Source organism: Telopea speciosissima, chromosome 5 (genome assembly GCF_018873765.1).
Source record: "Telopea speciosissima isolate NSW1024214 ecotype Mountain lineage chromosome 5, Tspe_v1, whole genome shotgun sequence".
Lineage (NCBI taxonomy): Eukaryota > Viridiplantae > Streptophyta > Magnoliopsida > Proteales > Proteaceae > Telopea > Telopea speciosissima.
In genome coordinates this window covers 61,223,743-61,295,510 of record NC_057920.1, presented here as the reverse complement: position 1 = coordinate 61,295,510, position 71,768 = coordinate 61,223,743, and the positions used below count along the sequence as shown (strand labels likewise).

At 38.0% G+C, this 71,768-nt stretch overlaps 3 protein-coding genes, 1 long non-coding RNA gene and 1 other non-coding gene across 10 annotated transcripts; 3 read left to right on the top strand and 2 right to left on the bottom strand.

The window, feature by feature from the left end:
• The first annotated feature begins 11,356 nt into the window (after positions 1-11,356).
• On the top strand, positions 11,357-34,571 carry LOC122662612 (AP-4 complex subunit mu-like). 3 transcript variants are annotated; one of them, XM_043858292.1, is made up of 15 exons: positions 11,357-11,519; positions 14,290-14,384; positions 14,696-14,899; positions 22,559-22,675; positions 22,795-22,923; positions 24,281-24,407; positions 28,511-28,614; positions 28,725-28,829; positions 28,929-29,023; positions 30,841-30,928; positions 31,042-31,102; positions 31,239-31,312; positions 34,252-34,366; positions 34,401-34,405; positions 34,460-34,571. In XM_043858292.1, the coding sequence occupies exons 1-13, from the start codon at positions 11,462-11,464 to the stop codon at positions 34,348-34,350; spliced, it is 1,356 nt and encodes a 451-aa protein (XP_043714227.1). In that variant the 5' UTR covers positions 11,357-11,461; the 3' UTR covers positions 34,351-34,366; positions 34,401-34,405; positions 34,460-34,571. The 3 variants fall into 3 exon arrangements, with proteins under 3 accessions (XP_043714227.1, XP_043714228.1, XP_043714229.1); XM_043858293.1 differs by lacking the exon at positions 14,290-14,384 and having other exon boundaries at positions 11,376-11,519; XM_043858294.1 differs by lacking the exon at positions 11,357-11,519 and having other exon boundaries at positions 14,290-14,388.
• Positions 30,850-31,132, bottom strand: LOC122662613. Its single transcript, XR_006333062.1, has 2 exons — positions 30,987-31,132; positions 30,850-30,955 (listed from the first exon to the last, which is right to left on the bottom strand). It is a non-coding gene; the product is annotated as an uncharacterized LOC122662613 (long non-coding RNA).
• A 16,657-nt stretch (positions 34,572-51,228) lies between the features above and the next one.
• TRNAQ-CUG lies at positions 51,229-51,300 on the top strand. Its single transcript has one exon. It is a non-coding gene; the product is annotated as a tRNA-Gln (tRNA).
• Positions 51,301-54,906: 3,606 nt separating this feature from the next.
• Positions 54,907-61,247, bottom strand: LOC122662486 (IMPACT family member in pol 5'region). 4 transcript variants are annotated; one of them, XM_043858135.1, is made up of 7 exons: positions 60,845-61,247; positions 60,676-60,717; positions 60,413-60,528; positions 57,695-57,800; positions 57,060-57,113; positions 56,437-56,471; positions 55,111-55,244 (listed from the first exon to the last, which is right to left on the bottom strand). In XM_043858135.1, the coding sequence occupies exons 1-6, from the start codon at positions 61,079-61,081 to the stop codon at positions 56,442-56,444; spliced, it is 585 nt and encodes a 194-aa protein (XP_043714070.1). In that variant the 5' UTR covers positions 61,082-61,247; the 3' UTR covers positions 55,111-55,244; positions 56,437-56,441. The 4 variants fall into 4 exon arrangements, with proteins under 4 accessions (XP_043714068.1, XP_043714070.1, XP_043714071.1 ...); XM_043858133.1 differs by lacking the exon at positions 56,437-56,471 and having other exon boundaries at positions 54,907-55,244; XM_043858136.1 differs by lacking the exons at positions 55,111-55,244; positions 56,437-56,471 and adding an exon at positions 55,252-55,293.
• A 7,969-nt stretch (positions 61,248-69,216) lies between these two features.
• LOC122661090 (AT-hook motif nuclear-localized protein 28-like) lies at positions 69,217-70,366 on the top strand. Its single transcript, XM_043856406.1, has one exon. The coding sequence runs from the start codon at positions 69,365-69,367 to the stop codon at positions 70,334-70,336; it is 972 nt and encodes a 323-aa protein (XP_043712341.1). The 5' UTR covers positions 69,217-69,364; the 3' UTR covers positions 70,337-70,366.
• The last annotated feature ends 1,402 nt before the right edge of the window (positions 70,367-71,768 follow it).

Below are 71,768 nucleotides of genomic sequence, written 5' to 3'. Positions count from 1 at the left end.
GATTAACTTTTTCCAAAAGAATATTAATATTTGGTGAATCAAAAGCCAAAGAAGACATGCTCTCCACAACTTTTGCATTCTGAAAGAACAATAATACTTTGTGCTATAGTATTAACCCTTTTTTGTTTTTTTTTTGGGTAAAAAGAAATTTATTGCTCAAAAGGAAAGGAACTCATGGAGTCCATATTTCAAAGATGAACAATTCATAGAGTGGAATTAGGCCATGTTACTTACTCTCCACCGATAAGACCTCCTGGCTATGCTATCAGCACTGGAGTTGATACACCTAGGAATGTAAGAAAAATAACACTCTAAAAAAAAAGGTGTTAATGTGTTGAATAACCTATTATAGCACATATGTTAAAATCACCCCTTCATGGTCAAAGTCAACCCAATGTTTAGAATTGGACCTCCCAACTTGCAAGGAGCATTGGATTCCGATTTTAGGGCCATAAAATTGCAAAGTTAATACACATTATAAGAAATTTTGGTTTTAGTAGTGGTAGAGAACCGCCACTATAGGCTTTATGAGATTTTGTTAGAAACCATTTCAACAAAAGATTGGAGAAAAAGTGAAAAAGGAAAGAGATCAAAGTATCCGGTAAAATTACGAGATTGACCGGTGTGTTCAAATTGGGATGCAACAAGAATGCATTCCTCCGATATGTTCCAAATGTTCTTTTAGGAATGCGTTTTCCATTCTAATAATGAGAATGGGCATTCTAAGTTTGAGAATTCATGCCAAACAGAGCTTTAGAGAATTAGCCAATTTATTAGTGGGCGAACAATTGTTTTTTTTTTGGTGAAAGTAGGGGAAGGGGGAAATTAATTTATCATTCAACGAGAAGAGCTCATGGAAGGGATTTCACACATCTCCACAATCTATGGATCAGAGTTGGGCCAAACTGTCGTACTCGTTATCGACATGCATCGCCCATCATGCCAGGGAGTCATCAATACTGTTAATCTCCTTTGGTAAATGGGTGAAAACACAAAATACAAATACGGAATAACCCATTTGACCATAAACTCTCTCTCTCTCTCTCTCTCTCATTATGAGGAATCTATGTTAGAATCTCAATAGAGTTTTGTTTAAATTAAGACAAATCAAATTAGTAATTACACAGAATTTGGCATTTAACCTGCATAGATTAAGGATATCCATTCGGTAAAAGAAATGTAGATAATTAAGAGATGAATAATGTAGTCATCTATGACTAGGCAACAGTTGTTCTTATTACAAACACAAACAATTTCAACTCTTGTGATACTACCCTAATAACCAACTAACCCCAAATCCCCCCAAATCTCGTTAATTAAGTTTAAGAGGTTACGATCCCAGCTGTCATTATCTAGTACTTATCCCTGTAATTACTATACCCTAGCAATACCTTTTCCCTAATGTTTATGGTCTTGCCATTGTCCCAGGAAGAACCCTTGAAGGCTTCAACTTGAAGTCAAAGAGTGAGGCATATATTGATGCTCATGGCATGCTTTCTGTTGCTCCTTCTCCTACTCTTGTTTCTTCAACTCAAATAAGAGTAGAAGAGGAAGCAACAAAGATCATATCATGATGATGGCCGAGGCACTAAGATATTATGAAGGTATCAAGACCAAGGTTTTGAAACAAGGAATCATTGGTCTATATCAATTCTTGATTCAGCTTTGATCGGAATCTGCCGAAATCGGTCAAAAATTGGTAGAAATCGGGAGAATGTTGGCATGAATATTCTAATTCAGAATCGGAAAAAAAACCGGAATCATTCTCAGTCGATTCTAATATGAATTGGCCAATTTTCTATCTGATTCACCGATTTTTGAAACCCTGGCCAAGATATGATGAATGGTTGATTCTCTGATGGCCGGTTCTTTCTCTCAGTTTTGAGCTGATCTGTTATGTATTATATTCTCTGCCAGTTTGAATTTTCATGTTTAATGTATCTTTTCCTCTATATCTTTTTTTTTTTTTAAATTATTGTACCGATTATACATACTAAATTGATTAAAAAAATGGTTAGTCGTGGCATTCTATATATGCTCTCTAGTGTTTTATAGTGGATTTACACCATATAAATTATGTTTTTATTTCTGAAATCACAATTTGGGTTTAGATGTTGTGGTTCAAGCCCAACAACATCAAGATTTCTTTATGAAGACCCACCTCCTCCTTTCTTCTTTTCTTCAAACCTTGTCTGGACAGCAGGAGTAGGGATGGTAGGGCAGCCAAACCCCTTTGATAGACCTTTCATCTTCTTCCTTTCCCCTCCCATTCCTCTTCCTACTTCTTATTCTTCTTCCTTACCTCTTCTCCTCCATGGTTTGGCTTGAAAGGGGAGAGATGGGAGAATATGGGGCTAAGCCTTAGCTTTTAAGGATCAAAAGAGGCCTTAAGGTTTGTTTGCCTAAATGTCTCTAAGATTAAGGATGGTTGTTTAGGTTTAAACCTTAGGGCCTATTAAGCCTAATTGATTAGGTCACCTTGGCTTAGCCTAAAATCCTACAAGGACATATTAGTTAAAGGGCTTGTTTGGCTCAAGGTAATTAAAGGAACCCATTATTTATTTAAGTTAAGTCTTGTGGGTCCACTTTTACGGTCCAATTAACACATTGAAGGTAAGGGTGGGAGTCCATCTTGTCCGAAGGTCTAGTTATGGTGTCCAGGACACGGGGACGTGGGTCCCACATGAAAATACTTCAAAAGGGCAAGAAACAGTATGGACGGACCCACGAATAGAACCAGTCTAGTGAGTCCGTTCGTGACTCCGTCGCTGCTTTCAACCTCAAGGAAAATTACAGGGCTTTGACCCGTACTTTCAGGGCTTCGAGGGGATACATATAATGGAATATTTAAAGTTCAAGATCGCAGGTGTTGACCATTACCACCGTGGCATTACCCGTTGATAAAAGTCTACTTTAACCCGGGGTATTAGAATATATTTTGGGTGCGGGTGTAACAGATAGAGTAAGGAATGTTTGTATTAGAACTGTATTGAGAGTTGCACCAATCCAGGACAAGCTTCGTGAGAACCACTTGAGGTGGTTGGTCATGTCCAAAAGAGACTCATGAATGCACCAGTAAGGAAGAGTGACCAGATTCAATTTGAAGGAGTTAAAAGAGGTTGGGGCAGACCTAAAATGACTATTGGAGAAGTGGTAAGAAAAGATATGCATATGGGGGGCTCGATCCTAGTATGACCGCGAATTGAATTTTTGGAGGACAAAGACCTGTGTAGCTGATCCCTTGTAGGGGGATGTTCCTGGGATGCTGCTTTTTAGACTTTTTTTGATAGTAATTTTTATTATTTTTATTATTATTATTATTATATTTTTGAGCAAATTACATGCACCCCCTGTAGTTTAAAACAATATCAAAACAAGGATTATGATAGAAGATGTCTTTGGAGATGATTTTAGAATTGTGACTGATTCTTTGACGATTTCTGTGATAGTAATTGGAAATTGGATTTGATTCAGAACAAGGATCTATTTTCAGACCAAATAAGCTGTTTTTTGGATCTAAAATTGTTTATACACAAGAAGTATTCGTGGCTTTGGGAGAAAGATAGGAATGAATAGGAAATCCATCCAGATCATCACTAAACTTCCCTTGTAGAACGCCGGAGAAGACAATGGAAGTTAGCAGAATGCCGGAGAAGGGTTTAGGCTTACCCTTGTGTCTCATAAGGGTAAAATGGTCCATGGGAAAATTTTAAGGGTAAAATAGGGTTTTTGAAAAGTTTAACTACAACTAACAGTAAACACTTGACGGTAGGGGTTTATTTGTAAGTTCTATCAGACAAATCCAAACCCAGTCTCCCTGAAACCCTAAACTCCACCAAGAATGGCCTTTCATGCAACTGTTTCCGGTCCCACCTCCCATCCCTGCCCCCACCCTTGTTGCCAATCCACTGCTACCGATCTAGGATGCGGAATTTAATTTTGCGATGCGTTAGTTCCCTCAGGCTCTGTTTGGTTGTAAGGAAAATGCAAATTTTTTGATGTAAAGTGAAATTTATTTTCCAGGAGAAATAATTCTAGGTGTTTGGTTGCAAGGTGATTGTTTTCCCTTGGAGAATTAATTACACTTTTCCAATAACATTGGCTCTATTTGGTTGTAAAGAGAATGCAAATTTTTTGATGTAAAGTGAAATTTATTTTCCAGGAAAAATAATTCTAGGTGTTTGGTTGCAAGGTGATTGTTTTTCCCATGGAAATAAATTACACTTTTCAAATAACATTGCATTTTTTATTGGGAAATTTATGAAATACCCCCTGAAAATGGGCCGATACTCAGATCACCCCCTCATATTTGAAAATACTCAGATCACCCCCTGCATTAGAGCCCTATACTCAAATTAGACCCTACCGTTAGTTAACTGATGAAGTCAACTAGTTAAATTTTTTGAAAATCCTAAACTACCCTTGAGAAGAGTATAATTACTATTTTACCCTTAAATCTAAAAACCCAACATGTACTCTTTTTTTTTAATTAAAATAAGGAATTAGAGAGGGAATATTCCCTCTCCTTCTTCCCCAAATCGCTAAACCAAATGCAATAACCTGGATTTGACCAGAGATCCGGCATTTGCTGCCGGTGTTACTTAAATCAAATAAAAAAGTGAAGTAGATAGGGAAGTCGATTGGGGGTAGGGCTTTAGGAATTCAAGTCGCTGTAGGGTGGCGATTCTAACCCCAGAGTATGAAGGGGAAAGAAGAGTAGATGGAAGGAACAATCCACACTCATTGGGGGGGGGGGGGGACTGTTTGAGCGCAAAACAGGGAGTGGGGAACTCCATGGAAACATAAAATAACAGCAAGAAGAAGAAGAAACCAGAATTTATGATCCACCAATTAATTCCCAAATCCCTCTGATTTGCTTGCACCACCCAAGAAATTTGAGCTAGTGAATACGAAAGAATCCCCAGCAGGAAACTCAAATTGCAGTATGGGAGAATGCTTGGAACCAGAAAACACCTACTTTCTTCGACGAAGAATAGAACATCCGTCGGAATAAACTAGCAAGGAAGCTTGAAACCACTGGATAACTTGAAAGTTGAAGATCAAAGAAGATAGATCGAAGCATTCAAGCTTCGGATTCCTGAAATAACAAAAGTTAAACTCAAGAAGACAGACCGTATCCTCCGCTTTACTTTGTTATTTTATTTCAAAACCCTAAGCCCTTTCTGGCCGAGACGCTTCTCTGTTCGAATTTGAATTTTGAAGATGAAGGTTGAAGAAAAAGGGTGTTTGTTTAAGAAGGTTGAAGAAGTAGTGAATGAAAGTTGAATTGGATTTTGGTTTTCATGTGTATCTTGCCAAACAATCCTTGTAGGCCCTTCTCTTTCTTTTTTCTGGCCAACTTCTGCTTGAGATTGAGTTGCAGGTGAGAGGAAGAGGTGGGATGGGGTATTTTAGGTTGAAGATGAAGAAAGAGTATTTAGGGTAAAATAATCATTTTACATCAATAACTAAGAGTAGACTAACACCATCAGTGTAGAGGGGGTGATCTGAGTATGTTCAAATATGAAGGGGTGATCTGAGTATCGTTCTATTTTTAGGGGGTGTTTCATAAATTTTCCTTTTTTATTTCCCGACAAAAAACGCAAGTAAATTAAAAACCCAGGGATTCTCGACTTTGGGGGGTTGTCTCTCGATTGAAATATCAAATACTCTATAGAACAGCTGAAGGCGATGGTTCTCTCTCTCTTGAGATCGAAGTTCTGAGCAAGGCTGGAAGATTGATCATACATTGGTTCTCTCTCCGAGAAGCTCGGAAGGCACCGGTTCTCTTTCGGTGTGAGAAGCTTGGAAGCTCTGAGCAAGGTTGGTTCTCTATCTGAGAAACTTGGTAGCTCTGACTTGATCGAAAGTTCATCAACTCTGCTTTCATTAGGTTCATCAACTCTACTCTGCTCTGCATTTTAATGATTTGAATATAAATAAAATGAATCGAATTTGCTGAGTGAAAAAACCCTAAGTTCCCTCTGTCGTCTCTTTGATGCAAGCAAACAAAGATGCAACTTCCTCCTTATTTTGTTTCTGGCACAACGCCCTTTCTCTTCCTTGGCTTTGGCGATGGGGGTAGCAGCTGCTCTTACAACCTCCTTCTTCTTCTTCTTCTTTTGCGCCTTGAACACCATCGCAACCACTCATTTTGCGAGTGGTATTTCATCATAATCTGTCTGATCTCATCCCATTAATATTCAGAGATATCGGTTCAGAATTGGTAACTTCAGTTAGAACGATAGATCCAATCCTTGGGAAGATTCAGATTGTAACTTCTAAGGTTTGTTAACGATGGAACGAACCCCTGCTACTACTGCAACTCAAATATGGTATTTGACTGGTTGTATTTCAAATTTATCTAGTCAAACTTGGCTGCATGCTATGTTGTATATATTCCTTTAACTTCCTAGTTTTCTAGTCAAATTTCTCTGTATTTGATTAATGTTCGTAATCTCATTATAGTCAAATGTTGATGGAGATTATTTGGTATGTCAAAGAATTTGTAACTCTTTATGGTGTTTCATTAGATTGAATCAGCAGTGGTAGTAGGTATTAGTTATGAGCTTAAGCAGAAACAAATGAGATGCTTGTGTGATGCACCCAAAATTGACAGAATAGCTATATATATTTTCTCAATGATTCCCCCCTTCCCTCCTCTGCAACTATTGAAAACATAGTTAACTATATAGCATGGATTTGTAGTCGTTTTGTGTCTAAAGTTGAAAACGGAGTTAACTATATAACATTCCCACTTGGCAGCCAATGACATTTTAGCTTTTACAGCTTATTTAGTACCTAATGGCAAAGCAATTTATTAGATTAGTATTACATCTAATAAATTCTTTATTTTTCTTTTTTCTTATGGAATGCATCAAGTAAGATTAGATTAGATCCCATTGTACATAGTCATGGGAGAAGCTGCACTTCATCATCATCTTATTTCAACTTCTGGAACACTATGCCTTGATGGTGACCCAATTAAGGAACACTTAATTGGGTAACTACAGATGACGAATGTAAGATATTGGGTCACTGTGCCCAGTTTTTATTTAGATGGATTCAAGAGTTTCTTTTTTTTGCTCTTTGTTATTCTATGTTGGAATGCCTCTAAGGACGTCGAACACCCCTTTTTCGACTACCCATTTCCTCAGTCTGGAAAGGCCTCTATCTAAATGATAGCCCTCAAAGAAGGAGAATCTTGCCATTTGAGAGAGAATGGATATGGGTGTATTGTGTACATGACCTTTGCTGGGAAAACTTGTTGTGATACTGTAGGAAAGCTTGCATTTGGAGCTGCTATTATTCCTTTTCAAATCAGGAGTTAGTTTGGTATCTGGTAAAGCTTGGTGCTCATGCTATAAGAAAAACCAGGCCTCTGTAAGGAAATGTCCTGCAGCTCTAGCTAAACCCCAAACCCAGTAACCAAAATCTCTCCTTACTCATTTCACTTCTGAAATGCTTCACAGCTTCTTCTGCTTCAGTTTCTCACTTCTTTTGAGCATGTTTTCCTCTTCTTTTGCTTAAAATGCAACCCAACTGATCGCTTAATGAGCCGCATGGTTAAGCCTTGTAGAGAGCTAATTTATCCCTTCTTACTGTTTGACAAAATTTAGCACTTGGACAGTCCATATGTCAAATTTCAAGGCCTACACCAAATGTTTCTGTAATGGATTTTTTTCCCTTTTCCAATTGTATTCCAATGAGGAAATTGGTCATTTTTCGAATTTTAAAGCCAAATTCAATCATACAACCCATTATGTAACGAATCTTTTCAATTGGTACTATCCACAAGGGGTGGTGCTTTTGGAGCTAAAATTTACAACATGAACTAAGGGTACTATGAACAACTTATTAATTTCAGCATCAACTAGGCTGCCTAATGATCATGGCAAATAAAAAGTGTTCAGTTAACTTATTAGGAGATGCCATCCAGACAGAACGGAACGTCTAAGTTTTTATTTTTTATTAAGGAACAGAGAATGGGATCTAATCTAATCTTACTTGATGATAAAAGAATAAAGAATCTTACATTTGTCATCCGTAGTGACCCAATTTCCTCTTGTAGAACTACATGAGGTTCCATCAAAGTTGGATCCCTGTGTCTAGAATCATACATATCCATTTAGGAACAGTTTTTTTTTTTTTTTTTTTTTTCACTTTCTAATACCTTCAGTTCATATTGTTGAAAATGTTTTTAAGATTTTCTATCTATTATTGAGACTGTTATTTTATATAAACAAAGCTATCAAAGCTATTATATATCCCCCCCCCTCAAAAAAAAAAAAAAAAAAAAAACCAAAAGAAAGAGTATATTTTGTTGTTATTTCTGGATTTTGTTTTAGAGTGCAAGTCTAATCTCATTCTTGAGATGGGTGGTCTATACATAGTCTATAAACAAGCATATTTGTGACGGGTAGAGTTAATACAATTGAGGCTGTGGATATTGATATATGTAAGGGTAGTTCCTTGATTTACATTCTAGATTTAGTTGAATACTACTTTTAACATTCCAAGTATTTGCCTCGCAGGGAAGATTGATTGCTCTGTCTACCATTCTAGTAATGCTGTTCTTTGTTGAGGTTGTCTCAAGGTTAGGTATGGTGAAGGTAAGCCTATGTGGAATAACAAAAGAATGATGAGTAGAGGAAAAGTGGGACAAGATCTTCTCTTAGTTCATTGCAATTTATGGGTTGTTGCCTTCACATTAATGTATTTCTGATCATTATCTGTTGAGTCATTTTTTGATAACCTGTGTTAGAACCCATTTAGGAACTTGAATTCTGAACTGACTTCTGAAGAACACCATTTTTTTTGTTTTGGTTATGCTGTGGACAATTGATTGTGTTCATATTCGGGTTGCTGTACATCATGCACGATATCATCGTTCTAACTATGATTACGATTCATTTGGCAGTGCAGAGGATGAGAGAGTTCGATTATTTGGTAGGGAGTAGTAAAGGACCAGAGCACTGGGGAGAATTTCATGAAGAATGGGCAGCCTGTAATAATGGAAATATGCAATCCCTCATCGACTTGTTGCATCAATGGGTGGAAGTGGTTCCTGAATTGAGGAAGATCAAGAGAGATTACAAGATTGCCAATGCTAGTCTCAAGAATAGGGGCCAGAATAGAATTGTAATTAGCAAATCAAATCAACTGATCTAAAGCAGCTTTGGATTTATGACTTTTAGTTATTTCAAGGTAGTAATCTCTGAAAGTTACAAGGCCATGACAAACTGATTGTATAGATTATAATTTGGAAAACAGAGAATATGGAGTTTTATCTAATCATTGGATGTGGTTTTGCTGTATCGATATTTTTTATGAGCTTGAATATAATGATTTATCTAAAGTGTAGGAAGTAGAGCACAAGAATGAGATAGGTTTTTACCCTTTATTCTCTCTCTCTATGAAACCATACAGAATTTCTAAATTTATATTATAAGTCGGTGAAAGTTTGGTGCAAAAAATGACAGTAGAAAATAGAAATGGTTTTTCTTTATCCATGGGTGATGAGTTTACAAATGAAGCTGCTACTATACTTGCAAATAGGGCTGGTGAAGGTGGTCATGTCTGGTCATTTTTAGGGTTTTCTTTTTTAAGCAAAATGTATTCTTTTGGTTGATTTAGGAAAGATCCAACCGGTTGTAGATAACATTTTCTTTGAGGTGAAGTTGAAGAAGTTTGTTGAATGTTTGCATTTGAATCATAAGGCCCGAATGTATGGCTTGGTTTTGCCACAATGGTCATTAATGACTATAAATGTCCGATAATATACCCCATTGATGTATGATACCCTCTCTTGACCATCCAAAGTTAGAATTCAGAGGCTCTCTAATTGCCTATGTTCATCTGTGTGTAGGTGCGTGTGGGTCTCAAATTCATCAAAATTCAATGGTATATAAAAAATGTTTGATCTCAGTATGATTCACTAAAATTGAAATTTTATGCATTGGGATAAGTTGTCTATTTCAAAAATTTAGTGCATGTTTTTTTTTATTTTTTTAAGGGAGAGGGTTGCCTACACTATTTGAGTGCAGTTTCGAGCCAATAAGGTTACTCTTTTTGGAATTTGACAAATGGTGGAGGGGTATTTATGACATATCACCCTCTCATCTATACAATGATATGTGAAGAGGTATGCAATTTCATTTTTGCACTGGTGTTTTATCAAACTTTTTTCATTTTTTGTAAAGAAATTATTAAGAAAGAGTCTTAGTAAGTGCAAGTTAGTATAGTAAGTAGGATTACAAATTTTAAAAAATTTTACATTGATTTTACATCAATTTTACAGTCAACCAAACAACTTAGTAAAATTAATTTCACTTCACTTTCTTTGCAACCAAACAACTTAAAAGGGCAAAAAAAATTCCGTTCACTTCCCTTCCCTTCCCTTTCAACCAAACAGAACCTCAATAATTTTACACCGTCCCTTTCAACCAAACAGAACCTCAATAATTTTACACCGTCATGAACAGAGAATGACCGTACAGCCTTAACTCATGATTTCAGATCTTCTCCTTCTCTCTGAATTTGCCTATACTATTGCTTCAAAATAATTATTTTGCCATTTTTATCATCATATGACATCAGATTTGACTGGAGTGCAAATTCCATTAAATCATTGAAGAATGAAATTTTGCTAATTAATAAGCTTTATTTCATAAATTTTCTTTAGCTTTCAGATCTCAAACTATTTACCTTTTCTATTGTTATCAATTTCAAAATGGAAAAAGGAATAAGGATCTTCGTGTATAAGCAAAGAAATCTTCCTGTACCAAGTACCAACTGTGATTTGACGGAGCAAATTTGCAGGTATTGATGAGAACTGTAATCTCTTATTCTTGTTTTTTACCTGAATGAAAACTCTGTTGGACTTGAGCATATTTCGAACTTGAAATCTCTTCTGCAACTCTCTTTAATCTCTTACTCGTTTAAAGATTTGACGGAGCAAATCTCTTCCCCAAAACCCTAACTCGTTTTTTGGGATTTTGAGAAGGAGAAAAATGGGAATTTAAAATAGGTCACTGAACTAAAAAGGTAAAACAGTCTTTTTATTTACAAAACTAATAGTTTACTAACATCATAAGAAATTAGGGGTTTTTTTGAAATAATAAAACTAAGCGGGTGTTTTGATATTGTTTCAAACGACAAGGGGTGCATATAATTTGCTCTTTATTTGTTTTAACCCCTTTTGATCTTTTTTACTTCCTTCTAATGTTCTTATTTCTGTTACCGTTATGGTCTGTTCGATCCATGTAGTCGGACCCATTTAGATAAGGTTATGGTTGTTTTTCGCATCAGGATTTCGGGTTCAGGTGTTTACACAGGAACGAACTAATCATCATGGTCTTTTATCATCCAGCGTCTGACCACCAGGACGACATAACCGAGACGATCAGACGGGGGATCTGGATTTGAGTTTCTCCATTTTCCGGCACACAGAGAGGTCGGCATGATCTCGCAGTTCTTTGTTCTGTCGCGAAGGGGCGACAACATAGTTTTCCGTGACTGTAAGTCCTTTCTCTGTTTCCTATCTGAGTGATTTGCTCTAAATCTCATTCGAGCTGGTGATCCATTTGAAGGGGATTTTGGAGTTTAAACTCCCTCTTTTCGCACTCAAATTCGAATTTGCGAACTTTCTCTTTGGGAAATGGTCCTTGTTAACTATGGTTACAGAGAGATCTCTCTTCTTCTTCTGTTTCTATCGGATTTCATAATTGGAAATTTAAGAAATTCACCTCACAGTCACAGATTCTAATTATACTCTTAATTCACATTGGTTACTGCAGCTTCGATATTGAACATCACAAAAAGCTGAGATGTTCAGTGGAGAATTACATTGGCATGTAAACTTCTCTCCGAACTATTATTGGCAGCTTATTATACGTTGGAAAAAACATGCAGATGAACTATTATAACCTCATTATACTCCAGTTCACTGGTCTGGAGTTAATTACCATAACTATCTGCCCCTAATGCTAAAGCATTGACCTTTACCGTACTACATCGATCTCAATAAATTCTTTGGGTTGATCAACCTGAGATTCTGTAAGGAAATAAATTCAAACTGCAAAAGAGAAGGGCAGTGGGGTAGGAGATGTCTAAACTAATCCACACTAAAATAAAAAATGAATACGCTTGGTTGACAATGACCCTTTCGGCTCGATTATGGACAACATTTAGAGGAATTGTCTTAACGGGGAAAGAAAATTGTGTAGGAATATATGAAATGCAATACAAAAATTAGGAAAACGACTTCAAGTTTTTTTTTTAAAATAAGAACAAAGAAAAAGAAATTGTGGTATCATGGTCAATGATCCAATGGCCCTTCATTTAGGGGGTGGGGTGGGGGTGAGGTCACAGCCCAACTGCCTATCATATGGCTGGAATGGAAAAGAAATGTAGAATAATATTTACAACTAGAAATCAATTTTCTGGAAAATACTTTTCCAACAAAATGTTTGAGGCTTTAGATATTAAATTGTTGATAGTAAATTTCTTCACAATGCTGCTGTCTGCAAGAAGAACTGGATCTTGCAGGGGTTGCCCTGCACTCACACTGAGCTATATGTGAATCTTGATTCCTTCTGGCCCAGAAGAGCAGCAAACTGAGACTCCCGTATAAAGAATTCAGACCTTTCCCACTCCCATGATCATCTATCTTTGTACTTATTATAGCAGTTCTGGGTCTTTCCAGAATCTCCAAAAATTATAAAATTGGGTAAATTTTCCAGTGATAAAAGATTCCCTCTAGGAGTGGAAGGCCTAGATCTTGATGATCGTTGATCCATAATGGAATCTGCTACACTGGCTGCTTTGTCTACTCCAATGTTGAAGCATTGAACCAACTAGGAAATTCAAGCATCAAAGGCTGCACCGTTTACACCATTAGTCACTCCAAACTTAATTCCTGTCTGCATCCAAATTCCTTCTATTTTTTTTTTTCTTCCAAAAGGCTCCCTAGTTGTCATGATACCCTTCTGTAAGCTAGTGCCATGGCTAAAGGTCATGGCAACTGTTTAATGAACATTGTAGCTTGTATGTTGGTTCTCTTTTTTTTGTTGGGGGGGGGGTGAATAAATAAATATATTAAACCTTGGAAGATCGCAGTGTGAGATCGTTATTGCTCTTTTTTTAGGACGATCCAGTTTTGACTTTTCATTCTCTAGCAGTCCTTGGGTAGATGTTTTTGTTCCTATTGTTTTTCTCCTTGTTTGTTTGGGGCCTAGTGCCCATTGGTGTCATCATCCTAAAAAAAGGCTTGTAGGTTGGTTTTAGAAACTTATTTAAAATGTTTTCAAAATTTCAAGTTTGTCAATTTCTTGCAGCCTTATTTTAGGCAAAGAAATATTGTTGATTACCCAAATTGTAATGAAATGTCATTCTGATTTGGACAGTTCTATCCTAATTATTGAAATTTGTCCATTTCTTTTAATAGTTCCCCCCCACCCTGCAACTTGTCTTTAATTAATTCTTAGTGATATCATGAGGCTGTTTCTTGTAGTTGAGTTTGATGAAAATGCTGAAAACTATTTCACAATTGCAAACATTTAAAATCTCAATAAATTATATTCCTGTTCTCCAAAACTTCCATACTGACATTTTTGAGATTGAGAAAGTCATGCTTTCTTGTTGAAAACCAACTCTACATAAAAAAATTAGAGAATTTCTTTAGTTTTAGGACTCACCTGATCTGACAAAATTCTCAGAGAGCCTTTTAAATCCCATAAGAAAAATTAGTGAATTTCTATTTTTATTATTAGGAGAGATTGAGTTTGATGTTTTATCTCATCAATAAATGGTGAAATAGAGAAAGTCACGCTTTCCATGTTAGAACCATCTCTCCATTGAAAGTAGAAAACTCAACTAGTTTAAGGATTCACTCTAATGAAATTCTTGGGGAGCATTTAATTCCCATTAGAAAATTTAGTAAATTTCTATTTTTATTAGTTAAGAGAGAGTATGCTTGAATTTGTCTCATCCACAACTCATTTCTGATCTGTAAAATGGAAAAAGACAACACAAGAAAAAATATCAACATCTACACAGGAGTTCTCTCAGTTCTTTGTTGTCCTTTAAATGGAGTCAGGTTTTCTTTTCCTCTTCAATAATGTGGAGTTATATTATTATTATTTTTTAGATCTTGGAATTATGCTTTTTTTTTTTGGGTTCTTTAGCTAATAGGCATCACTTTATTTAGAATTTTATACAGGTTTGGTGTCACTACTCAGATAACCTGTAACATATAAACTTCACATTACTTTTTTTACATGAATACAGATCGCGGTGATGTTCCAAAGGGAAGTGCAGAGATATTTTTTCGCAAAGTAAAATTTTGGAAGGAAGATGAAGAAGAGGAGGCGCCTCCTGTTTTTGTAGGTATTTTTTTTTTTCTAAATTGGTTAAAAGTTTATTCTGTACCCAAGTAATTATAAGAAAGGAACATAGGGTGCAGTAATGGCTAACATGCAAGCCCATTAGTCCCTACAAGCATTCCTAAAACTCTTTTAGTTTCCAAATTTCCACTAATTCTCGTCTTACCTGGTTAGTTTCTTTAGCTTTCAATTTTTTTTTAAATTTATCCTACTGCTCAATATAATCTTCTGATTACTCCCGTTACTCTCAATTCTTCCTCTAAAACATATTGGCAATTTTTTTTGTATCCTCCCCACCCCGATATGGACAGAACTTGGACGGGGTGAACTACTTTCATGTGAAGGTTGCTGGATTGCTATTCGTTGCAACTACAAGAGTTAATATGTCACCTTCTATTGTTTTGGAGCTGTTACAACGAATTGCACGTGTCATTAAAGATTACCTTGGGGTTCTCAATGAAGATTCATTAAGAAAGAACTTTGTTCTTGTTTATGAGTTGCTTGATGAAGTCATTGTACGTATTACCTCTTCTTGTCTTTTTAGGATGAACATTTTAGAGGCATGGCAAGTGTAAGTTTCTGCATCTGTGTATTGTTTTGAAGTCATTAAACGAGATAAATATGTTTTCTGTTATCGAATCTTCTTGACTAGTCAGCTATGTGGTAGTATTAGACTATTAGTTTCTTTAGTATGGCCTCAGGCATTTCTGCCACAATACTGAAACAGTTGTCTGTTCTTGTTCAATTCATTTATATTTCCTATACCTATGGTAGTGCTTTTTGTTGAAAGTTGAAACATGTAGTAGCTCATGAGGTGATATGCATCTTGAACAGAAAGCCCATGTTTGTTTAATGTTTGAAATATCTTGGACTGTGTGGTCCTCTGTTTAATATTTTTTCATTTAGAATTTTTACTAGTTGTTATTTCTAGGAATTTGTAATTCATAGAGCATGGAGTAGATTTTTTGGAAAAAGTGAAATTTTTGACAGTGCCTAATTTATATCCATGTAACCATGTTATAATAAGTGTGTGGAAGTTAGAGTTCCCATGTGAAGTCGATCATCTTATTTCACAATTGATGTATTGGTGTAAATGCGAATGATAGTGAGGATTAACGGATGATGTAGTCTGGACGAGCTCATTGTATTAATATAACCCAAGAGGGGAGCAGGTTGGTTTGATGCAAATAAAGTTTTTGTTCAGTCGTCTCTTTGAATTATTTGCAGTCGAGCTTAACTCCTAGTTTCTTATCTTCTTCCTCTTAGCTTTATGTTCTTTTCTGCTTGTTCTTCTCATCTTCTTTAGTTAGTATCAAGGTTCAAAATTTTGGATTTCGCCTCCATTTCACCCTTTGCCGAAACCAAAATGTTTCATCAAAGTGGGGTGGAAATTGGTCCGTTTCGAGGTCCATATAGTGGAATTTTTCCTTGAAACTTCAGAGAGTGCCTATTTGAGCATGATTCCACTTGTTTGAATCATTAGATTGGGGGGAAAAAAACCGCAAAGTGGTAGTTTGGCTTCGGAGTTTCTAGTGTATAGCGTAATCTACTGTATCCATTTCCTTTTATAACCTATTCTACACATATTTTAGGCCTAGAACACTTAATAAAAACAATTTAAATAAGCATTATGAATGAATAATTGTAAAATTATGAAGTATTCGACAATTATCCAAGTGTAAAACCATTTAATGTGACATTCATACATAAATCCACAATACATTGTCGAGAACTGTCATCAAACACATTCAATAAGTACAAATTTCCCGTTGTTTGATTCTAAGTTTACAACCGTAGGCCTACTTCAATTCCACATACTATTACGGGGAGGGTTGAAATCACTAGGCTGCCCCTATGACCAACGGAAGTCACGGAACCCAATGTATGGACTCTATTACATATGATGGCCATGTCATTCTTTGCCTTAAGAATCTCTCAAAGTCCATTACAACAACCTTATAGGTGTATATGTCGACTCACTGTAACTGTTTGGTGTAACAGGGATATATAGTTGCGGGATTGGGTTTGAGAAGATTCTCTCCATAAAATATGATCCACTTAGTGACTGATCCTCAGACTCAAGTGGGGAATGAAGAATCACCACTATACTGCCCATATCACCGTGGTTGGCATATTTTGTGGCATGGTTAACTGAGTCTCCCCTTTGAATTGGATGGGCTCATCAGTCTGCTCACTATGTTCGTCTTCCTCCTAGATATCACACCCATCTGCAGGTGGATCACCATATCAAAGGCGGTCGTGAATGTGTGTGAACCTAACCCTCACGTGACATAAACGCGTGGACATCAGCACCCATATACTATGCAGTCTCAAAGTTGGGCCTACCCTCAGGCTCATCAAATACAGGGGCACCTTGCTCCTTCACCCACTTGTAGTGGGATCTTTCTCTACTGAATCCTTCTGGAAGATGTTGGTGAGCTCGATTGGGTTTTTGTAATTGTCCATGCCCATATGCATGTGCTCCATCTTTAGGCTCATATTTTAGTGCACATAGATCAACTTCTGAATCCATTCACGACCCAATTGGTTCTACCTTTTGGAGTTGACAAGGGAAAATGTGTTTCAGTTACGCTCAAATTCTGATGCAGAACATATCTGTGATATCACCGTCTATGATATCTTCCTCAAGTTAGGTGCCTCTCTCCCATATAGATACCACCATTCAACTGCATTAGATCATTCAGAATATTCTTGTTAACTGCTGGTACTTGGTATATACTATATTGAACAAAGAAATTAAGGTGATGGACCAATCAAGAGCAGTAGTTTCCCAACCAAAACTTGCAGCTGCGTGGCCAAAATTATTAGTGGCATCTTTGAAGATTTTATCTATACTCATATAATGATTTCTAATGTTTGTATCACTACTAAATTATAATTAGATTCATTTCTAAGTACTTATCTAAGTACAGGTCTCACCTTTTTCTTTTAACTTCCTTGTACAGATGGGTTTGGTTCCATCACTGCATTAATGAGGTCTTGATTCATCTCAAGTCTGTGTTTGTATTGGTACTTGGAATTGAGATAATAGGATGGTAATGGTAGAAATAATTGATCAATAATTACTTAGAATCTAAATATAAAGTAATTGGCTATAGGTAGATAAACAAAAACACTCACCAGCCTTGTGCAGTGGATGCATGAGTTGCCTTTACCACCTGTCTTGTATGATGTTGAGGTACTGCTTGCTACCACGTGGTGCCGTTGCCAACACATGCTCCTTCATCAATTTCCAATCATCTTATAAATGTGGCAAAGTAGGCTTCTTTTTTGAGTCAATCATGCGCACCACCTTCACCAGTGTCATAATGACATTCAGATTGTGCCAGAATAGCTCACTGGATATGGTGGATTGAGCTGCGCCACCTTGTGGAGAACCGAATCCTCCAACTAAACCACTCCTTTGATGCAAACATCGACCTAAGCCCAACCATCTTCGTTTTGAAGATATTTATAGTTGGTGACGAATTGAGTCAAGCTAGGTCTCACCAAATCCCCCACACTTGCTTCTCAATAATTGTAAGGCGTTTGCATGGTTGAATACAAATGTGGTCACTTGTATTTCCATCTCAATCACACTTCGTACCATGGTACTATTTCCGATGTCCTTCAACATGAGGTTGATGTAGTCGACTGCACATGGAGTCCAAAACAAGCGGTAATTGGTCATCAATTTTTCTCTCACCTTCTTGAAGTTGCCATTGTTGGTCATCCCTTGAAACACATTCTTTACACCAAGCTTCTCTATAACCTCCTTTAGAACCTTGTATATGTACTTTGCATCCATTGACTTTAGAAACAAGGTCTTACCATGACAATCGACCATGAAGTTGATGATGGATTGTTTAGCGGGTCGCCGGGTCCAATCAAACTATTATACATCACAGTCAAGGTTTTAGGTCTCGGTTTCGCCAGGCTACGAAACCGGGAAGGTCCGGGATCTTGGTGAGATCATGTATTTTTTTTTTTTCTGAACTCGATGGTAGGTTTCGGTGGCCATATGGCCAAGATAGGGGTTGAAACTTGACATTCCCCGTATTTTAGGCCTTCTAAACACAGTGGAACCATTAGTTTTTACAAATTCAAACACAAAATGGTACTTTGAATACGGACCCTAAGTTGGTAGTCTACGGCATGCACGAGGTCTACCCTAGGCTATTCCACACAATCTAGTTTAGATCATGTTTCTATGAAAAATATAGTTTTTGAGATGAATAGTTACCTTAGGTTCTTGAGATGCAACTTGGAGGAGATTAGCAGCTTCAATCTTCAATGAATCAAGCTTTGATAAGGTGTTGGAGGTGTGATTTGCCAAAAGAAATGAAAAAAATGACCCAAAGATCGAGTTTCCCCTTCACAGAGGTGAGACAAGTGAGAGACAGGCGAGAGTGAGTCCAGATCTTGTCGAGTTATGGTGTATTATGAGCTTTTAATAAGGTCTGGTTCGACTGAGTCGAGCCGAAACGAGAAATAGCTCGAGATCTCGAGCAAGATATGGTATTAATTCTGTATTGCTTGTCATCTTGACTCAAGATGCTACGAAACTGAGATAAAAGCGAGATCTCGCCGAGATCTTGAACTATGATCAGAGTCACTCCTTAGTCCACCCACGACAGCTTCTTCTATGTATTCAAAGAGCTCATCTCTCTGCTTCAGCAAATAAACATTCATCAACATATGCAGTGGGCCCCTTCACACCTGGGCCAGCTCTCCTTATAGTGCTAGCATGTTCTGGTAGTATGTTCCTTGAGTGACATTGGTTGGGATACTGTGGTAAAAGAACCACTTTGACATGTTGTCATCCACTTTACCTCTCTAGTCAGAGTACATGTTCTTCAATTCCTCTGTTTGGCATCCAACTACCTGAAGATTGTAGGATCCTGGTTAGTGATGTCAATGACGTCCTCGTCTACCTGGGTCCTTGTATACTTCCGTTTGCTTCTGCTTCTTCCTCTCCCCAACCTTGCCCTGTGCAAAGGCTTAAGCACTATCACTAGCCTCTGCTGCAATTGGTCTAGAAGGAACCAGCTTCTCCCCTGAGCTCTGTGGCTCTCTCTTTCTCTTGCTAGTGTGTATATTTGCTAATTTCTTGAGCACCCAATACGTTTCTCTCTTCTGCTGCTGTCTCCACATTAACAGTTATAGGTTCATCAATATCATATTCCTCCTGTGTAGCTAGCTGTTTCTCTAGCATTGCCTCACGAACTGATCCCTCATTTTCTTCTCCAACCTCTTTATATTGCCTTTATAAGGGCAGTTATGTACTTTTGCACCTCACCAAGGACCCTAAGGCATTTAGCCACATCCTTGTACCCAACAGCCAGCTGTCACTTCAGTCTTGTGACCCCACCACCTGACATCTGCTTCTCACAATAATTACATTGTGTCTTCTGCTTATCATGACTAATGGGAACACCATTCCTTCATGCTATATCCCCCCCTGCATGCCCCTTCCTCAATATAATGCAAACGTCTTACACCGTGGAATCAATACAGAACAAATATGCAACCATAACTTATATAAACAAAGATCAAGAATGCAGACATTATTAACTTTTTTACCATAAACATCCAAGCATGCATCAATTAACACTTCTAAAACAACAGGAAGGTCATTTCTTAATTTCCCCCAAGTCATATTTTTCTCCAAATAAAGCTATTTTTATTATTTTTAAAAAATAATTACTTACTTAACACTAATTATGGGTTAACAAATTAATAATGACTTTCAGTTGAAAACACAACAATAATTTCACAAATTTGCAACCCAAAAAAGAATATTGTTTCTTATTTTTTATTTTATTTTTGGATATTTAAAACCAAAAAATAAAAAATGCCCAAAAATTCAAGCCGACTCCATGAAGTTGTAGATCGGCCAACAGTGTCCAACAAATATAAAATTGAGCCCCAACCAATATATATTGATTTTTTTTTTTTCTTTCAAAAATAAGTTTCTTCAAGTGATTTGAAAATTTTCATGCAGAAAATTAAAACCAACTCCGTGAAGATGTAGATTGCCCTATGATATCCAACATATAAAAACTGAACACCAACCAATATATTTTTACCCTGGATGCTCCAAAGTTGACCACCAAGCCTTGATCTAGTAGTTAAATGAAGCATTTTGGCAAAAAAAGGGATTTCCAAATGTTTCTGGAGCTTGTTGGCGAAAGAGGTAAAATGATGAAATTTTGACAGAATTTATTGAAATGTGTTGGAAATCAAGCCTTTTATATAATGGCTCTATATCGTTTCGTCGAAATAAATCTCTCCTATTGCTCCTCTGCCTTTGTTTTGTTTCTGTCAAAACTTATATATTTTGGCGAAATTTGTAACTATGGTTAGTATTGGAGCTAGAGTTTGGCTCTCAGTCTCAGGAGCCCCTTTACTGTAAGTCCTTATTTAAAAAGGGTGTACCCAGTGCACGAGGCTCCCGCCTCTGTGGAATCTGGGGAGGGTCATAACGTACGCAGCCTTACCCCACTTCGCGGAGAGGCTGTTTCCCAACTTGAACCTGAGGTCGCAATGGAGCAACCTTACCGTTGCGCTGAGGTCCTCCTTTTACAGTAAGTCCTTATTTATGGTGGCAAAAATGCCTAGGAGAAGACATGACAACAAAGTGATTCATGTGGCAAAAAAATAAACTGCAACATGCAACAACTTGATAGGCAAGATGAGGAATTATATCCTTGTGCATCAAGGTGAAAAATCTTCAGTCTTAGTGCTTAGGAATTCCTTGGTTTTAATGATATGCTAGAAGATCACCATGCATGGCTTGCTGTTTTGAGCTTCAGGTCATGCTTCAGCATGGTGGGATGAAGTCAAGGTATTGATCATTATTTTTATTATGAACTAAGTCCCCACTCAGGAAATGCTGGAACAACGGACAATCGCGAAAACACACCAAGGAATCATTACAAAGTTAAGATGATTAATACCTGTGAAGTTGCAGTTATCCATCTCTAGAACACAGGTTCATTCGAAGCATAATAATAACGTTTATGCTCTATAAGTCCTTGAAAAAACACAGCACAAAAAGTAATGCATCAAAATGAACTTACATTCTAGTTATGACTTTCTTTTGTTGCATTAGTAATAACCCATGATGCAGCTATGTCCACTTGCTTGGGTATTTTGGTCATTTCATGAGACCAGTTGACCCCATCATTGTGTTTGCAGATTTACAATCTCTTCGTAGACCAATACAAATCTTGTTTGACATTTACTTCACTGTTGATATGTCAGGCAATTGGATTAGTTTTGGGGTCCTTAGACCACGTCATTGAGTTTGTCAGGTTTGCAATTTGCTTCGAAGACCAATAAAAACTTGATAAGATCTTATTTTGACCTTTACTTCCCTGTTAATATTTCAAGTCATTGGGTTGATTTTAAGATACTTAGGACCTGTCAATGTGTCCCTCCTCTTTGGACCAACAAAATCTGGGGCCCATCTCATTTCAGTCTCCCTCATACAGTTCTTGGGTATTTTTGTCAATTTGGTCATGCTATTTTGTTTATGTGTTGGTATGTCAAGGAAGTATTTGGTATTTATGTCTCATAAATACCTAGTTTATATCCACTGATGAATATTAGAAGAATGTCTGAATTTAGACACTGATATGAAGTCAAGTTTCTGTTTCGAATAATATCTTATGAATTGAAATAGAAATTAATGATGTGAATGGATACTTTAGAAGGGATTGATGGTTGTGTAATCTAGAAGGAGAGCTCCTTGTATAACTGGGAGGCCTTTTGATATTAACTGAATCTTTTTGTTATTTTGGATTGAGTTTTGCAGCCATTTTATTTTCTCCTTATTGTGGACTATAACATCCTTTTTGTATTTGCGGTGGATAAGTTTACCAAAATGATGAGTATTAGCGTATTTCCATTTACGTAAATGATGGAAGCATCCATGAAATTTTTTCTTGAGGGTTAGAAATATTTTGAATATCATATATGTATTTCGTTATAAAGTATGGAACATATTTATCTTTATATTTATGTAGGTTAGCATTTATTTTTAATGTTGAAGATTGATAATCTTTTTGTTTTTCTGATCATTGGATGATAAACTGATTCTGCAGAAGTTAGTGTTTCCGTGGATTTCAGGTGTTCTATATATGTTACTTACCGTCTTTTGTTTGTGGCAGGACTTTGGTTATGTACAAACAACATCCACTGAAGTGCTGAAGTCCTATATATTCAATGAACCAATTGTTGTTGATGCTGCACGTTTGCCTCCCCTTGGTCCTGCTGCCATGTTCATGGTATTTGGTTGGTTAATCACATTCCTCAATAGATTTTACTTAGCTGACCTCTAATTTTTAATATCATGGGCTATTGGGCTGCAGATGTAATTGACTCCTCATAAATTTCATTTCTGCAGCAAGGCACCAAAAGAATGCCAGGGACAGCTGTCACAAAATCTGTTGTAGCAAATGAGCCTGGGGGTAGGAAGAGGGAGGAAATATTTGTTGACTTAATAGAGAAAATAAGTGTCACATTCAGCTCTAGTGTGAGTAATTTGCACTTTATTCAATTTCTTCTGTGCTTTTCTATTGTTAATTGTCAAAGAAAGAAAAAATGTTTGCCTTTTTTTTTTCCCCTTCTTCTAGTTCCAATACTCCCTTTTCATTTTATTAAATTACTATATGTGCCTTTTAATAATCATCTGCGACTTCTATTTTTATTTTACAAATATGACATACAATTTCTTGCTGCATTGGTGATCCATTATCAGAATACACATGTTTCTCAATTCTTGGCATACAAATATTGTGTCTGCTAAACTGAAGATGGAGAGTCATGCATAGAAGAACAAAAATCTAAGATCCATATACAGCACAAGAACCAAATTGCTATTTATTATGATCATAGTTGTCAAAGCGACTACGAGGCCTAAGGTGTTGGAGGGGTGCTTAGGCGACAAGGCACACACCTAGGCGTGTAGTATATGACCGTATGTAATATAGCAACATAGAAGCCATATTATGCAGTATGATATCATTATGTTAGTAATGTTCTAATATGAGAAAACCAACGTATAATAAACAAAGCATATTCATAGAAATAATAATAATAAACATCAATCAACGTAAACTCGTGAAGTGTCAACAATGCGTTTTGTCTCCTTGGACCCAAGAAAGAGCCTGGACACCAAAACGGCGCTTAGGCGATGCCTTGACAACTATGATTCTGATATCATCTTATTTGTTTCATTTTGAATAATACTCATTTTAAATCCTATTATTTTACTATGGAGTTTCTGCAAATCTGTTGCTAATTTTCTCCATTATGATGCTTCACTCTTCCCCCCTGGTTCTTTTGTTGATTCTTTTGCTACATCTCCTGTTTCCCTCTTTAATCTTCAAAGCATTTGCTGCTGTTCTCCTAATTCATTGCAAAACTTTCGAACTCTGGGATTCGACTTTCAGGAGTATACCTGTATAATTAGTGACTCAACTTTTCAATTAACCAGTTAATTACATTAAATTTCTTTTTCTTTTTTTTTTTTTTTTTTTTTTTTTAATTTATGTTACATGGTAGTGAGTTGAGATGCATTCTTTGTGATGTCTGTACAAAATTGATAGTTGACAATATATTCTAAATTTCTTATGGTGTTTTACATAAATATTTTTACTAATTTTTCAAGCGTTGGAGCTTTGTAGCAAAGTAGTTTTTTTATGGGTCTGCATCTCTCAATATTGGTTTTTTTTTTTTAAGCTTATTTTTTCTGTTAGAACTTTATCAAGAGTGATTTTAATAGTGCATGCAGCTTCATGTTTCTATACACATGACTTCCTTCCTATTCATCCTGACCTCATTCCTTCCCTTTGAGCCATATTTGATGTAATGAAATATTGTTTGAGCAGGGTTACATACTCACTTCTGAAATTGATGGCACCATCCAAATGAAGAGTTATCTTACAGGCAACCCAGAAATCCGTTTAGCTCTTAACGAGGACCTGAGCATAGGGAGAGATGGGAGGTCTATCTATGGTACCTTCCAACACAGCATTCCATGTTATGATTCCCTTTGATATGCTAATTGTGACTTTCAAGAGAAATGATGTGCTTCCTTGAATGCTTTAAGTTGCACAATTAATCTTTGCATTTAAAACTTAGGTGGTTTTGCTGGATTGATTATTTTTTTTTTCCTCTGATCACCTGACTTTTCTGTGGAGCGAATATGAGCTTTGGGAGAAAATTGCAAAAGCTCCAAAACTTAGGAGCATATATGAGTGCAAGTGCATATGTTTTCTATGCATGTTGGATGGCACATTTGTTGACCAGGAAAAGCCTATGACCGAGAGTCCCTAGAAATTTAATCTAGCATGTTCAAATGAAGAGAGGGGTGTCGAGTAAATATGTGGATGTAATTAAAGATATGTATGAGGGGATTGTAACTAGTGTGAGATTCGTCGGAGGTCAGGGCAAGGAATTCCCAATTACGATTGGGTTACATCAGGGATCAGCCTTAAGCCCTTCTCTATTTGCGCTTATCATGGATGACCTAACCAAGAGCATTTAAGACAAGGTCCCATGGTGTATGCTCTTCTCCGATGATATCGTTTTGGTGGATGAGACAAAAGCAGAGATTAACGCCAAGTTGGAGCTATGGAGATCAACCTTGGAAATAAGAAGCTTTAAGATTAGTAATACAAAGACGGAGTATATGATGTGTAATTTTAGTCATACTATGATGGGTACTGACATGGTGCGAATTGAGGAAAGAGAGATACCGCAAAGTGACTATTTTAGATATCTGGGATCAATCATAAATAAAGAAGGTGACATAGAGGTTGATGTTTCACAGAGAATTAAAGTGGGATGGATGAAGTGGAGAGGTGCGTCTAGAGTGTTGTGTGACTAGTGTATTCCTTTAAAGCTTAAAGGAAAGTTCTATAAGACTGTTGTATGACTGGCTATGATGTATGGGGCAGAATGTTGGGCAGTTAAGAAGTGTCATATTGAGAAGCTATGTGTAGCTGAGATGAGGAAGTTAAGATGGATGTGCGGAAAAATTAGGAAGGATAAAGTAAGGAATGAACGTATTAGAGCTGACTTGGGAGTTGCCCCAATCAATGACAAGCTCCGAGAGCGTCGTTTGAGGTGGTATGGTCATGTTCAACGGAGGCCTAGGGATGCCTTAGTAAGGAGGAGTGATATGATCCCGATCGAAGGAGCTAAAAGAGCTAGGGGTAGGCCTAAATTGACTATAGGAGAAGTTGTGAGGAAGGACATGCATAGTCTAGGTCTTGTACCAAATATGACATCGGATAGAGCTTATTGGAGGGAAATGACCCATGTAGTAGACCTCCCCCCATTTAGCTGAGATTCTCCTGACTTGCTGGGCTGTGCCTCTTTCCTCTTACTTTCTTCTTTCATCTTTCATTTTTCTTTTTCCATTTTTCATTTCTCATCTCTCTCATCCCTTTTCCCCATCTCTTCATTCCCATTCTTGTGTTTAGACCTCAGTTTCCCCTACTTTGTTTTGTTTGGATCCATGCAGCCGACCCCATTAAGTTGGGATAAGGCTGAGTTTGTTGTTTGTTGTTGTTAGATGGCATATTTGTGAATATATGTGAGTATGTACATAATTTATTAAAGGAAATCAATTTTTTCGTTGTTTTATTGCTTAATGTTCAAAGTGTGTGACATAAGTGGCATAGTTATAGATACATGTTACTTTGGTCAATTCTTTTAGAATGGCCTATGTTGAAAGCCTTCTCCAATACGCTACGTTGTCATGGACAAAATGTTGGCACGACCGTTACACTTGAGGAGGCACGTGTAGGTGCGGATTGTGCTCGATGATGGCCTTTATTCTTGGCACGAGGCATGTCGTAGCACCGTGACATCATGTTGGCATTATGGGAGAAGAGAATGGGCAATTTGGGAAACCAAAGAGTCGTGATGATAAAAAACATGACAATATAACTTTTCAAGGGATTGTTCTCTACTTTTGGACAAGAGGCAATTGCTTAAGAGCTACCTTGAAAGGTGGTGTGCCTCATCCTCAATGCCAATGCATCATACCATGAAATTGTGTCTTGCCACAGTAAGGCATAATGTGCGGGGTTGGCTTGGCTGCACATGCATTGGTAGCTCAAGTATTCCACGGGGGGATGCCATGGACGGGCACTCAAGGCCGAAGTGGACGATGAGTGTTTCTCCTATTGGTGGTTACTGATGGGGACTATGTCTAGCGGAAGGCGATAGCATGGCCCACTGCTAGGGAGGTAGAGGTTCTGGTCTGGGGATACTACAAGCACCAACTATGCGTCAGTGGCACAAAGGCTCGAGTATGTGGGATATTTCATCTCATGTGTGCAGGTGTGTCTGTGTTGGGCATTGCTTAGGTACAGTGTTCCTAAGACATGTCCGTGTTGGTGTTAGTTACTAGCACACACTGTGCAACAATGATGGCCGACGTGGGCGAGTGTGCCATAGATCTGGCAAACCTTCAGTATCCTTTGTGTGGAGCGGTGTGGTTCCACAGCCATTCGAGTTGGGCTGTTACAACACATTTGGCATAAGCATGATAGTCGGCTTGGTTATAGCCTTTAGTTGGAGTGTCATTAGCGATAGGCTGTGACGAAGAGGGAATTTTGGGGGAGCAGTGAATTGATATTGAGGGCTAGGTCGAGCAAGCCTCAGGTAGCATTATGGCTTCTGCACAAGCCATGTCCCGTCGATTATTATGAAATCAGTTTGAGTGAATAATAAGATGACTTGAATGGTGTTAGGCTTGCCTTGGTCAAGCATTATTTGAGGTGCTGCATGGGCAATTGAGCGTCGCGAAAAATTTGTCTGTGACAATGTGACAGAACAGATCGAGCTCAAATTTTGTAGACAGGTAGACCCCACTGCCCGCTGCTCACATGTCAAATTTCAACCCAAACGGAGTTACTACAAAATAGAGCTTTGAGAAATTCTAGACCAAGGAGTGTGCACAGTAGTGCTCCAGGACTGTTGGCATGCATGACCATACATGAGGATACTTGATTGAATTCTGTGTCTAAAATTCTACACTTGGCTAATCCAGACATTTTCTCTCTACCCAACAATTAGAGGAGCCACAACACCTGTCCATGTGGTGCAGTGAGGGTGGGCCATGTTGAGAGACATCTCAACTCGGGATGTGTAAATGAGTTTTTCCCGTGTTACCATTGTATGTGTTGCTCACATGTACAATGGAGGCCACTAAATGCCTGGTAAGGAGGAGGGATATGGTGCAGGTTAGAGGAGCTAGTAGAACAAGGGGGACCGAGAATAAACTGGGTAGCATAGTTGTCGAAGTGTCTAGTTGACCCAAGATGTTGGAGGGGGCCTAAACGCAAGGCGACACCAACAAGGCGAGTAAGCGACCAAGGCGTCCAAGGTGCCTGTACGCCTAGGTGATGCCTTGACAACTATGCTGGGTAGAACCGTAGAAGTGTAAGAAAAACATGGATGGCTTTGGGTTAGAGAAGTGTTGAATGTAAAAAGAGTTCAATGGTAAGATAGGATTTGTCTAGCTGGCCCCATTTAGTTGGAATAAGATGATAAGTCATAGTTTTGGTTTTGTTTGTGCAACCCACGGGGAGAAGGGAAACTAGTTATAATTGCGTCAATAGTTTTGATTCGTTAACTGGTTAATATAGAGGGTGTGTAAAGGGGGGACAATTGGATTTGTGTCAATAGAGTGAGAGAGGGATTTTATGTACCTTTATTGTCATGTGAGGAAGAGAGGAAAACATAGTCATTTGTGTCAAAATAGAGAGACATCTTGTGGAGTGGGACAGTTTTGACATGGTTCAAACATGCTGTGGCTATGAACTTGCTCCACACACTTGAGGGAGGGCACCTTGCCAGTTTTTGCAGATCTTAGCGTGTCTAGAACTTTGTATTTAATTTTGTCTGCATGGAATCAGAGGTTTATTGAAATAAGTGCATATTCTGCTGGTTTTCTTTTCGAGGTTCATATCTAACTTGTTCTATTGTCGTAGGCATGTCTGTTGCTTGTTTATCTGATTCTTTTTTTTTTTTTTCAAATTGTTATTCATTTTCAAATTAATGTACTGCTTTACAATATGTCATTGGTGTGCCTTTTGCAACAGACTATAGTAGTTCTTCCGGAGGAGGGATGGTGATACTAGATGATTGTAACTTCCATGAGTCCGTGCATCTTGATAGTTTTGACATTGATCGGACTTTGACTCTGGTGAGTCAGTTATGATACTGTTATCATAAAGGATTAATTTTAACCGAAGATATGCTTTCATTTTCCCATTTGATCACATCAGTATGTCATTCCACTTTTTTCTTTCCCAGGTACCCCCAGATGGGGAATTTCCTGTGATGAACTATCGTATGACCCAGGAGTTCAAGCCTCCTTTTCGTATTAATGCTTTGATTGAAGAAGCAGGGCCATTTAGGGTGAACATAATTTTTTGATTTTCCTTGTTAGTTTGAAACTTTGAATGACAGTGCCTTCTGATTTTGATGAAGTCTAATGTTGTATCTTCTCTTTCTAAGGCTGAAGTGATACTTAAAATACGTGCTGATTTCTCCTCTAACATCACTGCAAACACAATTTCGATACAGATTCCAGTGCCAACATATACTAATAGGTATCCTTGCTTTCTTGCTTTGTAGTTTTGTTTATATCTGTGTGATCATGACTTCAATGGTTTCCAATATTGAATAAGAAAATGTTGTTGCATACTCTAGAATCTGAGACTGATTGCTACATAAGAATGTACCTCACAAATTGATGGTTCTCTTTTTATTTGAGTAATTTTTATTGAAGAAGTACCAAGCCATCTTGCTTGGACCAATCTGGCCCTGTTATATGCTGTGGGCTTTGAATCTTGTCGCATTTGGGTCTGGATGGCATAGATGGTTCTTGATCTGGGCCACAAATCAGGTAGTCAACTGAGATTATTATGTATGGGAGAAAAGCATCCATACTCAATTTTCAATCGAAAAACGAACGAAATAGTACTGGAATCCTAATTCCTATGTTGTCAAGGAGTCTCCTAGTTGACAAAGCATTTTCAGAAGGCCTAGATGACTGTTCGCCTTTCTTGTTTAGGGTGCCTAGGTCCAAAGTATGGGAAATGGAAGGAGGAGGGAGGAAATGAGGAGAAACGAGAGGAAAACAGGGGAAATAATGACATGGGGAAAATAAGGAATAAAAATAAGAAAGAAGCAGCAGCACTGCTGCTGCCTCCATCTCAGCCAGCGCAATAGCTGCAGCAGCAGCAGCAGTGTAAGGAGGAGGAGGATGAAGGTACCTACATTTCTTTGCTTGCTATGTTGGATCGATTTTTATGTTCACTTGGTCATCTGGAGTCAAGGAAAGGATGGGGAAGAAGACGGTACTGTCTCCTTGTTTCTGAGTTTGGCTTTAAAATATCTCATTTTATTATTTTATACGTGATATATCTATTATTACTTGGAGGGTACAACTTTTTAATTTTACAGAAAGGTCCTCGCCCTAAAGCATAGTATTCCATACATAAACCCCCCTTCCTCTTTAGGCAGCATGCTTTAGTTGTCTAGGCGCCTGCCTAAGTGCCAAGGCATCAAGGCGCCCTGTGACCGCTTTTGCTTGCCTTGTCGCCATGACTGTTGTGCTGGAATCAACAACATACACGTACTTCTCCATTAAATTTCCAAACTTTTTTATGTATAAATAAATTTGTCAGGTATATAATGGATCTGGACCTGCTCAATTATTGATCAGGTCCCCTAGTTGGATGCAGACTATTCCCATTGACACCTGTAACTATATTGTTATAGCTGTAAATTCCCAGATGAATGCTTGCCGCGACTTTGGTGCCAATGAGAAGAACAAAAGAAGTTATTAGAATATTTATTAGGCCCAAGAATGTGTGAATCATGATTGACTTGGGTGGCAAATATCAAGAAGCAATTAAGACTTAGCTAAATCCATGGCACCTCATGCAGGATTTGTAGAATATGATGTTAAATTATATATCTAGAATGGGGTTATAGCTGTTTGGTTGTGAATTAAAAGAGTGAAAAAATGCACCTCATGCCGGATTTATGGATGGAATGGAGTGTCTAGTTATATCTTTATGATGTGAGGAAGCTTGAAAATAAAATCAATAGTTCTAAACATTAGTGTTGGATAAGTCAGTTTCGTCCAATCAGTGTCAACATCGGATGGGACCAATCTGGTATACCTGGTGGATCAACCGACTGAATAGTTTTATTAAGTTTTTTCTCAATGGATGGTCGATCATTTCTGTGGACTGCCTGATCTGGATTATTGGGAACAATCTACCTCAAATGCCAATCCTTAAATCCTTGCTGGTATTGTTTGGGTTTTAATAGATATAATCGAATATGGAGATACAGGGTTACTGGAATTATGCCTTGAGTTTCATTAATGATTCTTGCATCAAATACCTTTTTGCAGGGTCAGTTATGAGTTGGAACCTGGTGCAGTTGGAAACACAACCGACTTCAGGGAAGCAAATAAGAGAATTGAATGGGGCTTAAAAAAGGCATGATTTTTTATTCTCTTATGAATGCTGATGATTTTCCTTCATTTAGTATTTCGACTCTAGTGAGCGTATCAACCATTAAATGCTAATAGTATAGATTCAATGTGCACCAGATTGTTGGTGGATCAGAACATACCTTACGTGCAAAGCTAACATTTTCGCAAGAACCACATGGTATGACTTATCATTATTTGTCTTGGTTCAGCTAATCTTTGTAAAGCCCTCAGGTTTTTAATGATGTTAACTTTTTTAGTTGTGTGTGTTTCATAGTTGATAACTTAGTCTGGTATTCTGTCAAATTCGAGTACAGCAAATCTCATGAAGGAAGCTGGACCAGTAAGCATGACTTTTACAATACCAATGTACAATGCCTCCAGGCTTCAGGTAAGCTGTTCCCTAGACTTTTCCATTTTGAATCAGCATTTTCTGTACCTATGGTGACTTGGTCCTTTGCCTTTGAATATGCATCGCCACTTAAGAATGACAAGATTGCTGAGGGGGAAGGACTATTTTTTATTCAGAATGTTTACCTAAGCTTTATTACTTGACAAAGGTGGCACAGTACCACAGGAAATGTTGTGTGTGCGGGACATCAAGGATTTCTTCTTTTTTGTGTTTTTTCTTGGGGGAAGGGGCATAGTAAATGTATTAGAGACAAATGGTGTACCTATAAAAAAATGTACAATAGCGTGGAAAGCCAGCTAGGTATGTGATGAAGTTGGTATCATGTCAACAAAACATCCAGTGTTTCAGTTCCAACTTCCAAGGACCCATGGATGGTTCTGGACTCTGCAGTCTTAAGAACTCACATGCCTCTCTTCTGTAGGGGGTTATTACGTAATGCTTAAAAAATCCCATCTGAAAGATCTGGTTACTACATAAAATGAAAAAAATAAAGGGAGAAGCATTCATCTCTAATCTTAACTAACAATTGATTTGTACAGTCATTTTTAAGTGTTTGGATGATGGATTTACCTATTTGTTCTTTCAAACATTCAAAGAAATATTGGATCAATCTACATAATTAGTATCACCATATCAGGCTGATTATTCGTATAGTCAATGTTTTAGGTTTAGTAATGCCCCACTAAAAGCAAAACCCCTTATGTCTGGGGCCCATCCAACAGCGGGTTTGGATCCTTTTAGTGTGGCACATGATGATAGACCTCTCAAAACTGATCTTACACGTCTTCTAGCCACATTGAAACTTATTTAAAACAAATGGGTGGGTGGACAGAAGCAAGCAAGTAGAAGGAAGATCCAATTTCTAGAGGAAAGAGAAAGAAAAGGAGTAAAACACAATCTATTGAGGACATAAACCCACATACTTGTTCCAAGATAGCCAAGCAAATCAGGAACATCTAGGACATGAAAATTAAGTTCAAGGACCTTGAAGAAATATATAGAAAAATTACTCAATGCTCAATGATGTAGATTCCTTCATTGGACTACAATATAGCAGGAGAAAAAAGGACCAGCAGCTGGCCCAACCGAGCCCGGTTTAGGCTGGTCCAGTCCAGCCTTTCTAGAAGACCCAAGTTGAAGACCAAAACACTGTTCACGTGAACAGTATCACAGCCGTACTGCCTTGTGTGGGAAAGCTTCTAGAATACTGATTTGTTTCTATATCCTATGTTATTTGTTCAGCAAGCAAGCAAGTTAGTTTTAGTGAGTCTTTGTTTTAGTAAGTCCTTGTTGGACAAGTAGTTTCCTATTTTGAGTACTTGCTAATTTTGTGTTCTTTCCTTTTAGGTTGTAAGTTTCTATTTTCTTAACCTTCTAAATTTCAACTTTCTATTGTTGAGAAGCCTGGCCAATCTATATAAAGGGTCCATCAGTTGTAATGTTCAACAGTTGAAATTAATGAAAATTGCAGTTGCTTGCTTGAGATCTGAGAGAGATCTTTGTTTCAACAGCTGAGATAGCTGTGGGTGAGAGGCCCGAGGCTGAGATAGCCATCTGTCCCCAACCCCCTCCTTCTATCCCTTCTCTATTTTTCTGTTTTGTTCTTACTTTCTATGATATTGTGCTGAGTTAGTCTTCATCTAAGATACAATTGAAGCTTCATTACTACTGCTGGTTAGAAGATCTATAAACTGGAAAATACTACTGATTTGTTCATCATTCAACTAGAGATCATTGTTGCTGGAACTTTTAGACCTGCTATTTTGTCAATATATCGATCCTTCCTGTAGGATAGGTTTTCATCAACCTATCCCTACAGTACTCAACCTTGGATATAGATTTCGTTTCATTGACATTTTAGTCCCCTGATCGAAATGAAATGTGCAAATATATTGGTCATTTCGTTTAGGAATTTCAGTCTAACTTTTGAGTACTTGTGTATAGAACAAGGGGCTAGGATAGCTACCTAGGCTGAAAAAACTGCAGCCGATTAGAAAAATCTGGGTGAGTTTCCATTTGACCAAAATTCAAATTTCAGCAAAAAATACACAAAATTTCATTCTTCTAAAATGTAATGATATCCCACCCCCCCAAGCAAACATACTGAGTAGGCGACCGAGATGAAATTTTACAAAGTGAAACAAAATTGAAACTAAGGTTCTAACATTTTGATTGTCCAGATTTGGGACCTTGTATTTGTATGGAACTCATACTGTCCTTTGGCACAGAAAGGCACATACAGAGGGCTGGGTCCTGAACCCCTATATTCAGGAGTAACCTATATACATGGTTGAGACTTGAGATAGTTCTCCTGGACACCTCTAGCTATGAGAGGTTCCTTGGTTGAGATAGTTCTCTTGGAGCCCTCTAGCTATTAAGTTTGCATAGTTGAGATAGTTCTCTTGAATCCCTTTAGGGTTTAGCTATCAGATTTGCATAGTTGTGATAGTTATAGTGGATCCCTTTAGCTATCAAAATTTTCCAGATATTTATTTCTCACCAAGTCTGTTTTACTTGCTATTCCTGCCCTCACATCCGTCTCTTGAAACTATGGTGGTCTTGAAAATCATATCTGGTGTTCTGTCGCTTCTGTTTCTGATTCTGTTAAACTATGATATTGCAGTCTATATCTTCATCTGTTTCATTGATTTTCCCCATGCTAACGCTGTATGGCTTGAGTTCCCAAAACTCGTACCCTTCCCCATGTTTAGAGTTAGTACATGTGGCTCACCATTTAACAGGACAAGGATTTTTTGTTTCCTTTTTGATTTGTTATTGAAATCAGTTTCAGTGCCAACTAACAGTAAGTGAAGTGCTAATTTCAAGTATGTCTGATAATGTTACGTAAAGATTTCTGCAACTTTTGTGTCACCATGCCTATCAAGGTTCTCAGTTCATTCTTCTTTTCCTTCATGCAGGTAAGATACTTGCAGATAGCTAAGAAATCCAAGACCTACAATCCCTATCGATGGGTAAGATATGTCACACAGGCAAATTCCTATGTTGCTCGCATATGAAAGCCAACACCCCATCCTCTGTCTCCCCCCACAAAAAGAAAAAAAAAAAGGGAAGCAGAACAGAAAAGAAATCCTCCAGGCCTTTCACAAGTCTCAGCATTTTATCACCACCCAATCAGTTAAAAACATTTTCAGTTATTGTTGTTTTAGTCTCAATGTTTAATCAGGTAACATTATTTACCAACAGGATAAACGTCCAGAACATTAGTTCCATGTCATCATGATGTGCCTTGAATTAATATTCCTCCCCTGTATATTTTGTTTTTTGTTATTTATTTCATTGTTAAGAATCTCTAATACAACTAGAAGAGGAAGATATGATTTAGTTACCATTTTAACCTGGATATTTCACAAGCCAGATTCAGGAAGGAAATGGGACCTAGCTAGTAAATTTCATTCTTTTGTGGGCTAGAGAACATTATTATTAACATATAAACAACTTCTAAACCATCGACTAGACCCTAGGGCAGTCTTGATCCCACCTTGGATAAGTGAATTCTTTACCTTGGAACTGTAGGGTTCAAGCTTCTGCTCTGGTATAAATCTTTGCCCTCAGTGGGAAGTTCCCCTTATGGAAAGGTTATGATAAATCAAAAAATTTCAATAGTATGAAACATATGTGCAAACAAAGGTAAAGTTATAGATTCAAGTTCTTTTATTACAGTAAACCCAGGAAGAAGTATAACGCAGACGCTCAAGTTTTCCCAATTCGGTAAATCCTCAGGTGACCGAGAGGCCAAATGAGAGGGAAGAAGACCATACTGGTTTTTTGTTCATCTAAAAGTGCAATCTTAGGTTAGACGTGTGTTGCAACTTCTCTCCATTTGAATGGTTTTTTTCTATTACACAATCTGAGGAAGGAAATCTTGAAAAAGAACATGACCATCTAATCCTACAGGGAAACTCTTTCAAATTAGGAGCATACTAGAAAGAGGAATTGACAAAAATAAAAATATCATCAACAAATAATAGGTGTCTTGGGGTATGTAAACCCCTCGGACCTTGCAGGGGCAAGGTTTTATTAACCGCCATCAATTTCTTTAGACCTCTGTAACACACTTCCTTGGCCAAGATGAAAAGGATGGGAGATAAGGGATCACTTGTCTGAGGCCTCTCTCAACACCAAAGAAACCCATTAGCCCACCATTCAAGAGAACTAATACGGGTGGATAAGAACAATTGATGCAACCATTGATGCAACCAAGAAATCTGTCACTGAAATCAAATTTTCTCAGCACTCCAAATAGGAAATTCTAAGACAAGGTATTAAAAGGTTGGGAAAATTACAGGATTAGACATAATTGGCTTTACTCTTACAAAACTATCCACCTATTGTTTTAGTTAACAAAAATACATAGTTCGGAGTTTGGATTTACAAAACTAACCAAAACAGTGATTTTCCCTCAATCATGTATTATTTTTGCCATTTTATCATTAATTCCTTCAACCATCCCCACCACCATTGCCGCCGCTATCGCCATTACCACCTCTCCCCATCCGGCTCCCTCTTCCCAAACCCTGCACACCTCACCACCCCACCTCCTCCGCAACTGCAAACCCTCTCTGCAACCCGAGACCCCACCTAAACCCTTCCTCCTCCTGACCGTCTAGCTCACTAAAAAATACCGCCGCTGCACCCCTTGCAAATCATCCTATGAGCATCACCCCCTGCCAGTGGTCACTTCTCTTGCAACCATTGGAAAACACCTTGAAAACATAAAAAATCCGTTTCCCATTTTTACTAGTGGAGTTGTAAAATCTGAAATTATTTCCAGTTTTTCTTCGTTCCTCTTTTCTTTTCTATCCACCACCGTCTCAGAGATAGAGAGAGAGAGAGAGAGAGAGATGATAATGGCACATAGGACGTATTACTAGTGGATGCTCGAGGCTTGGAGGAAACCGATTTCTTTGTTGAAGTTTATTATATTAAATCAAATGTTTTCTTTTTTGTAGTTTTCCTTTGCCGCCATTTTGTTGGGTTGCTGCGAATGTGCAGAGGAGTGCTTGATACAAGGTTTCTGCTTCAAGACGAACACATGTGGGATAATGGGCACGCCTCTCTGCAAACCCGCATCGAGCGTTAAATTCAACAAAAAATACCTCCCAATGCCCCCTTAAAGAGAAACTGTGTCTGTGTGATGGATGCTGGAGTACTTTGGTAGATGTTTTTCAACGGTGATGTGTGGGCTTAATTAATTATCGAGTCGATCATTGATGGGAATCAAGAAATACTGACGTGGCTTACTACTTATTTTATTGAGATGAATCAGACTGGCTTTGTCCATTGTAGAAGTGAGTTAGGGTTTGGAGAGTATTATAAATACTAATGATGAGGGTCCCTATAGTTGCTATTTTTTCTTTTTTCTTTTCTCCACAAGAAAGAGAGGCCGGACGGGAGTCTAGGAGACTGTAGAAGATCCCCATCGCGGTTATCCAAGATTATTCGAGGATTCGTAATCGTTTTTTTAGTTATTATTATAGTTCTTCGTAAACATACGCGGTGAAAGGTACACATCGATTCTCTTCTCTTTATTTTGTTACATCGTGTTCTAAGGTTTTGTATGCGATTCGATTGGAGTTTCATGAGAAATCCAAGATTTTCTAACATACTGAACACGGGCTGTCCCTGTATATCCAGAATTTAGAACCGGATTCATTAGGAAATCTCCACAAAAAAAAAAAACAAAAATCAGCAGAAAGAGAATTGGGTTTGGAGAAGCTGTTAAGTAAATCTAGGAACGATTTGCATCCTAAAACACCGCCCAACACTAACTTGCGCATATGATTTGCAGTGGCTGGTAACGATTTGCAAGATGGATTTTGAGTAATCTGGAAAAGGGAAAATCGTTAGGAGGAACCACGAGGCGATTGCAAGACTGGGGGCTGAAGGGTTTCAGGCGAGATTTCAAGGAAGGGTAGGGCAGCGGATAATTGGGAGGGTCGGTGGGGTAGGGTTGTAGGGGTAGGACAATTGGAGCAGAGAGGGTACCAGGGTTGGGTTTTCTCACAGGGGTGGGGTTTGGGTGGTTGCAGGGAAGATGGACATGGTGATCGGAAAAGGTAGGATGGATGAAGTCAGGGGTAAAATGGTCAAACAATATGCATTGTTGAAGGATAATCACTGTTTTGATTAGTTTTGTAAACCAAAACCCAAAATTGTGTGTTTTTGTCAACTGAAACTTAGAGTGATTAGTTTTGTAAATGAAAACTCATTAGTGTTGAATCTTGTAATTTTCCCAAAAAGCTTTTTGCACATCTAACTTTAGACCAATACCACCTCCCAGACGATTGGTACATCAGATTAACTAACTCCGATGCCATATTTATGTAAGAAAAAATAATCTTTCCTTTTTGGAATACACCTTGTTTGTCTGAGATCAGTCTAGGAGGAATCAAATCAACCTTGAGGACATAATTTCCGTCATAATTTTACAAAATAAATTCTCAGTGAAAATGGGTCGAAATTTATCCAGAGTAACTACAACTTCAACTTTGGGGATTAAAGTGATAAAACAATTATTAATCCCTTTCGAAATAATGTCAAACAGGAAAAATCCATTCATCGCCCTACACAAATCATCAACCCAAACGCCTGGAAAATTGTCCTGAAAAATCGTCCGAACCATGAGAGTTGTCCAGGTCCAAATCCTACACAGCCCTTTTAGCTGAACTTTATTTTCATTCAGAGCCACATCTACATTTGGGAAGCCAGTATGGCCCCAATTCCTTAAGAATGCCTTTAATCTCTTTAATTTTTGAGGAAGAATATAAATAGAGGATCCACTTACATCTCCATCACAAGACTCAGATAGTATGAGAATAGGCGAGTGATCCGAAGACAAATCAATCCAGGCAGCATTACAAAAATATCTCTCCAAAACTACAGATAGATGGCCCCTTTTATGATTGGGGTTAGACGAGGTAAATTTCCTAATTAATCAGAGTCTCCTCTCCTCAATGTTGAGTTAATTTTTTAATTAATAGAGATCTTTCCATTAGTTTTGTTAACTTATAACACACTCCTAATGATAATTTAATTTTCCACTTGACAAAAAAAAGGTGCTGGCGCAGGGGCCATGTGACCTAGCAACAAACCTCTGCACATAATTTTTTCATCAACCTTCCTAAGTTATATTAAATGGAAATGTATTTGTTTGTTTTGTTATTAATTTATGGGCTCAAATTTACCAAAGAATGGACATAGTGATGATTATCAGTTGGGCCAAAGGTGTCCAAAGGTGCTCATGTAAAAAAATTCTACATGGGCTGAAAATGGTAGGAGAGGTTGGGGTTGGGCAGGGTTGCAGGGTAGGGGCAGGGTGAGGGTGGGCGAGGCTAGGGTTGAGGGGGTAGGGGAGCAAGGAGGAAAAGTGGGGAGGCAGGGTTACCTTTTCGTGTTTGCAAAAGAAGAAGAAGAAGAAAATTAAGAAAAGCGATAAAAAAAAGGAAAAAAAAAAAGAAGGGGAGAGCTATGATGATAATCGGTTAAATTAAGTTCACCTTTTTGGGGGAATAATAAACAATGTTAAAGGCAAAGAGTATCATTAAATATAAGCTAAGTGCAAGGGAGGTGTCATCATTAGGAAGGGGATGCTCTCTAGTGCTCCAATGTGTCCAACATGCATCCGATAGCTGGTAGCACGCGGCATGCATCCCAAGTGTTGCCCAACCGTTGGATGCACGCTGGACACGCTGGAGAGGATCCAAGTCCTCGTCAACTTATTTTAACTATAACTCACCAAAGTAACAAGTTAATTGGCACTAGCTGTCATCTCCTTTTTTAGCAGTTATTCTGGTAATACAAACCGTACAATATAATTTGGGTAATATTCATTAAGACTTTGAAAGTTGTTAGAGCTATAGTGCTGCACAGATGTTGGATGCACGTTGGAGATTATCCGGGTCCTCATCCCCTTATTTTAGCAGTTACTCACCAAAGTAACAAGTTAATTGGCACTAGGTGTCATGGCCTTAGTCTAGCAATTATTCCGATAATACAACTGTACAACTTAATTTGGGTAATATTCATCAAGACTTTGAAAATTGTCAGAGCTATAGTGCTGCCCAGCAGTTGGATGTGCGCTGGAGAGGATCCGAGTCCTCGTCACCATATTTTTGCAATAACTCACTAAAGGAACAAGTTAGTTGGTACTAGGTGTCATTGCGTTATTTTAATAGTTACTCTAACAATACAATTGTATAATTTAATATGGGTAATATTCTTTTAAGACTTTGAAAATTATCAGAGCTATAATGCTGCGCAACCGTTGGATGCACACTAGAGAGGGCCTAGGTCCTCATCACCTTATTTTAGCAGTTACTCACCAAAGAAACAAGTTAATTTGCACTAAGTGTCACTACCTTATTTTAGCTGCTACTCTGATTTTTTAATTTGGGTAAATAATAATTAAGACTTTGAAAACTGTTAGAGCTAAATGAAGCTTCTTTGCCAATTTAGCTGTAATTTCTTTTAATCTTTTCTTTTGTATGTTACATCCCACGCTACAATCTTTCCATCTATCCAATATTTGGCACTGTTAGCTTCTCCTTTCCTTCTTTAGGAATAAAAGCTTGTGGTGTTTTAAGATCTGGCACGTGGGAGGGGATAGTTGTAGTTTGTAAGGTCAATAAACTTTGCTTGTCAAGAGTATTGTTGGTTGTTCTTTCATTATTTAGATTTGAAAAGAGTTTGTGGATGGAGGAAACTGGTATGGACATCCATTGCTTTTATGGTCATGCAGTCCTCGTACCTCACAAGCTTACAAGGTCAAGAAATCTTATATTTTGTTCAATCACAATCCCAATTATGCTGCTCATGTTTACTTATTAGATGTAGTAAGGCATACTTTTGAATAGCTATTCAAAAGTATGCCTTACTACTTCCAATAAGTAAACATAAGCAGCATGATTGGAATTTAATTGAACAAATGAATAATTCTTGACCTTGAAAGCTTTGAGATATACAGTGTATGACCAAAACAATAGATGTCCTACCGTTTCCTCTACCCACGAATTCTCTTCAAATCTAAAAAATGAAAAAACTTCCAACAGTATTCTTAGTAAGCAAAATTTATTGGCCTTAAAAACTACAATCATCCCCTCCCACAAGATCTTGAAATACCACAAGCATCTATTCCTAGAGAAGGAAAGGAGAAGCGAGCCAGTGCCAAATCAATCTTTTGAGAAATGGAAACTATGTAGTGTGGACTGTAACGTACAAGAGAGAAGATGAAAGGAAATTACAGCTATATTGGCTAAGAAACACCATTTATATAAAGCTTTGACAGTTTCCAAAATCTTAATGAATATTACCCAAATTAAATTTATTGGAGTAACTGCCAAATAAAATAAGGTGATAACACCTAATACCAATTAATTAACTTGTTCCTTTAGTGAGTAACTTCTGAAATAAGGTGATGAGGACTTGGATCCTCTCCAAGACCCATCCAACAGCTGGGCAACACTATAGCTTTGACAATTTTCAAAGTCTTAATGAATATTACCCAAATTAAAGTGTACAGTATTTATCAGAGTAACTGCTAAAAATGACATCTTGTGCCAATTAACTTGTTCCTTTGGTGATTGACTGCTAAAATAAGGTGTAGAGGACTTGGATCCTCTCCAATGGGCATCCAACGGTTGGGCAACACTACAGCTCTGACAATTTTCAAAGTCTTAATAAATATTACCAAAATTAAATTATAGAGTTGTATTATCAGAGTAACTGCTAAAATAAGGTAATGACATCTAATGCGAATTAACTTGTTTCTTTGGTGAGTGACTGCTAAAATAAGGTGACGAGGACCTGGATCCTCTTCAACGCGCAGGCAGGGCACCGCTATAACTCTGACATTTTAAAGCCTTAATGAATAATACCCAAATTAAATTGTATAGTTGAATTATCAGGGTAACTCCTAAAATTAGGTAATGACATCTAGTTCCAATTAACTTGTTCCTCTGGTGAGTGACTGCTAAAATAAGGTGACGAGGACCCGGCTTCTCTCCAGCGGGCATCCAACGACTGGGCAGCAAATGGGATGTGTGCCAAGTGTTGCTAGCTGTTGAATGTGTGTCGGGCGTGTTGGTGCTCTAGAGAGGATCCCCTTCGGTTGATGAAACCTCCTTGCACTTAGCTTAATTATAGTTACTGATACTCATTGCCTTTAACATTGTTTATGATTCCGCCAACAAACTGAACGTTAACAGGTTTTCTTAATCTCTCTTCCCCTTCCTTTTCTTAGAGAGGATCCCCTTCATCACCTTAGTTTAGTAGTTACTCTGACAATACAATTGTATAATTTAATTCGGGTAATATTCTTTTAAGACTTTGAAAATTATCAGAGCTATAGTTTTGTGTAGCCGTTGGGTGCGCACTGGAGAGGGCCTAGGTCCTCGTCACCTTGTTTTAGCAGTTACTCACCAAAGAGACAAGTTAAATTGCACTACGTGTCACCACCTTATTTTAGCTGTTACTCTGACTTTAATTTGGATAAATAATAATTGAGACATTGAAAACTGTCAGAGCTAAATGAAGCTTCTTTGCCAATTTAGCTGTAATTTCTTTTCATCTTTTCACTTGTATATTACACCCCATGCTACAATCTTTCCACCTATCCAAGATTTGGCACTGTTAGCTTCTCTTTTCCTTCTCTAGGAATAAAAGCTTGTGGTGTTTCAAGATCTTGCATGTGGGAGGGGATAGTTGTAGTTTATAAGGTCAATAAACTTTGCTTGTCAAGAGTATTGTTGGTTGTTCTTTCATTATTTAGATTTGAAGAGAGTTCGTGGATGGAGGAAACTGGTAAGAACATCTATTGTTTTTGTGGTCATGCAGTCACTCGTACCTCACAAGCTTGATGGGTCAAGAAATCTTATGTTTTGTTCAATCACAATCCCAATCATGCTGCTCATGTTTACTTATTAGATTGTAGTAAGGCATACTTTTGAATAGCTATTTTGCAAAATAGCTATTCAAAAGTATGCCTTACTACAATCTAATAAGTAAACATAAGTAGCATGATTGGGAATTTAATTGAACAAAATTGAATAATTCTTGACCTTGAAAGCTTGTGAGATATACGAGTGAGTGTATGACCGCAAAAACAATAGATGTCCTTACCAGTTTCCTCCACCCACAAACTCTCTTCAAATCTAAATAATGAAAAAACTTCCAACAGTATTCTTAGTAAGCAGATTTTATTGGCCTTAACAAACTACAATCATCCCCTCCCACAAGATCTTGAAATACCACAAGCTTCTATTCCTAGAGAAAGAAAGGAGAAGCGAGCCAGTGCCAAATCAATCTATTGATAAGTGGAAAGGATGTAGCGTAGGCTATAACGTACTAGAGAGAAGATGAAAGGAAATACAACTATATCGGCTAAGAAATACCATTTATATAAAGCTTTGACAGTTTCCAAAATCTTAATGAATATTACCCAAATTAAATTTATTGGAGTAACAGCTAAATAAAATAAGGTGATAACACATAGTGCCAATTAATTAACTTGTCCTTTAGTGAGTAACTTCTAAAATAAGGTGACGAGGACTTGGATCCTCTCGAGGATCCATCCAACAACTGAGCAACACTATAGCTCTGCCAAGTTTCAAAGTCTTAATGAATATTACCCAAATTAAATTATACAGTTGTATTTATCAGAGTAACTGCTAGAAATGACATCTTGTGCCAATTAACTTGTGCCTTTGGTGATTGATTGCTAAAATAAGGTGTCGAGGACTCGGATCCTCTCCAACGGGCATCCAACGGTTGGGCAACACTACAGCTCTGACAATTTTCAAAGTTTTAATAAATATTACCAAAATTAAATTGTACAGTTGTATTAGTGGACTAACTGCTAAAATAAGGTAATGACATTTAGTGCCAATTAACTTGTTTCTTTGGTGAGTGACTGCTAAAATAAGGTGACGAGGACCCAGATCCTCTTCAGCGCGCAGGCATGGCACGCCTATAACTCTGATATTTTCAAAGTCTTAATGAATATTACTCAAATTAAATTATATAATTGTATTATCAGAGTAACTGCTAAAATAAGGTAATGACATCTAGTTCCAAATAACTTGTTCCTTTGGTGAGTGACTGCTAAAATAAGGTGACAAGGGCCCGGATTCTCTCCAATAGGCATCCATTGATTGGGCAGCAAATGGGATGTGTGCCGAGTGTTGCGCTAGATGTGCTGGGTCTCTAGAGATGATCCCCTTCAGTTGATGAAACCTCCTTGCACTTAGCTTATAGTTACCGATACTCATTGCCTTTAACATTGTTTATGATTCCGCCAACAAACTGAACTGTAACCGGTTTTCATAATCTCTTTTCCCCTTGCTTTTCTATTTTGTTATTATTTTTCTTTATTTTCTTCTTCTTTTTCTGGAAACACAAAAAGGTAACCCCACACCACACCCTTTACTCTCTCTCTAAACCCCACAACCCCAGCCTCACCCTGCCCCTGTCCAGCCCCAACCTCCCCTGCCATTATTTCTACATGGGCACATTCAGACACCTTCAACCCATTTATCATCACTATGTCCATTCTTTTGTAAATTTGAGCCCATAAATAACACAACTGACAAATATATTTCCAATTAATTTAACTGTGGAAGGTTGATGAAAAAGATATAGGCAGAGGTTTGTTGTTAGGGCGGGTGTTACAATAGCCCAGGTGCTACAACACCTGCTTCTGACTCCACAACAAAGAAATCTAGGGCTACAACCCCAAACCAATCAAGCCCCAACTTGATTGGTATTACAATATGAATAGAAAAAATTCAATTATAAGTCCCTCCCAATGACATGAACAAACTAGGATTCTTTTAACACGAATCAAACCCTAGATATAAAATAGGACTTGTGAAAACAAAAGATTACCTCTCCCTGAGTTATCCCGTGATCAACCCACTGTTTGAAGCCTTCCTGATTTCGTGCACATTCTCCAATGTTCAAAGCAGCATCTCAAATCGATCAATTAGAGTATTCTGTGCATTATGCCTTCTTCTCTGTGTTTTTTGCCTCTGAAATTGGCTTCAATGGATAGCTCTCGAAAAAACATGCAGATTCAAAAAACATTCGTCCCATTTGGACTCCAGATGGTCAAGATACGACCTTCCAGAGTTGGATGCTCCAAAATTGGAAGCTAGTGGCAAATCCATAAATAGAAGATGATTCTCATGATAATCCGCATGTAACGAAGCTGATTCTAGAAATGGTTGCACGTTAATAGAGCCTGATGCACCTTTTAAAAAGCACTTTTGACTTTACTTCATCGATAAGAATATTCTATGCTTTTAACTTTAAATCAATTAGAGATCTCCATATGGAATCTTCTACAAACTTGCATACACCAGCGATACACTTGATTAAGGCCCTGCTGATACACCTGAAGATGCTTTTCCATGTATGTGTAGTGTATGGAAATAAATGCACCTACCCAATGAATGAGCTTGCATTGGAATCAAGAGCGCACATTACCGTAGATCTAGAATGAAGTGTGATTAAGCACATCCGACGGTCAAAAACATTCTGGAGCTTTATAAATTTAATGGTAAATGTGTCTACAAAATGCACGGTAATTTCAAGCCAAAAAATTTGGCTAAGTATATACACTTTTGCCTATTCCAGATTTGCTTTGTTTTCGCACGTTGACACGAAAACATCAACATCTCCTTCATCCTAACTCAGAAATGCGTGATTCCGACTGCGTTGGAACCACAACGCGACGAACGAAATTTCTCATGAAGACCACTTCACCCAGAATTTCCATTAAACCTTCAAAAAATGGCCATAAAGTCATTGCCATTGCATGAACCTGTGAAATCACAACTTTAACAGTATGAAACCTTCACCTGCTGCTTCGGGCCTTCACTAAACACTTTATAAGGACCTAATACACTATCAAATGGTGTCCCACCTTTCCGGATGCCTCTATAACCCTGCCAAATGACCAAAATGCCCTTGTTACTGTGACGTTACCTTTTCGTGTTTCCACAAGAAGAAGAAGAAAATAAATAAAAATAAAAAATACAAAAGGAAGGGGAAGAGAGACTATGAAAACAGGTTAAAGTTCAGTTTGTTGGCAGAATCATAAAAAATGTGAAAGTCGATGAGTATCGGTACGTATCTATAAGCTAAGTGTAAGGGAGGTGTCATCACCTGAAGGGCATCCTCTCTAGAGTGCTCGCGCCCAATGCACATCCGATAGCTGGAAGCACTCAACACACATCCCAAGTGCTGCCCAGTTGTCGGATGCCCGCTGGAGAGGATCTGGGTCCTCGTCACCTTATTTTAGTAGTCACTCACAAAAGGAACAAGTTAATTGGCACTAGATGTCATTTCCTTATTTTAGCAGTTACTCTGATGATACAACTGTACAATTTAATTTGGGTAATATTCATTAAGACTTTGAAAATTGTCAGACCTATAGTGTTGACCAGCGGTTAGATGCGTCCCCACCTTATTTTAGCCATTGCTGACAAAAGGAAAAAGTGAATTAATTGGCACTAGGTGTTATCACCTTATTTTGGAAAATATTCATTAACAATTTTGAAACTGTCAAAGCTTTATATACATGGTGCTTCTTAGCCAATTTAGCTGTAATTTCCTTTCACCTTCTCTCTTGTACGCTACATCCTTTCCATTTCTCAAAAGATAGATTTGGCACTAGCTCTCTTCTCCTTTCCTTCTCTAGGAATAGATGATTGTGCTGTTTCAAGATCTTTTGGGAGGGGATGATTGTAGTTTGTAAAGGCAATATATTCTGCTTATCAAGAATATTGTTGGAAGTATTTTTATCATTTAGATTTGAAGAGAGTTCGTGGGTAGAGGAAACTGGTAAAGACATCTATTGTTTTTATGGTCATGTAGATACTCGTATACCTCACAAGCTTGCAAGGTCAAGAATTATTCAATTTTGTTCAATTAAATTCCCAATCATATTTCAAATATTTACTTATTGGATTGTTAGTGATACAAATCTGCATCAATGGTCTATGTTATAATTGAACAATATTGTGATGATTCTTGACCTTGCAAGACCTTGTGGGATCACGAGGAAGTGTTCTACCACAGAAAAACAACATTCTTGCCAGTTCCCCTATACCACGAGCTCTCAAAATTCTGTATCGTGTCATGCATCGAGTAGGCTGATGAGGTGATTGAGTAATGTTTGCTTGATTTGTAGCTAGATCTTTGTTTTTTTCCCTTAGGACTTAATATAAAAATTGATTTGTCTATAGTAGTAGTGCCATGCCTAACGGGTAAGATGATGCCATTGTTAACATGTAGTGGACTTGCTTAATAAGGGTATGCTACTATCCATTAAGCCAAACCCGAAAAGGTTTTTTAAATTCCTGCCATTTATGACCCTTTAGCGGCGGTTTTTTAAATCACTACTGCTATGTACTAGAAGTCGATAACTTTATCATTAATTTTGGGAAGGCATAATTTTATGATCGTTTGTCAGTTTGGGCAATGTGATCACTCGTTTTGGGGTAGCTCATTGAAATCTATGAGACGGAATTTGCCGCGATTGAATATCTAGCCATTACTCTTATGCATTTGATCACATTAGGATACACTTATCTTTATTGCCTTCACATCTACCATTTGCTATCTTAGTTGACACTCAAATTTTATAGACATGCTCTCTGTATCGCCATCTAAAAGTTGGGTACTATTAATATCAAATTGTATTTTGGTGATTACTAACATTTGTATTGAGATCTTGGAGCTTAACATGTACAAATTGCCAGAACAAGCTAGATGATTAGTGCTTCACCACCTGTCAATTCGTCTCACGCATCAAGACATTAAGCATCAACAAGCCACGCAAGCCAAATAGGTTACAAAGCAAAAGAACCCAAGTGGCAACCACTCTTCATCAAGCTTCATATGGAATCAAGATGAAGATTTCAAGAGTACCTATTCAGTTTTCTTAGATTTAGGATTTTTTTTATTACATGATGTAATATTGTAATCCTATGTTGTAAGGTTATGAGAATATATGAGGCCCTAGATACTAAGATTCATATATCTATCAAATTGACACAAAAGATTATAGCCCTCCCGGGATTGGGAACTTGATCAAACTTGCCAATCCATATGATCAGTTGCTATTACTACCTACACCTTCGATTTGTTGATTAAATTAAAGATTCTAAAGGTAATCTCGTTTTTGAGATTCCGAGGATTACTTTATGTGTTTGCAAAACATGTAACATTATTTTTGTTATACTTCTAATCCTCAGGATCCTCACAGATTGGAGTGTTTGTTTACTCTTGTCGTATCCATATTTGAGAATCAAATGTTATTGTGAATATTGGTTTGAACTGAGAGCGGGTGAATCAGTTCGCTTAATTTTTTACGTTTTCTGCAAACAACATAGTCACTTACAGTCTTACCTCGCACCACCAGAATGTGACCAGTTCTACTGAGACTTTAAAGCCACTCTGCAAAACAGAGATTAGTCTCCAATATATAACAGTAGACAACGAGACAAGGTGGTCCACCTCATAGTATTGTGAAGGCTACGTCCACGGATCCTCACATATAACACTATATTTTTTTTATTTCTAATCCTCGGGATCCTCACATATTGGAGTCTTTGTTTACTCTTGTAGTATCCTTATCAGGGAATCAAATGTTATCTTTCCTAGCTATGCTGGATGAAATTAAGGATTGCTTATAAAGCACCTCGTCATTATGGTACCTGACCCTTTTCTTCAAAATTTGTGGGATTTCGTTCTTCAGGATGTTGTTCACTTTGTACATAATTTCTTAACTAGAAAAGGTTCCACACACTTCCCACTCTCTCTCTCTCTCTCTCTCTCTCTCTCAAAACCCTCTATTGTAAGATTCAACCCTCCTTCACCAAAATTAGTACTATGGCATCGAAGGGAACCCTCTCCCTTACTTTACCTCTTTTGTACTCCCCTTTGGTACGAATCATACCTTTATATCCTTAGTTCCTAAATTGGAAAATGTTAACTAACCAGAGGCATTCATACCTATTAGTTTGTGTACTGTTGTAGCTTATAAAATTATTTCTAAACTATTGGCTAAAATTCTCCAAGGTCTTATGAATTAGTTCATTTCATTGTTTTAATCTGCCCTTATCAAAGGAAGGCGGATTTCGGATAACATCATTATCTCCGATGAAATTATTCTTTATATGCGGCATTGTATAGGCAAACAAGATTGGGTGCTATTAAGATAGATATGTGCCAAGGCCGATGATTGGTTGGAATGGAGATATATTTGTGTTCTTTTTTAATATTTGGGATTCCCTGAGCATTGATGTGATTAATTAGTTATCTCCTATCTTTCATTTCTTACTCTATAAAAATAAAGGAGCTTCTTTTAAATTTTTTTGGGCTATCTAGAGGGATTCGGCAGTGATGTCCCTTAAGTCCATATCTTTTTATTATAGGTATAATTTTTTTTTTGGCACCTTCTATCCACATATAGGAATTTTAATACGTTTAAAGGAGTGAAGATTTCTAGATATGTTCTAGAGATCTTGCATTTGCTTTTTGCTAACGACACCTTTGTGTTTTGTTATGCAAAGTTTAGTGATGTCAATCAATCCAAGCCATTCTTCAACTTTTCGAAGGCCTAGCTGGCCAACAAATTAATGTTGGTAGAAGTTATGGCACCATCTTGGCTTGAGAGTAATATATTCTGATCGATTATATTTTAAGGTTTGTCCCTACCTATCTTATGTCCTGCTTTCTCTTTCCTAAAAAGATCTTAATGAAATTAGATTTAATGTCAAATCTAGGCGGGGGAAATGAAAGATCATGATAAGATTTCATTAATTTATTGGGCAAATGTGTGTAAACCCAAGAGTGAAGGGGGTCTGGGGTTTAGATTGAGCAATATTCATAATGAGGCTTTTTTAATTAAACTTGGATGAAGAGTTCTTAATAACCCTCCTTCTTATGGGGTTAGGTATTAAAAGCTAAATATTTTCCACAATCTAGCATTTTTTTTTATGATTTTGCTATAAAAAAGGGATCTTGGGTATGGAACAATATCTCACATTTTTCCCACACTAAGGAAACAAGAATGTTGGAAAGTGGGTACTCGGTCATCTATTGGTATTTGGAATGATCCATGGATACCTTGTTGGTCACATGTATCTTGGTTTGAATATGCCTAATCATACTCAACAAACTAATAGAGTCTATAAGGTAATTATTGAAAGGAATTGGAATTTTGCTTTATCAACTCACAATTTCCTTCTTTAGTGTTGTATCAAGGATTTTTAGGGTTTCCTTAGCTGCATCCGGATGTGAGGATTTTATATTTTCTCCATTAACTAAAATTGAAATGTTGACAACCAAAGTTGCAGCAAAATTATGTCCATGCATTATGAATGCGTCAGTTCTCAATTTTCAGATTCTACTATGCATCTACATAGGCCAACTGTTTGATCACTTTTATGGAAAGCTAAGATTCACCCTAAGTTTAAGCCTTTAAATTGCTTAATGGCAGAAGTTTTCATGCACGGCCATGTATGTGGCATTTATATGTCCATTCAAAATGACCAAAAACACCCCTACCCTCTATGGGACAGGCTCTATGGGAGGAATCTCCCGTGTGCGAGTCCTGTCCCTTTGCTTAATAATGAGTTTGCTACAAAAGCCTATTTGTAGTTAAAGAGAATTTGTTTGATACTTATTTTTGTCTTGTTCTTTTATTAAAAGGATCTAGGCAGTAAGATTTTTGGGCTAAGGTTGGAGTAAATGTCAATCTGTTCAATCGACTCCCAATTTGATGTGAATTATTCTAATGATTCTGCATAAGGTGGATAAGCTTCAGTAATATATATAAAGTACCAATCAGGAGACTCGAACTCGAGACCTCCTGGTGAGGATGGGCATGAAGCGTACCACAGCTCACCAACTGCACTAGGCAGCTGTTGCTAATTGCATTTAATAAAAAAAAGTTTGATATTGTTTCTATGGACATTGGTATATAGAGAGCGGTATGGAGGTAGAAGCACAAGAACTGCAAAAAGCAAGACAATTGGGAGCCACAACCATAGGCGTTTGGACTGGCTGCTAGTGTTTAGTGGACCTGATGGATCAGAGCATGTGAAGTCCAACCATAGGAATTATTTACATTTCTTTTGAATATTGGGAATATATTGAAATAATTCTCTAGTGCAGCTATTAAAAGGATTTTCTGACTCATATCCTTGACCCATATGCTAACTTTAAGGGTAGTTACTCACCCACCACCCCCCCCATCCCCCTCCAAAAAAAATCTAATTTTATGGGCAAGGCTGGATAAAGTTAGTTTGTCTGCAATGGAAGATGTGGCATTTTTGTTTCTTAGATTCGATCTGGTCATGTGGCTTGCGTCTCCTGGCTCCTCGACACGAAGTGCGCAAAAATACCATACTCTCCCAAGATGATGCTTGTACGCATGCACCCATTGGCCAATGACGCGTGCGGACTCTAGGGACCTACGCAGGGATCCCTTTGCCATACATATATTATCCCTTATTTAAATAAATTAAGGACCGTTGCTTGATTCTCACTCCCCTCTTTAACTTCCAATTGGAGAAACATCAATCAGGTTCGTTTGTTCGATTTATTCTTTTCCTCATTTTGATATATTCGATCCACATAATCTAATTCAAGGCTTAATTAATCGGGAAGGCTTGGTTTCTTATTTCTGTCTGCTCTTGTTGATTGGGTGTTTTTTCTTTCTTTTGTTTTTAAAAATCTCTCTCTCTTTTGATGAAGGAATTGAGAGTTTTGAAATTTGAAATCGAGAATGATCTTGGTAGCAGAGCCTGAATTCAGATATCTCTTTTGAATGTTTTTATATTATTTTTAATGCAGTGATACTAACAACTGGTTCCATGGTCTAGCGGTTAGGACATTAGACTCTGAATCTAGTAACCCGAGTTCAAATCTCGGTGGAACCTTCTTTTTTCCCCTACTTACATCCATTTTTGTACCAACACATGAAAACTTGTGCTTTTCTTAAGCAAGAAAATCTCCTACTTCATCCAATTCGTTTCCCAAAATTTATGTGTTCTGGGTTTTTTGTGGCTTGCTTGAATTTTTGTTTTTTATGGGTGCAGTTGTCAAAAGCCCATTGACCATCAAGGCCCCACAAGGAGGCAAGGGAAGATCCACAAGGGATCAATATGGTACTCACATGGGCTCCACTTCTTGGAAAACAAGTAAATGTGGAATTGGAGTCGCTAAGGAGACTTGAACCATCGATCAAGCTCGCAGTTCTCCCAAGGGAGTAGCAAATCACCAGGGCAAGCCCTGGATCGACACAGTTCTCCCCGCAGTTCTACCTTGCTTGATTAGCTCTTCGTTAGTTCGTTTGATATAAAGATAGTAATAAATTCATAGAAGCAGTGTGTTGTGAGTAAAGTTCTTAATCTCGGGATCGGGATCGGTCTACGATGAAACCTATCAGATACCAATCTGGATCGGTCAAAATCGTTCTGGATCGGTCTAAAGTAGAAAATATCTCGATTTTATTGGATAGGTCCTGGAATCGGTTAGTATCAGTCAGAAAAATATTAAAAAATTAAAAAAATATATAAAAAAATCTTAAAAAATGATAGTCTCAAGGTTTGTAGGGGATTAACCTTATCTACTACCACCATTATCGTCAACTTATACCCTAATCCTTATTTCGTTGTTTAACTTATCTTGATTTACTTCCTTAACCTCACCCACTACCACCATTATCACCACTTTATCCCTATTTAGGGTATGTTTTTATGGAATTAAATCCTACTTTAATCGATTACCCAATCTAAAAGGGTAATATCCCCCTTTTTTTCTCTTGGATTTGAGACTCCCAAATCTCCCAATCACAAATCTGGGTTTTAAAACCCTAACCACCTAATGTAATGAAGTCTCCAAGGGATGAAATCAATGTTTACTTCGAATAAATTTTTCCTTAATTGATTCCCCAGTAAAAAAATGGTAAGATCCCCCTAATTTTCCGTGGATTTGAAGCTCCCAAATATGGGAATATTTGCTTCAAAGGTTCGGGACAAAAAACAAGGAAACATGTTTAACCGTTTTAGTCATATGTATTGGATCGAATCAGCCGATCCCAACGAGTTACCCGATCCAACCACCGTTCCATGAAACCTAGATAGGATCAGCCATATCTTGGGATCGTTCATGACTGATACTGATCTGATCCGGCTAATATCGGCCGATCCGATCCGAGATTACGAACCATGGTTGTGAGTCTTGTGACCGAATTAGTAAGAAAACTGAAAATCAGACTCTTATTCACCACATCCTCTCCTTCCTTCAATTAAATATGTCATAACAACCAGCCTTCTACAAAAAGGTGGAGATACCTTTGGGGAAGGGTGGAAGGATAGAAGGTTTTGGGTACTTGGAAACGATTCTTACGGATTCCAGTCCATGGGGGTGAATCCTAGAATCGTCCCATTTACGAAATGGTCCCAAAAACTAGAATTTGGACCTGTTTAATAGTGGGAAAGGTCCGATTCTGGTTACTTAATGGTTCTACGCACTCAAAGTCTCAAATACTCAAAGTCTCAAATAGTACGTCAAATTTGTATAAAATTCAGAAGTATACAAATAAATTTCCCAACCTCATATAAATAATTGAATATATTCTTAAGCATAAAATAATTAATGACACTCCTTTCATTTTTGTATTTATTATTTTATAATTACAATATAACTGTTATATGAGTTGTAACTATTAAGCATTAATTAATTTCGAATAAGTAAATTAGGCATGTTATACAGGTCTTAGTAGATCTGGTTCTAGCTGGTTCCTTATTGGGTTTTTAGTTCTGGAACCATTCAGAAACCCGTCCCAAAACCATCCCATCCCATTTAATAATCGGTCTCAAAACCAGTTCCCAGAACCATTCCATTTAGTAATGGGAAGGGTCGGTTCCAGGTTTTAGCGGGATGGTTCCCGGTTCTGGACCCAAATTGACATCCTTACCTTTGGGCTTCTGTTCCAAGTCTACATTTCTATGGCTTTGTATTCTCCCATAGACTAAAAAATTTTCAAATTTGTGGGTTCATCTCTGCTTTTCGTCAAAAAGGTTAGGCGATACAGAAATTCTGCCTTAGATTCAGTGATTACTACTGTGATACCTCCCATGCCTTAAAATGGGTTTCTAATGTAGGGAATCATAGTGTATAGAAGCTCATCATCTACTATTCTCCAAGTGAACAGTTTGAGCTTCCCATCATCTAATTTTCTCAGAGATCTCTCTGATACAAAAGTTAAAATGGTATCTGCACAGAAAATTCAGGTATACTATCTCTTTTCTTGCTAATCATCTTATTTGAGAGCTTCTTTATCAATTTAAACTTGTATTGTTAATTCTGGACCCTAGGTTCTTTTGATTCTTTCATGGAATGTATCATCCATTTGCTCTGCAGCTGCTCTTTGTGGTTTCCAATATGTTAGGATCATTCCCTAAATGCTCTTTGTGGCTTCAAATACGCTAGTATCATTCCCTAAATTTTTCCATCACTAATACTCAGGTTTCCTGATTATATTATTGCTCCCATTATCCCATTGTTGCCTAGCACTGGTCCAACAAGGAAGAGACCTCTGAACCACAAATTGCACCTTTTGTGTATGTTATTGATGACCTCAAGGATTTTAAGATAATGGGGTGTATGGGTAACAAGGATGAACTTGTCCCTGTTAAGTTTTTCCTTGAGAATTCAAGTCTTCTGGAGAGGATAACAAATAGAACCCTCCAAGCTGTTAATTGAAAAACTTTGAGATGCAAGTAATGTTGTTATGTTCATGTAGAAACTTGTTTTACCAAAAACAAAAATAGTTCATGTAGAAACTTGTTATAGGAGATATTCTCTTAAACAAAAATTATGGGCATGGGGAAAATAAGGAAATGGGGAAAAAAGGGATGAGAAATGGAAATGACAAATTAAAGATGAAACTAAAAAGAAAAAAGTTAAGATGAAAGAGGGACAGCCTATATAACTATGACCTGATCACCTGAACTGATTAAACATGAACAGACAATAGAGCTAATTAGAGATCAATCATTATAGAAAACACCCTTCCATAGGGAATACATAACTCATTCAACACATCATTATGAGCATGGGGAAAATAAGGAGAGAATTTTCAATCACCCAAGATGAAGAGAAGCTCTTCATCAACCATGATATGACCCTATAATTAGACTTTATTAACTCCAGCCCCTGTTGTGCAAAGTCAAAAACACCCTTCACGATTCAAATCCAAAGGTTAGATATTGGAGGTGAAGGAACTCGGTCTAAATAAGGAAGGCACAAACACTATTTAAAATTTGGAGGTTGAGAGGAGGGGGAGGGGTGAGGAGAATCTAATTATAGACAAATGTATATACATTAATTTTACTGTTTTAACTGTGTAGGGAAACCCCACTTTCTGGGGAATAATTTCATAATTCCAAACCCAAATTAACTGTAGTCAACATGCCTGACCAACCTGATATAACCCCATCTGCATTCATATCCACACTAAGTACCCCAATGGAAAATGATTAAGCAACCAACTGAAGACTTTGTCATTAAAGCAACCCCAAAAAGTTTCCTACTATAGACTTGGTCCCACCTGTACCAAATGAATTGAACAAAGCAAAGAAGAAAGCAATGAAATGGCTTTGGGAACTGTCCATGAGAACACCAAAAATAACAGGGGATTGGATCTCTTAAATCTGCTTTAGCGCTTATAGAACACTATATCTCTGCTGCAATTGTCTTTGATTGCATCCTCCAGACCCTTCACCCGGTCATAATCAACTTTGAAAGTGATCATGGTGCTGCTGTCTTTACCAGTATCATAATCCTGCTTGATATCCTCAACTTGAAATGATTGTAACTGTTAAACACCAAGCAGCAGTTCAACGCAAACATAAGCTGAAAGAGAACTGTCATCATATAGCATGTGTAAAACTAATGCAAGATAATTTCACAATTATAAATAGCCAAGATAAACTTATGCAAGATAAATTCACAATTATAAATAGCCAAGTTTATCCAAGTGACACCAACTTACTCGTAACTTCTATTCAATATCTATTGTAAACAGCAGACCAGCTACTAGTCGAACTAATATTATGAGAAATTGCTAGTAGATCAACATATGTTAAACAAGAGTATTAGGCAGTAAATGATGGAAGCACAATCCAAATAGAAGATGTTACTTTCCTCATAACGTTAAAAGCATTGCATAATTTCCACTAGTAACTTTACCAAGAAAAAATGGCCAGTTCTAAGATGCCCAAGTGAAATCAGTTGAGAACTTCTGGTTCTTGGGATGTCTTTTAGCACCATTATGCATCAATTTACGAGGGCCACTCGTCAGTTTAGCCCGAGTTATTATGGCCAATATCACATCTGCAAATTCTGGCATGGGATTTATATTTAAAAACCCCAGCTTCCAAAAAGGAGAATATGTGTGTAAGACTGTTCATTTATTGTCTACAAAACCTACTTTTCCAATATTAAATTTGAGTAATGCAGAGAAAAGAAAAATAAACCAACAATGGATAATGTTCTGTAAATCAGGTAATTCAAAATATAATATGATAGAGAAAGCAAAATAAACCGAAATGGGTCACATTTTTGTAAATCAGGAAATTTAATGTAAAATAATTCGATATAATTCAGGCAGAGGATGTTCATTAAATGGCAGAAAAAGACATTATATAAGCTAATAGCAAACTAAATATGAATAGCCTAATGTGATTCCATCACAGCAGACTTTAAGGTAATTAGGCTTGGAACAATCTAAAAATGGGTGCACATTCGGGGAAAAAAAGGAGATTTGATTTGCCCATTTAGTTGGGATAAGGCTGAGTTATTGTTGTTTGGTGTCTCGAGGGAAAATTTGTATCCGAGTCCCTATCCTCCTGTTTAATAACTTTACAGGTTGATCCTCTGCTGCTGCTGTTGTTGTATCATAGCTAGTGTATTCTAGTCTGAGTATCAATAAATTTTATCTGTAATTTATCTTTAAAACATGAGAGGAAAGGGAATAAATTTCTTTATGAAAGGAACTCAAGTTTTACCACAATCACAGGATTTCCATTTGCAGCCATGTTACATGGAAAGAGAATAAGTGCAATAAAGGTGGAAACAAGACGTTATTGGAAATAGAAGTGCACCATGCAAGTTACATCTTCGACACAACAACCCAGCTATATGTATACTAAGTTGGAAATGAATTATATCATATGTAGTATAGTTCTGGAGAAATCTTGGGCTATGATTGCTACTACTTGCCAAAGGAAACAGGTTTATCATCATTAATTTGATCGACATGGAAGGAAAAGAAAGAAAACAGGTTTATCACCATTAATTTGACCCACCCTGAAGGAAAAAAATGGGATTTTGTTTTCTAGGTCCTCTTAATCATGATGCAAACATCTTTTTCTCCAGCAGTAACCTAAAACCATGGGTGTAGAAATGATAAGGGGGCAAATTCTACCAAATTAGGGGCCACAGAAAGAAAATTTCTTGACAAGTGACTACCAGGAGAATGATTGCCAATAAGAAAAAGTAATCAATATCAAAGGGTAAAAATAGAATGATAATTACTAAAACAAGTTATTACTCAAGCATCCAAATTGTCACATATTCAATTTTGATCGGCACGCAAGGATAATAATACAATACCACATGCAACCCTCACCTGATGGTATACAACCCCAAATAGATCAAAGGGCACCTCAATACCAATAGGAACCTGCAATGAAACAATTTTGATAAATATCTAAAATAAAATTATGTACATCAGCAAAGCATCTTTCGGTTATAATATTTTTATTATAATAATTATGCATCTGGGGTCTGGTCTGTAGTGAGACACTGGGATCTGGTACTGCTGGTTAGAGACCAAATGAAGAGAGTGACAAGAACAGGAATCTTCAACACTTAAATAGGCAGCCTAAAATAGGTCCGTGTACTCACCATGACACCGTCTTTCAAATGGCAAGTGGTCATCAGCACAATAGAAACCTTATTTTATGGCGACTTTGTAATTGAATATTTTGATATTTTAAATATTGGTTTAAGTAAATTATGTTGTGAACCATAGATTAACGTGGGCAATGTAATGCATGGCCCATGTCGAGGTTCTCCCACACAATGGTTTGTAAGGGAAAGCTATGTCATTGCTCAACATAGCTGAAGCACTCATCCACCAGTGAAGAGATCTGAGAGACTTGTATAGAAAGCCTTTTCCCAAATTTAGAGTCTCAACAACAATTTAGACATTAAAGAACATGGAATAGCAATAGGATATAAAACAGTAATAACTCATCCTACTTTTGATTTCACTTCACAAGTTGAGGCACTTTTTAAGCAGTCCATGGTTATTCCTCCGTAAGCCCTGACTAATCCTCCGGTGCCTAGTTTTATCCCTCCAAAATACCTGAAATTTAGATAAGAAAAGACACAGTGAAGAAACAATACTATACATTGACCCATTAAGCAATAGTTAACCACCCAATATGGGAAGTGAAATTAATGATGCTTACCTTATTTCCTACATCAACATCATTGAAAAGGATTCAAGTTGACAAGTATTGGAATTTTTTTTTTTTTTTCCTTTTTATTTTTAGGAGGTGGTTAACTATATGGGTTAGGACAGAGGTGGTGTTGTTAAGGTTAATTGTTAATTTGCTATTTTTGGCTATTTTTGCTTCATGCAGAGTTTCGAGTTATTTCCAGCAAGACAGTAAACAGATGTTGGGGTTTTTGCCATCATATGATGAATACTAAAAAGGAATATGGATTTTTCAGATGATGACCATTTTATCTGTTTCTAAATTATTCCATTGCATATCATAACCATCTGATACTGAATTCCCCATTGATGCTCATACATGTATGTCTCAAATACAAAGGGGGTGCAGGTTAATCAAAAACAATGGGGAGAAAAAGCTAGAAATAGAGGGTAAATATAAGAAGCTGCCGAGGACACTTGATATAAGACTTAGTTGGTATGTCTCAGTTATATCAGGCCAGCATTGAAGAAAACTAATAAGTGAAGCAATGAAATCCAGGACGCTCACAACACTGAGTTCAGGATAAAATATTGGATGTTAAAGCGAAAGTATAACAAATTAAAAATTCAGCTACGATACGATTTTCGAAGAGTGAATAAAAGGAGGGGTTAGATAAGAGAATGGGGTTCAGTAAATTATATTGATTTGCATGATCAAACAGACAAACACAGCATGAAACTAACTAAACATGTCGAAGAAAATTAAAGCAAATTATACAAAATGGACTACGACATGCAATATTAGCTTGATTTGCCCAAATTAAACAACCATTCATGCCAACAGAAACTTTAACATAAGAAATTATTAATATGAGAACTCCATTGAGAACTATGATTTCTTCCCCACATGGTTTCTCCTATAATATTCATTGATCCAGCACTTTGGGATTTAAAGAACTTTTTTCGGCCATAGAGGCAACCTGAGCATAATAATTTTTAATCTCACATAGAAACTTAAGTAACCCACAAGTTTCTTTATCCATCAAATGGCCATGTTCAAATACTACCTTAGGTATATTAGGCCAGAAGTGGGGGAAAAAAAAAAAAGCGCTTAGAAATGGGAGATTTTCCTAGAACTAGGGTCTCGGTATGTAGTATTAGGAAGGGATAAAACAGAATAGCATTCAAAGGTAAAAGATTAGGATCTCAAGTAATGGCCGTACTCTACTATTAATCCCAGAGGAGAGAGAGAGAGAGGGAGGATGCTAGTGCGCCAGAAGAAGCAAGCAAGTCCTTCTGCCCCTATTTGAGTAAGCTAATCTTAGAGCACTGTTGCGCTAATGCACAACAATCAAACTCCTGCACATGCTAAGCAATCAAAATACTGTGAGGGCTTCCGTAGATTAGGCAGGGATAGAAGGGAGTAAATTTCAAAAGGCAAAAGATTAGGATTTCATAACAAAAAAGATGGTTGAAAATTGAAAAGTAGTTAATGGTTCAGAAATTCGGCGAAGTTTTTAACTGTAGACAATAGCATTAGTCAAGGCCTTCACATTGACTCAAAGAACAAAGAAGGGATAGAAGCATCGTTTTTAAATTTTATTACAATAAGGCACCTTCACATTGACTCAAAGAACAAAGAAGGAAAAGTATCGTTTTTAAATTTTATTACAATAAGTCCTATTATGTCATGTAGGATAATTTCCTTGTTCACTCATAAATGCAAATGGGATTTTGAAGGTAATGGGTTAAGGTAATAACAAACAAGGATAGTTACCCTGCCCAACACCAACTACTTAGCCCAATCATTGTATAGTTGAACAATAAACAATAGTAAAATGTAACTGACGTGGGACTATTTCCCAACACCACTTACTCAGCCCAATCATTGGGTAGTTGAACAATATGGAATGGAACATGTGGATGTTTTTATCAATAATATAGAGTAATTACACTTAAAAAGTATAAAAATAGGAGGCCCAATAAAATTCCTTACTTGTTCAGGACATTCACACTCACATGATCCATTGGTATTAATCTATCTACACAAAATTTACTTGAAATTTGAAGAAGTGTGAGGTCTAGCCTTGAGGTTTGCCTTGAAGCTTGCTTTGAGGCAACAGCCCAGGGAAATACCTCAAGACTCAATCTTTAAGTGCGAGAGACATGACTTGACATAAAAACAAAAAAAACAAAAGGAGATGATTCAGAGTTGTGCATTGATAACACTCATCTCTAAAAGCCTAAATCCAACTATGGATTATATGGTCCAAAGAAGATCACAACTACCATGAAATTAGCCCCCTCATAAATGAGTTAAACGCATAAACAAGTGGAAGGTTTGAAGTCAGAAGTCATTTCAGCATAAGGAAAGGGCATATAAGTAGAGACCATTTTTAATTTCATGATTTAGCGTACCCACAAAATCCACAAATGTCTAGAAGAAACCATCATGACTTAGCCTATCTATGCCACAAATGACTAGATTAACCAATAGGAAAGCAGGGAGAACAAAGATCGCGAAAAAAAAAAATCACCTGATGACAACCACCATGACCCTGTCAATTCCCGATGAAAAAATAGAGGAGCAAATCGGCTTGCCAGCCGTACCAGAGGGTTCACCATCATCACTGCTCCGAAATTGATCTCCAATCTACAAAACAAACAAGGAGAATCGCCCTAAAAAGAAAATTTCTAAAGCTAACTCCTAAGGAAAACTGGAGGCATATAAACATACCCAATTCAGTAAGGTCATGAATCAAACACATGGTGTGCACCAGTAGCGTGTGTAATACTATACCTTATAAGCCCAACAATTGTGAGTGGCTTTGGGATCCCGAACCTACTCCATTCATCCATTCACACACAACCGTTATTTCGATTTTTATCTGAAAATTAAACAAGAGTCTCAAAGCATTTGATTTGTTAAATGGGTTATATCAAAATAAACAGAAGATGGAAAAAAAAACCTGGGCGAGAAATGATCGAGCAGAGGGCTCGTCGGAAATGTGTCCGGCGATCGCTATGAATTTGCTACGTTTAATTTCCTTTTCGAAAGTGGCTTTCTCAGTGACAGTGATGAAGGTTCCTGGATCCTTGTTGCTGCTGGTGCTCACCATGGTTTTTCTGCAAGAAGCGATTAGGAATAGAGAAGGGAAACGTGGGTTTACTTTCAAAAAGTAAGGTGGGGTTACGATAACCGTCATTTAACTCGACCATGGAAGCTAAAACGAAGCAAAATCTTTCAGGCTTTCAGGGAAGAAGGAGAAACATTTAACTCCAGGCATGATTCATCCATGAAAGATAGACATTGAAAGATACATCAACTCGAGAGTCGAGACGAGCGGCTAAGCATCGATTCCCAGCATTACATATCTGTGTAATCACAGAAGGACACATGGCAGGACTTCTGTTGAGAGAAGCAGTTTTACTTTCGAAGCCCAGCTAGGCCATGTCAGCATGTCCACCTGGCTCCACCCCTTACGTTTTCAAGTTGCTTAGGTTTGGAACCGTTGAGATTCAAATGTAAACAGCCCGTGACGTGAAAGAGAGATGGTTTTTAACTTCGAACCCGGACCAGTTTTGCAACTTGTAGCTCAGAAACAAGGACTGGACTCTGTACGTGAACCGACGCCTGCAATTTTGTACGTTTAATCAGTTTTCCTTCAACAACCGGGGGCGTAAGCTTGCAAATCTTGAATGCAATGTTGTCCTTAGCCGAACTCTTTTGACATGGAAATTCCAAAGGGAATACGAAATTATTATTGGGGAAAGAGAACAAAAGAACGCCACCCTCTTACGCAGCGTCGCCCACAAAATAACGTGGGGTCATAGGATCCGGTTCCTCTCCATGAAGTTCAGCGTTTAGGGAGTGCCCAGGGGACATTCAAGGGTTGGGTTATGTCGCACACATTTCGGCACATGCCTAGGAATATGTGCGATACAGCCCAACGACTGGATGCCCAGGACATCTTTATGGGGGTCATTACGCGCATCCTTGTGCAGTGCAGGGGCAAAGTGTGCTATGCAACTGGATAACGTTCTTTATCTTTTATTATTATGGGAGAGCTTTCTCTTTGGGGGAGTCCAGGGGTCATATACGCACAACAACCAATGAGAACGCACTAGCATCTTGGTGACAAAAATTCCTCCTTTCATGGGGCTGGGGCGTTCATTCCCCCCCCCCCCCCAAGAGAGCACATTCTCCCTATGGGGGTAGGAAGGAGTGTGAAACATACCAAATCTTGTAGCTTGGTACTCAAGGTGGCTATGGAGTTCACGAAGGCCTCCATGTCTAAAATTTTGACACCCCAAGCCATTGTTCAGCCAACTTTACTAGCTCTCCCCCCCCCCCCCCAAAATGGAGTTTATAAAATCAGTTGTGATGCATCCTTTTTTCCAGAAGATGGTAGGGTGGGTATTGGTTTTGCCATCAGACATTCATCAGGCAATCCTCTGGTCACAATGTCCTCTCGGATTATCTTCCTTTCAGCTCTTCAAGGGGAAGCTACGGCCATCAAATCAGGGATTCTCCAAGCAATTATAGATTGCTTCGAGAAGCTGATCATTGAAACGGACTACAAGGAGCTTATTTGCATTCTCCAATCGAATGAGAAGACCCCCCCTGCGGAGATCACCAATTATTAAGGACATTCGTTTCTTAATCCCCCATTTGGTAGAGTGCTCCTTTACCTACAATCCAAGGTGCATCAACCATGTAGTTGATGCCTTGGTCAGAAAGGCCTTGTCCTTAGAGTGTGTGACGAGTTGGCCTCTTTCCACCCCATGGCTTATCTACCTTTGTAATCTGGATGTCACGAGTCCTTTACACTCAAATCAATAAATTCCTGCAGTTCTTTCCCCCCTTACCACGCACGAACCGGAAGCTTCTGGGCCCTAGTGAGCCTCAGGCGGGTAGCCCCAAGAAATTATGCAACGACGAAGGTTTGATCACGAGACCTCGTTTCCTGAGGCGAAGTCTCATGTCCCTTCCAAGCCAACTACGCTAACCCCTTGGGGTTATATACGCATCAAATTGAAATGGACCGTATAACCGTTTAACACCATCATCTATCCTCCCTTATTCTTCTTCTCTCTATGCTTTTTATATCTTTATTTCCGTTTTTTACATTCTTTAATTATTTTTTTATTTTTTTATTTTATTAAATATTTTAATCAACTCCTAAATTATCACTGTTATTATTATTTTATTGGGAAGAGCTAATGAGAATGTGCACATAGGCATTGATTTAGATGAGATTTTTGATTTCACTGGGAATTGAACGATCTCTTTGTTTCTTTCTTCCCAGAAGGCAGTGAACCATCCCCCGTCGCTGCAACCCCTCACCCTGCCCTACTACTGCAACCTCTGTAGTTCCGTATGAAAATTTGGGAGAATGTTCTTTGTGCCGTAGTGCAGCCTACGCCTAGACACATGGATAATTTTGACAAACAACACTTGTTTTCTCAAGGACACTGTTTCAAGACTTGAAACTATGACCTCTTGATCACAATAGAGCAACTTTACCATTGCACCAAGACTCGTCCTTGTTATAAGAGGACTAGAAAAAACCATTCTCCAAATTGATCAATGGCAAAATCTTCAAGGCGCCCTAGCTAGCCTCCATGGCAAGTCAATTTGAAGAGTCAAGAGATCATGTCACCGTGTCACGTAGTATATCTCTTCGTTGTTTTTATCATCTCAGTTTCATGACTTTTTTTTATAAGAAAAAAATACACCAAGTACCACACATATTTGACTATATTGCAATAAGTGTCTATTTCCAACATTTATTCAACACCAGAAAACGTAAATATTATCAGAAAAATTCTTTGTACACTTGTTAACAGTCCTCATATTTCTCGGTTATTGATTACCCCCCCCCCCCCCAAAAAAAAAGAAAAAGAAAAGAATGGTGTTATGTTGGCTATTGCGGGTGTAGCATGGAGCTATATGCCAAGGCAGCTTACCCTTAGCGCTAATGTAGAGTTTGGGTTAAAATATTGACAAAGGAAAATAGAAGAGATTTGCTAGCATCACAGTTCCGTTTGGTTGCAAGAGGAATTAGTTAAAGGGAAGGAAAGTGAAATTTTCACATTTAAAAGAAGGAATTTTTGTAATCATTACCCCATGTGACAGTGTCATTAACTTTGCATCCAATTCCTTTTGGTTTAAATTGTAAAATAAATCTTACATGTAAAGTGTATCATTACTAAATATGAAAAGAAATTTAAGTAGTTTATACAATCACATAGGCTAATGATTACAAAAGTTTTTTTTTTAGGTTTGAAAATTTTTCCTTCCCTTTCCTTTAATTTCCCTTGCAACCAAACGAAGCCTACATGAATCTTCATAGAGGTGCATAAAGACTACAATACCATTGCATCTTAGGATATCTAGCGGTTTAATAGTGTTGATACGATATCGTTTGGATTATCGTTGCATGGGAATGATACATGGCTGAATGATACAACGTGTGGTACATACGTGGAAGTAGTTATGTAGAGTTGTTACCGTTCTGGCAAAAAACTGATTTTCCGTAACTACAAGTTGCGTTCCAGGAGTCACTTGTGGAAGATGAAGAAAAAAGACATCGTGAGAGGGCCAAAACTGTGCCCAACAAAGACTTTTCGATGCTTAAGTCAGTTTCCTCGCAACTAAAGGGAATAACAAAGCAATATCTTCAAAATGTGAAGTAGGAATTATAATACCTTGTCCCTGGGGGAGTGCTATTTATATTGATGGCATGGTGGTGTGGATTGGAGATCGAGGATGATCCTTCTCTGATATGGATCTGGCTTGATTTAGTAGTTTCCTTTTAGGAATGGAAACTATTTTGGAGAGTCTGTTTTAGGCAAGCTTCAAGGTATCAATGGTTGGTAAGATTCATTTCCTTAATGGGGAGCTGGAAGCGTAGATCTTCTAAGTCTCCAAGTTATAGTGCATCTTCTTGTCTTTTTTAGAAGGTTTCCATATTCAGAAAGTAGGGCGAGAGACTTCACGGTCCATGTTTCTTATTCCCGTGTTTCCACATGTCTCGTTGTGAGTGGCTAGGGTATTTTACCCATAACAAATAGCGATGAAGTTATTAGGGTTATTGAGAAATTAACCTTTGTGAACATAGATAATCTTGAGGAAGAGAACTTATAACCCTTTCTCCTTCCTCCTTATCAGCATATGTAGAGTTTTCATACATGAAGAGTTTCCATATGATAGTATGAAAACTCTACATACGCTAATACGTCTTGTATTGTATGATTGTTTCTTTTTTCTATTTAATTTATGGGTCAAATGTTCTCTGTGTTGGGGGCATAGGATGTGCCTAGACACATGGAGGTGGGTAAAATGACCACCCTACCCCTTGAATGACAGGCTCATGTGTCTGGCACAGACTGCGCTGCGGCACAGAAAACATCAACCAGTGTTCCAGGAGATTTTTACAGAATTTTTTTATTCTTGGGTTGCTATTAATTTCATGCAAGTGATAATTTAAAAGTATTATTTTCTTCATTACTCTTTTTAATTTTTTAAATGACTAATAATATAAATTAGATAGTTTGATTACACTTGTAAATAATCATTTATGATGATTCTAGGAAAGATAGTGACCGATCATCAAAAGGCATATATATAGCCTGAAGGTTGCTCTCTTAGAACCTGTTGCTTGACTTGGCGTTTAATCCTTAATTTAATCAATTTAGTAGACTAGTCTAGGTGAGCCTATTGGCTACAATATTAAGGCTTTAATCATTAGAGAGTTGCCTTCGTGGCTTCGTTAGATCCCCATCTTGATTTTAGGCTTATTCTCCAAGGTAAAGTGAGTGCAGCTACACGTAGCCAATGATTGTTAAGTGTTATGTTGCTTTGGTCCATGATAAGTACTTCTCAATACTAATTATTTCATTAGATTCTATAGTTGCCACTTCCCTCTTCCTTCACGTTTTGTATCATTATTAATATAGTTTTGAAAACCTTCTTGATATCACACTTCAAGAAGCAATAGAGACGTTTTGAAGATTATTTTATCTTTGATTTTCAGTTTTTTGGTAAGCAAAAGTTTCTATTAATGAAAGTGAGCAAAGTTTGTAGGTACTGGATTACAAGGTTCCGTAAAGCACGGAGTGGAATTAGGCTAAATTGTCTTGCTCAGAACGAAAAAGACTTTGAGTGTTGATTTTTTCAGAGACAAAATGGAAACTACATTCCAAAAAATATGAAGCTCTATGGGAAATGTCTTGAATCACAAGTTAAACAATTAATTGCATGGTTGTGCGTGTTCCCACCCGTGATGTAAGAACAAAGATCCCTACAGTCTCTCCAACAAGAAGGCGATCAAAACATTCAAATATCGTTTCTAATATACCACTACAAATCGCCAGAGCTTCACCCAATAAAATATAACTGATGCACAAGGGCTCAGATATTACCACATGTGCACGACCTAGATTATTTCTAGATTAAAAAAAAAATGCCAATACTTCCTTACTTCTCAAGGGGTGGGGGTTAATAATATTATGGATAAACTTCAATTATTGGTAGACTGTGTGGCACCTACGCCTAGACATAGGCAAAATGACCGCCCCATTGCTCTGAAATAAAAAATCCCACCCTAGTTGAATGCCCACTGTGCACGTTCTCATTGCCATGCAGCTTGACAATGATCCCCCTCACCTAAGTTTACCAGTTCCAGGAGCATGTTAATATCAAAGATGTTTAAGCACCAAACATCTTTCACCTTCAGCCCAATTTTCGTAGCCTAGTGTAATCCAATTAAAAGATCAAAAACTTCAGGTTCCAAAAAATGTCTTGGACGTATAGTCTCAGCAGCGATGAAACTGAATTTGCTCAGCAGCGATGAAACTGAATTTGCCTTGTAACAAAATGCACATAATCCATCTTGTTGAATCTAGGTTCTAAGATTCAAGCCCCTGCACATATCAACAAAGGAAAATCTAAAGTGGGTAAAGAAGTTGATTGAAGGCCAGCCTAGTCATTCATTACATTCATGAAAGTCTTCCATTTGAAAGCAACTGTCATAAAAGAGGTTCTTGTTGTCACGTTGGTCGGCATCTTCTCAATGATCACAATTCCCAAATCTAACATGTGACCGACCCCCCCGAATCCCATTCCCATGGACTTTTGTGGGTAGAAAGTGGATTACATGAAGGAGTGAAATGCGGGTTTGGGAGTTAAGGTTAGGTGGTTTACGTTTGAAAAAATTGAAAATAAAATTGATGAGAAGTGGAGGGAGAGTAGACAATGACAATAGCTACTTCGATAGGATTTGAAACGTAATTATGCTAAAAACCACGTGTTAAAAATAAACTCTCACAAAGTATTACCACATCATAGAAGTGTACGTAGAGGAAAGCATCATCATATGATCTCAATGCCAAACATACTCTAGCTTGATGCTAATAATAATAATGATTCATTTCCTCCCTTTTCGTACACACAATTTGATTTGAGACCCTCCATCACTCTTTCTCTCTCTCTCTTAGGTCCCTAATTTTATTTTATTTTGGAAAAAAACTTTGCCCGATCATGGCTGTTGGGTTCCTCTCCAGGTCCTCAACGTCCAGGGAGTGCCCAGTGAGGTATCTAATAAAGCTGGGCTGCTGGATATGTGGGGATGTGTATTCGATGCGTATTCCTTCGTGTCAGTAACCCAATATCGTTGGATGCCTCCTTGGCACTCCTTGGGCGCTAAACCAGCTCTCTAATGTTATTGGTGATGAAACCTGATTTTCAATCCAGAAAGTGGTTTAGAGTATCTTCGACAGATCATTTTGGCCTCGAAATGAGCTCGAATGGCTTAAAAAGTGCATATGTCATCGTCAAATGCCTTTGACCCCTGTAAGATTCGTCGAGACCTTCGTATCGATATGTATTTCGACATATGTTCAGTTTTGATCCAACCCTAACTGAGTAGTCATTTTTGGGTTCTAGGGGCATTTCTATAATTTTTTAGGTTAAGGCTTCTTTATAAAGTGTTCTTATCTCATTGAGAGGGTAAGGTGAGAAGTTGAGAGTTTGTAACCTTTTTTTTGGTAATCGGGAAATTTATTGATGAGAGGGGTGAGTACAACCAGTGACATCAGTCACACAAACGTTTCAGAGATCGTGAAATTCATTCTATTGCTCGACCGTGGATGTAGCTTCTCATCTTGGGGATCAATCACGTAAATCCTCTGTGTTGTGTGTTTGTATGTTGCTTCTTTTCTTTCAATTTTTCATTTTTTTCTACAAATCGCCACTTCCGGACGTTGTTTCTTAACACCTAGTCATGTGGCCTATGCCCATGTCAGGTATGTGCAAAATTATCACTCCACCCCTAGTGAATTAAAAAAATCTATCCATATTGATGTCATTACGTGCACTCTCGTTGGTCCTTGCACTAATGTAGGGTGGTGTGATATAAAAAAAAGAAAGTTTTCCTCTACCACAAGGTTCATTACATCACCCTAGAGTCACAACTCACAAACCATAAGATTTTTGCATATTCTCAAAAATACCCTTCAATACATTAAACCCACGGCCAAGGGATTTTCCCCCTTAGACCTTAACTGAAAAGAAAAACTCAGACGTAAATGTGAAAGTGAAACAATGAAAAGCAAACGACAAGAGTAAGAACAATTATCAAAGAATAACTCCCCTTAGCCCCAGTCAACGCATTCTTTCCGTCAAAATGTCTGAGATTTGATTCTCAATATGGAGAAAGCACGGTTAAATGCAACTACACAGGGTGAGAGAGAGAGAGAGAGACATCATCCAGTGCTTCAATACTCCATAGCCCCCAAAAGAGACGACATCAGCCCATCATACGCGTCACTGTCAATCCGCTCACTTGGGCCTAAGACCTCTTCTCCTCAGGGCCTCACCCACCCGGGCCCTGGGCTCTTTGCAATTGGCAATTGGCAATTGGCATCACTCAAACACACACACGCACACCGTTTTCTCTCTCTCTCTATAGGCGGTGAAAGCGGTGAAGGGATGGGCCAAGACCAGAAAAAGGATAAAAATGGAAGACAAGGAAAGCAGAAAAAAATATTGAATTTCTCTCTCTTTCTCTCAGTCTCAGGTGTAGACCCCACCCTCATCTCCACCTCCACCGCCAGTCAGCGGCGTAATTAACCCTTTTCTTCGTTTCCAAGTTCAAACACCTTCCCTTCCATTTCCCCTGTCTCCAATCACTTTTTCTCTCTCCTTCTCTAAACCCCCGGTCCCCATTTCGGCACTTCTCCTCATTTATTTATTTCTTCTATATAAGCTTCGAACGAAACCAAATCCAACCTCTCTCTCTCTCTCTCTCTCTCTAGTCTCTGCGTCGCTATTTGTGTCTGATCACTCACACCCTCTCTTCTCTTTCTCTTCCTTTGTTTGTTTTAGCCTTCTCTCTTATCTTATTTTATGTTATTTTAAGGAGTGTTTCTGTTTCTGTTGTGTTGTCATTTATTGAAAGAGTTTATTTTAAAGAAATTCGAAGGAGATGAAAAGTGAATATGACGAAGGGAAGGGTGGAGGGAGTAACAATAGCATGTTCGCTAAGCTCCACCAACAACAGAAGCTTCATCAGCTGCACCACCACCAACACCACCACGTGGTCACCCCAGAATGTCACCATCCCTCCTCACACCAACCGCAATATCAAACTTCGGAAGATGACGAGAGCCGAAGCAGCGGTGGTGGTGGTGGCGGCGCCACCACTAGAGCCATCGTGAACCACCACTCTTCTGAAGTCACCACCATCACCCCCAAAGGCGACGGAGCTACCATCGAAGTTGTTAGACGACCCCGAGGTCGTCCCCCAGGGTCTAAGAACAAACCCAAACCACCAGTCTTCATCACACGCGACACCACCGACTCCAACGCCATGCGCCCACATGTCCTTGAAGTTCCTGGTGGCCTTGACGTCGTCGACGCCCTCGCACGCTTTGTCCATCGCCGGAATATTGGCCTCTGCGTATTGACCAGTTCCGGTACCGTTGCTAACGTTACCCTCCGCCAGCCATCCGCCACTCCTGGAGCTACCGTCACCTTTCATGGTCGCTTTGATATTCTCTCCATGTCGGCTACTTTGCTTCCACCGGCTTCGTCTTCAATACCCTCTTCTGCTAATGCCTTCAGTATCTCACTCGCTGGTCCGTCTGGGCAGATCGTTGGAGGGTCAGTTGCTGGGTCTCTGCTCGCCGCTGGAACTGTTTATATCGTCGCTGCGGGATTTAGTATTCCTTCTTATCACCGGTTGTCTACAGAAGATGAGTTGCAGAGTCCGCTTTCGGGTAAAGCAGATCAATCTCCGTCTGGTTCTGGTGGTGGTGGCGAGGGAAGCCATGACCACCCAGGTCCACTGCCTGTTCCGGCGGAATCATGTGGGGTGTCAATTTACAGCTGCCATCTGCCTTCCGATGTGATTTGGGCTCCAACCGCGAGACAACCACCACCACCACCTCACTTTTGAATGAATCTTTTTACCAATTTGGACCCCTTTTTTTTTTTTTCTTCTATAAAATCCGTTTGGGTTTTCTTTCTATCTTTCTTACTTTGTTCAACTTGTTAGCTTGTGAATTCAGAATACATTCTCTGCAATTTTTATTTTGTTGGTTTTGTGGTTAGTAAATCATTCCCTTTTTTTTAAGCTTAATCTGTCTTTGTAGTTTGTAGATTTAAAGTGAGAAAGAAAGAGAAGGTAAGGAAGAGAAACAAAATGAGAAGTTGTATTGCTTAAGCAGCAAGCAACTTTCCCAAAATTTCATGTTTCTGGAAAGAAAGAGAAGGCTCACCCTCCTTTTTAATGGGTTCTAACGTCCAAGTCATTCTTTCTTCCTTTCTTTCCTCTTCCTTTATCTCTTGAATTATTAGTACTTAGTAGAATATGAAATGAGATCTCTCTCTCAGTCTTCTCTCTCTATCTCTTTCTCTGGGTGTTTACTGTACAGGGTGGGGACCTTAGGGGGAAGCTGAGTAATGGAGTTGCGTAAGTTGCGTTGGAGTTTGAGACTGACCACATCTGCTGCTGCTACTGTAGCCAGTTGCAGGACTGGGCTGAATCAGATAATGGGGGTTCAGGTTTCTCCATTAGCTTCTTGTGCTGTTAGGGACCAGCACTGCTGCAACTTGCAAGGCTTGACCTCTGCACCAGATTACTTATCACTCTCTTTGGATAAAGTGAGAGAACATGGTTTTGATCGTATTTGCCAGGTCTTTTTTCAGTGTGAACAGTGAAACAGTGTCACAGTCTCAGAGAGCAAAGAGAAAGAGTGTATGAGAGCTTGAGAGAGAAAGATAGAGAGACTGACTGCCACGCCAAGGTTTGCTTTTGTGCGTGTTTGGATTGCCTTGCTTTATGACAATGGGTTTTCTTTAACGGCAAAAGGTTTCTGAATTGTTTCTCATTGGAACTTGAAAGTTAGAAGCTGTACCCACTACTCTCTCTCTCTCTGTCTCTCTCACACACAGATGTTAATGGAAGCCTAGAACAAATATGGAAGACCTTCTCATTGCACAACATGGATGATAAGCTGGTAAAGAATCAATCTGGAATATGAGGTTACTTGCCTAGGAAGAGTTACCATCTTTAAGATACCTTTTATGGCCCATCTGATGCACTTTTGCTTTTGATAGGAATCAGTTACTCTCATCTCTGATTAGATTTCTGATAGAAAGAAACAGTTCGAAATGGACATAGGAAAGAAAAAAAAACTATTCTCTCTATAAACAAAAAGTGATGATTTTTTGAGATTATTTTTTGTGAAATTGGTATATAGCAGGCAAAAGCAGAAAGGCAAATGGACACTGGATTCCAGTTCAAGGCTTTGTTCCTTCAGGAAGAAAGCAGGTTAATGAGAAAAGGGTTTGGGTTTGAGGGTTCTTGTTTGATTTGGGTTTTGCTC

What these genes read in the sequence shown, in the direction of transcription:
- LOC122662612 (XM_043858292.1), top strand. Translation starts at nt 11,462, where the DNA reads ATGATCTCGCAGTTCTTTGTTCTGTCGCGAAGGGGCGACAACATAGTT. An exon ending in AAGAAGCAGGGCCATTTAGG is followed by an intron (nt 28,830 to 28,928) that starts GTGAACATAATT and finishes TCTCTTTCTAAG; the next exon opens with GCTGAAGTGATACTTAAAAT. An exon ending in TTGAATGGGGCTTAAAAAAG is followed by an intron (nt 30,929 to 31,041) that starts GCATGATTTTTT and finishes AATGTGCACCAG; the next exon opens with ATTGTTGGTGGATCAGAACA.
- LOC122662486 (XM_043858133.1), bottom strand. Translation starts at nt 61,081, where the DNA reads ATGACGGTTATCGTAACCCCACCTTACTTTTTGAAAGTAAACCCACGT. An exon ending in GTCATGGTGGTTGTCATCAG is followed by an intron (nt 57,801 to 60,412) that starts GTGATTTTTTTT and finishes TCTAAATTTCAG; the next exon opens with GTATTTTGGAGGGATAAAAC. An exon ending in TTGGGGTTGTATACCATCAG is followed by an intron (nt 55,245 to 57,059) that starts GTGAGGGTTGCA and finishes GGTGTTTAACAG; the next exon opens with TTACAATCATTTCAAGTTGA.
- LOC122661090 (XM_043856406.1), top strand. Translation starts at nt 69,365, where the DNA reads ATGAAAAGTGAATATGACGAAGGGAAGGGTGGAGGGAGTAACAATAGC.